The 72089-nt window shown below is 31.3% G+C and overlaps 9 protein-coding genes, 2 non-coding genes and 1 pseudogene across 16 annotated transcripts in view; 6 read left to right on the forward strand and 6 right to left on the reverse strand.

Moving 5' to 3' along the window:
- Positions 1–902, reverse strand: part of MYB185 (MYB transcription factor MYB185) — a 2523-nt gene extending 1621 nt beyond the window's left edge. Inside the window, 1 exon segment of the mRNA NM_001248891.1 lies at positions 730–902. Within this exon segment, the coding sequence (NP_001235820.1) occupies positions 730–862 (133 nt within the window). The 5' untranslated portion in view covers positions 863–902.
- A 13754-nt stretch (positions 903–14656) lies between these two features.
- Positions 14657–16732, forward strand: LOC778111 (Dof18). 5 transcript variants are annotated; one of them, NM_001249808.2, is made up of 2 exons: positions 14657–14840; positions 15449–16732. In NM_001249808.2, exon 2 carries the CDS (start codon positions 15477–15479, stop codon positions 16233–16235), a length of 759 nt encoding a protein of 252 aa, NP_001236737.2. In that variant the 5' UTR covers positions 14657–14840; positions 15449–15476; the 3' UTR covers positions 16236–16732. The 5 variants fall into 5 exon arrangements, with proteins under 5 accessions (NP_001236737.2, NP_001338130.1, XP_006603761.1 ...); NM_001351201.1 differs by having other exon boundaries at positions 15452–16732; XM_006603698.4 differs by lacking the exon at positions 14657–14840 and adding an exon at positions 14843–14993 and having other exon boundaries at positions 15452–16728.
- A 3265-nt stretch (positions 16733–19997) lies between these two features.
- On the reverse strand, positions 19998–23315 carry LOC100797242 (uncharacterized). Its single transcript, NM_001253016.2, has 2 exons — positions 23217–23315; positions 19998–21002 (listed from the first exon to the last, which is right to left on the reverse strand). Exons 1-2 carry the CDS (start codon positions 23308–23310, stop codon positions 20317–20319), a joined length of 780 nt encoding a protein of 259 aa, NP_001239945.1. The 5' UTR covers positions 23311–23315; the 3' UTR covers positions 19998–20316.
- A 2537-nt stretch (positions 23316–25852) lies between these two features.
- LOC100803620 (bifunctional fucokinase/fucose pyrophosphorylase) lies at positions 25853–32379 on the reverse strand. Its single transcript, XM_003553746.5, has 6 exons — positions 31566–32379; positions 30561–30925; positions 29548–29674; positions 28442–29452; positions 26924–27657; positions 25853–26398 (listed from the first exon to the last, which is right to left on the reverse strand). The coding sequence occupies exons 1-6, from the start codon at positions 32083–32085 to the stop codon at positions 26006–26008; spliced, it is 3150 nt and encodes a 1049-aa protein (XP_003553794.1). The 5' UTR covers positions 32086–32379; the 3' UTR covers positions 25853–26005.
- Positions 32335–32408, reverse strand: TRNAV-AAC (transfer RNA valine (anticodon AAC)). Its single transcript has one exon. It is a non-coding gene; the product is annotated as a tRNA-Val (tRNA).
- A 1088-nt stretch (positions 32409–33496) lies between these two features.
- LOC100804149 (probable serine/threonine-protein kinase WNK4) lies at positions 33497–35470 on the forward strand (annotated as a pseudogene).
- A 2250-nt stretch (positions 35471–37720) lies between these two features.
- Positions 37721–38489, forward strand: LOC100798325 (calcium-binding protein KIC). Its single transcript, XM_003554728.5, has one exon. The coding sequence runs from the start codon at positions 37933–37935 to the stop codon at positions 38311–38313; it is 381 nt and encodes a 126-aa protein (XP_003554776.1). The 5' UTR covers positions 37721–37932; the 3' UTR covers positions 38314–38489.
- Positions 38490–40582: 2093 nt separating this feature from the next.
- Positions 40583–40655, forward strand: TRNAE-CUC (transfer RNA glutamic acid (anticodon CUC)). The gene has a single exon. It is a non-coding gene; the product is annotated as a tRNA-Glu (tRNA).
- A 90-nt stretch (positions 40656–40745) lies between these two features.
- Positions 40746–41938, reverse strand: LOC100526851 (ATP synthase delta chain-like protein). Its single transcript, NM_001248072.4, has one exon. The coding sequence runs from the start codon at positions 41702–41704 to the stop codon at positions 41048–41050; it is 657 nt and encodes a 218-aa protein (NP_001235001.2). The 5' UTR covers positions 41705–41938; the 3' UTR covers positions 40746–41047.
- A 1748-nt stretch (positions 41939–43686) lies between these two features.
- On the forward strand, positions 43687–45913 carry LOC100797794 (ras-related protein RABA3-like). 2 transcript variants are annotated; one of them, XM_026126952.2, is made up of 2 exons: positions 43687–44201; positions 45412–45913. In XM_026126952.2, exons 1-2 carry the CDS (start codon positions 43948–43950, stop codon positions 45770–45772), a joined length of 615 nt encoding a protein of 204 aa, XP_025982737.1. In that variant the 5' UTR covers positions 43687–43947; the 3' UTR covers positions 45773–45913. The 2 variants fall into 2 exon arrangements, with proteins under 2 accessions (XP_025982737.1, NP_001304463.2); NM_001317534.2 differs by having other exon boundaries at positions 43848–44201; positions 45316–45913.
- A 12690-nt stretch (positions 45914–58603) lies between these two features.
- Positions 58604–60479, reverse strand: LOC100805212 (AAA-ATPase At2g46620). Its single transcript, XM_003553748.5, has one exon. The coding sequence runs from the start codon at positions 60247–60249 to the stop codon at positions 58891–58893; it is 1359 nt and encodes a 452-aa protein (XP_003553796.1). The 5' UTR covers positions 60250–60479; the 3' UTR covers positions 58604–58890.
- Positions 60480–70199: 9720 nt separating this feature from the next.
- Positions 70200–72089, forward strand: part of LOC100798854 (uncharacterized) — a 1988-nt gene continuing 98 nt past the window's right edge. The window contains exons 1-4 of the mRNA XM_003554729.5: positions 70200–70775; positions 70858–71121; positions 71359–71518; positions 71777–72089. The exon at positions 71777–72089 is cut by the window's right edge and continues 98 nt beyond it. Coding sequence (XP_003554777.1) covers positions 70545–70775; positions 70858–71121; positions 71359–71518; positions 71777–71955 — 834 coding nt within the window. The 5' untranslated portion in view covers positions 70200–70544 and the 3' untranslated portion in view covers positions 71956–72089. The remainder of the gene's footprint in view (positions 70776–70857; positions 71122–71358; positions 71519–71776) is intronic.

A 72089-nucleotide genomic window follows, 5' to 3' on the forward strand; every position in this document is an offset into this window, starting at 1 on the left:
AAAAAAAAAGAGATAAATAAATTATATATATAAAGAGTTTAATTTTTATTAACTGTTATCTATATATATTGTTAGAAATTATTTTTAATTTAAATTTTAAAGTAATTACTATAAAAAGCAATAATTTTATTATAATGACGGAATGATAATATAAAAACAATACTATCAACTGGATAATAATATTATACATAAATAATATATTTTATACGTTCAAATAATGGAACACGTACATATAATAAAAATAATAATCTTTTGAAAGAGAGATATGAAGAGATGGAGAAGAACAATAATAAATGTGAAAAATGATATGATAAATAAATAAATAAAAGGTAAGCTAAAAATATAATACAATAAAGACAATCTAATGTAACGATATAAGGGAGAAAGAAAGATACCCTTTACACAAACATATTATACAACGAAAGTTTGACGATAAGAATAACAACAACAAAAAAATAATAAAGATTGAAGAGAGAGAAAAAAGAAAGAAATATGAAGATGTTAATTTATGAATAATATATAGGATATGATTGATAAAGAAGGGACAAACAAATGAAGAACATGTACACCAAAAATAAAAACAAATCAAGAACACAATATGAGATCAGAAGATTAGGAAGCCAGATTAAACATGAAAAGGTGATCAAGAGGAGGAATCATATATAGAGAGGTAGCTGGCTAGGGTAAGAAATGAATGGGCAGCAAACTAATATAGTATATTATTATTACCGGCTCTTTTTGGTAGTGATCTCCACTGGCCTTCTCCATGAGTTTGAATATACTTAGTGAGCAATGCATCTTCTCGAGGAGTCCATGGACCTCTATGCAACCCTACTTTAGAGCAACAAGGAGCTCTTCCCATCTTCAGAAGCTTCTCTAGCGAACTCTGAAAGGAAGCAGAGCACCATAGTTAGGTTCCAACACCCTTGCCCTCCTTTTAAATACCATCTTTCTTCTTTCTTTAAAATAATATTTACTAATTGATCACGACAAAACTGATTGGTATATGGTTGTTGAATTTTATATTCATTAATATTAAAACTTGAAAGTCAGGTTCGGCTATTCTCTGTTCCTATTTCTCACCGCAGATATTTGTTGATAATTCTCCATCAGAAGTTTACGATATTTAATATTTTAATAATATTAAAGAATATATACTTATATTTCATAAAAATAATTTTTATTTTCTTAAGCATAATTTATCAAAACCGTTTCTTATACAACTCTTAAAATACATAAGAGCTATTTAATGTTATACACTAAAAATTATAAAATGTCTATTTAATTGAATAATAAATACTTTTACCAGAAACTATAAAAATGGTTATATACTTTATTTGGAAGGTTGTGGTATTGTTATGTAGTATAAATAGAGTAAAGTTATTCTTATTTGTTGTAAATATAGATCCGTGCACGAAATTAACTCAACGACCTTTCTTCTATCTGTCTTTCTACCTCATGCTTTCTTTTAAGGCTTTTACATGCATTTATATTAGTGGGATAGGATTTGACGTGAACCTATTGAACATATGGAGCAAAGACTTTGTGAGTGAAAATGTGTCAAACTTCTAGTTATTTTTTTTCTCTGTATGTAGCATTATAATTAATTGCTATATTAGATTGTAATTAGGAAATAATATTTACACATCAAAATCTCTACATTATTTTCACACTTTGTATTTTGGTCAAAGAAATGTATTGGGATATTATTTTATTAATACTTAATTAAAAAGTGGTGTAAAAATAATAAATTTTTAACGTGTAAATATTATTATTGTTCAACTTGAGTGGTATTAATAAATTTTTAACGTGTACTACAATTGAATTTTTCCAAGAGTTGCTCAAAACTACAATATTTAAAATAGTTGGAGAGAGTCCATTATTCTTGTGCCGACTCAATTGTAGGAAATTAACGAATAAATATTTTAATAACATGCTTGGAAAAATTCCTTTTTGTACTTTTGTTTTCTTTTTACTGAGTACTAGCCTGGAAAAAGTAATTTAAGATATACAAAAAATTATAAAACCCCGAGTTGTTGCTGATGCAAAGGATATGAAGATTTGTTTATACAACTAAGATAAGTACTAATAGCTGCAACCATATGAAAGCATCCAATGACTTTCAATATTTGTTTTATTTGCTGGCCGTTGAACAGGATAGTGTCTTATTTGATCAGGTATTTTCAGGGATGGGTTCGTAAGACTACTGATTTATATACGCTTTTCATATATGTATACATATAAGGATACTCTCTTTTGTAAGGGTGGGTACCCATGTACCCTTGATCCTCTATCTTAATGTATATCTTTCTAATATTGCTGAGGAAAAAAAATGGCTAACGAAAATATTACTACCAAAAATCACTATGAGAGAATTTTATGGAGGACATTAGGCAGAGCTATAACTAAAACAATATCAAAATGACGAGTGGGTTTGGAAGTCAAACGGTGAAGGAAAATTCACTGTAAAGAAAGCGTACAAAATCATATCTCATCAAGATATTTCAAAGGAGGATGCGAGGTCCTTTAGTAGTGTGTGAAAATCTGTTGTGCAATCAAATGTGGCTGCTTTCAAAAGATAATCTAAGGAAGCGGAATGGATGGAAACTCCATGTGTTTGCTTTGCTCACAACAAGTGGAAACAGTGCAGCATTTGTTTTTTTGAGTGCAAACTTGCTATTCAAGTCTAGAATATGTGTGCTGAGTGGTCAGGGGTAGAAAGAGCGTTCCATAATGATCCGCGCCAACACTTCAGCATTTCAGGGTTCATGGCCAATCTTTGGTGGAAGACTGTTTGGCTTGCAGTTGTGTGATGGCTTTGGATACATCGAAATGCAGTAATTTTTAAAGAAGAAAATCCAGAACTAGACAAAGTGGTGGAGTTGATTAAAGTAAGATCATGGATGCGACTATCTTCCAAGGCTAAAGGATTTTTGGCAAAATGAATAAACTGAGCAATGCAACCATTATTATGTTTGACAAAATGATTATTTTATTTTGAGCTTACTTGTTTGTATGAAAGCATGAACTCTTTTGGTCATGCGTTGGGTAGGTATACAACTACAGAGTATTTTATGTGCTAGAACTGAGTTATGCAGGGAAAGGTTTCTTCAATCTTTCTACATTGTAATTTGGTATCTTCTGCAACTCTTGTAATTTGACAATGTACCTCTGGTACCTGTGTGATTATTGATATATTTACCCTTTACTAATAGATAAACAAAAATATTACTACTAATTACTAAGAATAAGTATATATAAGCCATAAAAAAGATTTTTTTTTATCGGCCAACAAAGATATATATTAAAGAAACAAAGGTACCAGAAGTATCATACAAAAGATTAATTTCGTGTTTAGCAAGTGCAATTTGTATCATCTATTCAATCTTCCTCTTTTTTTCTTCTTTTCAAGATTCACCAAAAAAATAAGAATACAAATAGATATGAAATGTCTGTCTTTTCCTTAATTAGTTAACATAAAAATAACATAAGTTACATTTTGTTTTTTTTTAGCATTTTTTATTCATAAGAATTTAAGATAAATATGAAAAAATTTATAACAACTATCGCACATTCATTCAACAAAGTGAATTAAGCCCTTGCTTTATTGTTTTAGCTCCGATATTGCTATGAAATTATTTTTAATTTTACCATTTTCTATCATGCATGACTCTTTGAATTTCTTTCCGAAATAAAGACAAACTAACTGAGGTTGTTCCATATTGACAGCATTAGTTCTATCGATCCTCGTTATTATCTTTATTTATTTTTTTACACTTTTTCACACATTGATATTATAAAATGAGAATTAAATAATTTCCATATTGACACTTTTTCACACAAACTAACTTATTCACTCTGCATGTGACACTTATTACCACGTGCTGATGGTTTCTACACTCATTAATTTAATAAAATTTCATTAAACTCTTTTAATATGTTATTAATTGTTATGAATATTTTGAAATTTAATTTAATTTTTATTTTTTAATTTAGATCTCTACTCTTTTAAAGTGACTGATTTTGATTCATGTCATCATTACGTAATTATTATCTAATATTGTGTTAACCAATGAGAATCCAATATTAATTCAACGTACACTATCATCATTGTATTTTCTTATGGTGTGTAATGTTTCGCATGTTAGAAAAATTATTAAAAGTATTAATTTAAATTAGATAATATTAAGTAATTAATTAATTTTATCGTGTGCAATGTTACGCACAATAAAAAAATTTAAAAAGAAAAATATTAAAATTATCTTTTAAAATTTTAATCCAATAGATGTGTTTATAGTCAAGCCAATTTTGTTAACACCACGCAACTCCATATAATAGGTACCCAGTTTGTATTGGCGTGATGTACTCTTAAATCTTTACGTTGCGATTACAAGAGTTTCAATGTTCATACATTAATAATATTATACAATTGAAAATAAATGTTAGATCTCAGCAGGATCTTTATAGTTACTTGACTTTCTTAATAAAATTAATTAAATACAAAATTTCAAGCACTTTTCAACTCATACCTTTATAATAGAAAGGTGCAATTTTACGTGAGGGAGTGTCTATATACGCGATAAAGTCGTGGTCCAACCGTTGAAACGTGCAATGTTAAATTTCAAATTGAAAGAACCAAGAAGTCAAGAACTGTGTTTCAAACAAGTATTATTCAACTCTTTCCCACTGAGCAAGTAAGGCACGTGCTGAGTTCTGACTAGGTGTCACATAGTTACATCACAGACAAGGGTAAAACAAGCTTCACACGCAATAATGTAGTATGATGAAAATGAAGCCACGTAGTTTTTTCAATCTTGTTAAGTAACACGACGACCCTTGTTCACGTCATAGTTGACAAAACTATTTTCGAGTTCATGTTCTGCTTTGGTGACTACCATATAGTCTTGATTAGGAGTTCAGGGATATTGCATGCTTGTGTAGTCGTTTGGGCACGGCCTCTTCTCTTCCACATAGCTATTTTGAAAACCTTCCTCCATTTATTGAGAAAATGAAAGAAATACGTTATTGAATTAATGGATATGTAGTTGACATTAACAATATAGACCATAATTAAGATCCATGGATTGAAGTGTATTTACTATGAAGTGGCTTCTTATTTTGAGTAACATAGCTATCAATAAGGGTTAAACAGATCTTTCCATCTTTTCGGCCACGCAGTATTAATTCCTTGGAAAGTTTCATATTGAATCTTACTAATTAATGTGGCCATACCATATTAATTTTTCAATAAGCAAAGACTTTATTAACAAGTACTTTGTGTGTGTGTGTGTATATATATATATATAGGATTAAATTTGATTACAAAATAGTATATATAGTCCGTCATTTTTAAGTGTAGTTATTAGCTTTAGTAAAAAAAAGTGTAGTTATTAGTTTTGACATAAAGATTGAGAAGGAAAATGAGTGGTACAATTTTCGCTAAATTTTTCTTATTATATCTTTTCTATTTTCATACTACCGTATTCAATACGGTGTTAAAAAATCTTTGATTACTGGTTAATTATGGGTAGAATTAAAAAAAAAACATTTAACTCTATTAAATATGAATTATTTTGATAATAAAAATATATTGAAAGTATCTTTAAAAATATTTATTTAGCCGTTATCTTTGACTTAAATATTAAAATTTGATATTTTTCTTATTTATGACTTGCAGATATGAAAATGAGAGATTAAAAGAGAAAAAGATCGAAAAAATATTTAAAATATCAGGAAGTCTCAAGAAGATATAATTAAGAGTAAAACAAATCCAAAAGATATCAAAAATATCAAAAAAGAAAGATTTTTAACATCAGGTTCAACCGTCCAAGTCCACTACAATAACTATAAAAGGAAGTCAAGGCAAGCAGAAACATACAAGACCACAAACCCCTCTCTCCTAAGGAAGTCAATAACTTCTAAATAAGATTTAAAGAAGGTATGCATGCATGAGTTTTAGGGGTTAGACGCTCGGAAGAGAATAACTTCTAATAGAACAAAAAGAAAGGATTTCATAAGAAAATCATTGTTAGGAATAGAATGATAATTTCATGCCCATACATCCTTGTAAACATCTAGAATTCATACTTCATGCATTTTATTTGTTGAGTCTTTGCAAAGGAATTTGAAAGATAGATAAATAAAATAGGTTTGTCATCTCGAGGAGTCAAGTAATTGAATAGATGTGGATATAATAAAATCACCTAAATTGATAAAGAAAAATCATAAAACTCATACATCCTAGGCAAATAAGGCAGGTCAGGTCCTAACCTTATCAAATTCTAATTTTATTTTATTTTTCTTATTTTTATCTTTTACTTTTATTTTTCTTATCTTTTACTTTTATTTTCTTTATTTTTTATTTTTATCATCTTTTAATTTAAATCTTTTATTTTTATCTTTAAATCTTTATTTTATCTCCTATATTTTCTTATCTTTAATTTAAATTTTTTATCTATTGCTTTTAAATTGGATTTGTATTAAATATAAACAAAGTTCTTGTAGATTTGACATTCGAACTCCGAGTACTTTATTGTTTATGACAAATTTAATATACTTACCAACGAGTTAACAAACTCTACGTTGATATTATAAAATGAAAATTAAATAATAGCCTACTTTTACTAGAACGTCAACAAGAACAAATCAAACAGGACTATGTCACATGATTAATATATATATATATATATATATATATATATATATATATATATATATATATATATTCTTAACATACTATAAGAATGAATTAAGAATCTATTAAAGGGGAGTTGAATTTTTTTTACCTTTTATAATTATTTAAATATTTACTTCTAATAAATAATAATTTTAAAAGATATTTACAAATTGTTTAAATAACAATTATTTTATAATAAAATTTCAACTATTTTTATTTTAAATAATTACAATTTTAATTGTTATCATAGTAATAACCAACATACCATCAATTTTACACTAATTATCACATTGATCATCTGAACAAATAAAAAAGGAAATATTTTTATTTGGTGTATAATTTTCACTAGATCATTTTATTCTTTGTGAGTTTTTAAATTTTTATTATTTTTTTCTAATAACTATCCACTATTCTTAGGTTATTAGTTTTTTTTTTTACTTTTAATATTTTTCTTTTTCTTTTTTCTTTTTAATAAAATAGGTAAAAAGACACCAAATACCTCTCCACTGGTTACAATAATAACAATAAATATAATTTTATACAATGTTACACTAATTAACTTTAATTATTATTATAATAATAATGTAAAATTGATTTTATATTAACCAACTTAAATGTATATAAATAAGGGAAGAGAGCTGCTGGGACCTGCACGTCTCCCTCTTAACCTGTGCCTTTGTGTTATAACAAAATAAGAATAGATGGTACATCATACATTATGATTGATTCGTGGTTGACGTGCAATCGAATTGCCTTTAGAAATGATTTTCTTTCTTCTTTTTTTTGTTACTTGTCCTCTCTCTCTGCTAGAATTGATTAAATTCCTTTCGTGGCTGTGGTTATCAATCTGCTAAACTCTATTTTTTTTTATATGTAAAATCAGAATTTTATTACCAGCAAGAGTACGTACCATGAGTACTCCAAACTCCAGAGATACACCAATCACACAAACTTCCTGCTTTTAAAATAAATAAAAAGAGAGTAAATATATTTTCTTCTTACCGTTTAAGCTCTTCCAACAAAACACACATGGAGTTCTTTACTCAAGCATTTAAACTACCAGGCATCGTGTGCTCGTGAAAAATGAGGCTGTCATACGTGCTACACCAGGCATTCTGGGGTTACTTTGTGATCATTAATTTTCCTAGGCAAAGGACCATCAATTTCTCAGTTTTTTTTCTTAAAAATTTACAAGACAAATGCATGAGGAATCAACTTCGTTATACGTACAGTAATAGTTTATAAAACTCCGAAAATAACACACTCACACAAATAACTAGACTATCTGAAAAAATAAAGTAAGAAGTTTTGTACTGCATATGAAATAAAATAAGCTTCGTTTTGTATAAGATGGAGCTGTCCATACGATCATTTTATGCATAAGATGTTTGTACATGCTTGATTATTCTATTACTTCTTTGCTGCATATGGTCTTGGGTTTTTCAAAGGATAGTATATGACTGAACACTTATGTACAGCCTCGTTTTTTATTACTTACCAATGGGATCACCGATAGCTACCTACAATTTAAACGTATGGAAACCATTTCGCTAGCTAAAAGCTGCTTTACGTATCAAGGGAATCTTAAGTCACGGGAGTTCAGTGGAAGAATTCTATGTGAGGGCTGCTCTTATTTTTTACAGATAAGGCAGCCCCATGTTATTTACGCTTTTTAATCCTATTTATTGTGTTTCAATATGAAAATTAAACTACACTCTTTTGATAGTAATTTAATATCTTAATATTCTACTCTTCCCTAGACGACTAACACAGGTGTTATTTTTTAAAACTTTTTTAATTTTAAATAATCACAAAAGTTTTTAATTATAAATCAATTATATTTGAACTTATATTTTTTATTTCATCGTGATTAATTATACATATATTCCTTATTATTGAAAATTTTCTGGGAAAAATATTTATGTTATAATTCAAGAATTAATAGGCATGTTAAGGTTTTTGGTATAGTTATAAATATCAACACCCACCCACTGAACCACAGTCATCGACCCACCTACACACACATTATACATATCTTTCTTATGATTCAAGTTTTAACACACACACACTCTATTGTTATTATAATTGTTATTGTAATTCTCAACTCAACTACTATTATTTTATTTAATATATTATATTGTCATATAACTACGTATGTAATAAAATATTTTAATCTATTTATTGTATGAGTTACTTTAAAATCCACATATTATTTAACTCAGTTACTTGGAAAATAAAAGTAATAATTTTTTAAGCAATTTTTTAAACTAATATTTTATTTTAATTTTTTAAATTTGATTGTTTCTATAATTTACATTATACAAAATATTATGAAAAAAAAATCACTTTTTATTATTTAGAATATCATTTTAAAATGTTTAATTAGTTTATCAATTAATATTTCAAAATTAAAATAACAACTAAATTTCAGTATGTAATATACATTTAATCATTTTAACATAGAAATAAGGAACTCACTCAAAATTTTATATTATTTATAATATTTAAGTTTACATTTTTATACTCAATATTTAAATTATAAAAAAAATTATATTCATCATTATATTCTGGAGTAAATATTTTCTATAATTAATTTAAATAAACTTCATTAAATATAAAGCTATTTTTTGTTGCTAAATATGCAAATAATTATATATAATATTGAAATGGTAATTTATTTTAAAATTAGATTAATATTTATATCCTACACAATTAATATAAAACTTAAATATATAATAAGTTTCACTATATAATATTTTTAGTAATTAAAATAAATGAAAAATAGTAACTAACTAGTAAGCATGCCTCGTGTTTTTATTTCTGTATGGTGGCCTTTCGGTTGGGCCTGGTGTATGTTGGTTTGGTTGTTTTGGTTCATGGACTGGTAGGCCCAGAAATTCTAATTATCAAACCCAGCGAACAGAAGAGCCCAAGCTTTCTCGGGCCACGAATAATATATCAACACTAAAAAATTCTCATCGGAAATTCAATACGACCTGAGTCCTTACTCAATTGATGATGGCAAAAAAATTGACAATGGCAAAATCCCATTAAAATCAAGACTTTATGAGAGAATTAAATTCTGAAGTGATATACAAACATGTTGGAGAACCTAGGCGTGGTTAGTGAGGCCAAAAAACTGTAGATTTTGGGAACAAGCTAGTTTCCGTAGCATCCAATGTAGTATACGTGAAAGAGAACAAGGACTAGATAAGTTTCGGATAGTCTTACGTTCATATATTGTTATTGACATTATTCCAAATAACAAAAGTTGTTGTTGATTTGTTAATTTGAGCTAAAAATATATTATTCTTTTTCCTCTATTAGATTATGGAAAAACTCTCACATTTAAAACAAAATTGTCTTAATTATAATAGTTTAAAGGAAAAAATTTCATGAAATATTTTAATTGCGACAATTTTTTTACTTGAAATAAAATTCTCGATACTTTATAAATTGGGAAGCAAAATTAAAAAAAAAATAATAATTAGAGAGATAAAATTTGTGACATTATAAAAACTTTATCCTCTACCGTGCCAAATTACCAACAAAACATGTAAAATACTACCAGGAATTAAATAAATTATCAGCGTCAAGGGAGAGGCATCAGGCACTAATCCAAATCAAAATAGTGACTAAGATTCTGTGGTTGTGGTTGTGGTCATTGTTTCTCATTTTAAACCAATTGCTGTTGCCATCACAACTAAAAGTGGTGCAAGCAAGTGACAGTGAAGTGACACACACCTTCCACCCATCATAACTGGGATATTATATTAGTCTAATATTTAGAAGTCATCAAGTCAAGTCACTTTTATTGGATTAGATATATTTATTTTGAAATTTATTTATCAACTAAAGTTTATACCATATATATATTTTTTTATAAAATTTTAAATTAATGTGAATAAAAAATAAAAAAATTCATTTATAATATATAAATATGTATATTTAGTTATATTTTATTATTATTAATTTTTGCAAAATGTGATGCTAATAAGTAAAACAATATATAATTACAATTTATTGGTTAAATTAAAATTCATAATTTATATAAATTTATTAAAAAAAATAATCTTAAGTTTAGCATAAATCGACTTTTAAATTTTATTCATTTATTAATTTAACCAGGAACCTTAATTAAAAATTAATGGGGTTTTTATTTTTCCTCCATCCAGTCGCACATTAACCCGCTAAGGCCTCTTTTTGTCGGCTATAAAAAACTTCTCTCATCTTTCCTTCTGCTTTTGTTTTGGAATTGGAATAATCTCTCTGTCACAATAATGCCGTCGCCGTGGATTAGGAAGAAACACAATCATGGCATATAAAGCAACGTTGTAGCTGATTTTAGTATGCAAAATTATTAGTTTTCTTGACCATCATGAAGAAAGACCGAAAGAGTTCTACATCACCAATCCAATGTTTTGCAATATATTATTACAGAAATTAATCATTAACCAGTAATAGATATTTATCATGATTTTATATTATTAATGAATTACTAACTTACAAGACCGATATATTATATATCTGCAGGATTGCAGTTAAGATTACACAAAAATTTCTTCTACCATATTTATGGAACGATTTGATAGATTTCACTATGTAATTAATTAAAAGATAGGGATGGTTTGGTTAAAATTAAATCCAAAATTATTATTAATGTACAGGGTGTTTATGCAAAACACCACACTATGAACTTGTGTTTCAAGATCATCCGTCGTATGGGTCTATTGTTTTCACATAAACAGTACGTATATACGAAGAACAGTTTCATAATTATAGAATAATGTGAGCAAATTCGTAATTCGTCTTATGAGACAGATTCTTATTACAAGCACATTGCGTAATTGAACAACATATATTCTAACTAGAAATCACACATTTCCTCACGTTTTAAGTTCCGTACAACGTGTTTTTCCTATTAATGCTTTTCACATAAAATTTCATCAAATTCACATGGCAATACTGCAGCACAGAAAAATTCACACGGTTTGGTGGTCAGATGCATGCCCTCTAAACGTACCTACTTAAAAGTTGTCAAACCAAATTTGAAGAATGGGCATAATGATAACGTCTTGTGTGCATGAATTTAAATCTTGGCGTTGGTTAGTGAAATTTATTTCAACAAATGGTTTAAAAATAATACTGTAACAATTTTTCTAACTTATGCATTAATAGTATATATAAATTAAGAGGTGAAAAAATATAAATTTTTATTTTGAAAATAATTTATTATATTAAAAATATATAAATGATTTATTACGTAAAATAGTTCTATTTTTTTTACTCTGTGACCATTAATTTGCCCAATTATTTTCGAGCAATAAGCTTTGATTTTAATCTTAAACGTATTTTTCTTATTATATATGAGAGCATTAAAAATATCCTAAATTATAAATAATGGCATATATCTAACAGTAGTTTAATTAATATGAAACAATTACTTGATGGGAGGTAATTTGGTGTTATGCTTAGTGCATGTCTAAGGTATCATTTAGACCCTCGCAAAAGTATCTTAAGGTTAAGGGCAAAAGATACACTAAAGTTCATTATTCAAAATACGTTGATAAATCAAATATGAACCATGATATTTAAATATTTTATTTTAAAAAAAATATCCTACCGACATCTTTTATTTTTATTTCACTCTTTCTATCATAAAATATACATATAGTCTTCTTTCTTTTTTCTTACTCTCACTAGGTATAGAATAACATAATTAAATATTTTTTTTCGTTCAAATATAACTTTAATCTAATTGCGGTCGTTACTCGTTAGGTACGGGGTATCATGAGTGTCTAAAACATGGGTGGTCACCTTTTTTGGTAGGAACTCACATCACATGCATACATTCAATAAAATGTTTAAACTTAAGATTTACCATTATTTTGATTTCGAAGTAATATTGTGAGCGTCATCGATCTGTGTTTTGTCTCTTATACATGTGTTTGTGTGGTGGGATAAATTTGTTAATATAACCTTACTTGTTTTAATTTATAAGTAATATATTAATAAATTATAGTTTTATAATGATTAAAATAATTTTAAAGGTGTAACTTACTAAAATATCTTTTTTGAAAGACAAATAGAAATGCTCAACTTAATTTTTTTGAATAATTATTTTAATAAATTACAGAATTTTTATTAATGGAAATACTCTTAAAATATAATATATCAATATATTCTTTACATAAAATAAATGAAAATATATTGCCGATTGATTTATATTAGATGAAGAACCTGACACTTCTTATATATAAATTAAAAATTAAATTTAACCAACAACAAAAAATTTACTCTATTTTTTTAATTCTTATGTTATATAAAATATTTTTTAATAAATTAAGAAGATAAAAATATGTCATCCCCCCATTTATGTAATTTTAGTGGAAAAGTTCTTATTGAGTCCAAAAATAAATACTCTTTCTTATGTCTTCTCTCCAATAAATACTAAAACTTAGTATTTTTATTTAAATTAGTACTAATATATGCCCTAATAGTATAAATTATTTTTATATTACTATTTAATCAGTAGTACACATTATCATGATATAAATTTATTGATTTTTATGATAATTATTTTTTTATTAGTTGTTAGTATAAAACTTTGACATTAACAACGAATAAATTGGCTTTTTCATTTTCTAGGGATGGTTGTTTACAAAAGATATCTAAGAGACTAAGACATGATGTGGGGAACCTGGAGTTGATAAAGCGTATATTTTAGTAAGTGACACTGTGAGCATGTTTACTTTAATTAATTCATTTAAGGAAAAACATATATTCTTTTTTCAATTTTTTTTTTGAAAGTTAGCAAATATTAAAATAAGATAACTAAATGAAATACGTATTTTGAGAAAACACAAATAAATTCCTAAAATTGCTTTATGTACCATCATGTTAGCACTCCACCAACGGCCCGAATGTTACGATAGCTTTAATTTATGCATAGTAGACTAAACATATATATTAAGTTGAATGATAATGTCTTATTCATAGACCCTTCATAAGAGGAGAAATTACGAAATAGAAAAATAATAAATGTAATAAAAAGGAATAAAGATTAAAATGAAATACAATTTTTTTCGATAACTAAAAAAAATAATACATTAAGTGAGTATATAAAATAGAATATAAATAATTAAGGATATATTACGTTAGCTGCTTATATTTTTTTTTTGACACAAATATTTCATTTCTCGTTTATTTTTTTCCAGGAAAACACAAGGATTCAGGCACTGCAATTAAATATAAAATTAAAGTAGATCTATAATTAATAAATTATAACTTACATCACGTGTATCACCTTTCTAGCAAGGTTGTTATGGAGTATGGACTTATGACCATCCTATATATATTGCTTGGTGGTTAATCTAAGTTTGGAACTGCTGTTTCAGCACATTTTTTAGCTGTTCGGGCCAGGCTAGAGAAGTTATTGTCTAGTTAATCACCATGAAAGCATTTGAAAAGTTCTCTCTGGCACAACAGTTTACAAGATATATATATATATATATATATATATATATATATATATATATATATATATATATATATATATAAATGAAGCCGACGAATCACTATAGCCAGAAGAGAATTAAATTTGTTTGATTGCTTTATAAGCAAGCCCTAGTATGTACTTCTGAAAACACGGGGAAAGTTTATTAATTGCAGCAAAAGCATTTATGATAATTAAAGAAAGACATGAATCAAAGCATTAAAATACATTAATCTCTATTATGAGCCTAAAAAATCACATCTAATGAAAGGTCCTTGATTAGAGAAAAAGAAGGTTTGGCAAACGAAACATTAGTGAAGAGTCTACATCGTTAAAAAAAGGAAAAATCCACCACATGTCCACACTAGCTGCACACTCATTATTCCACCACACAGAACAAAAGCAGACAAAAAGAAATCAAATTGGAATTAATAATAGGAAATAAAAAGGCATTTGTAGACAATTTAATGAATATAGAGGGAGTCCTAAAGGCTAAAGCATCATTAATGAAGAGGAATTGCAAGTATAGTCAACAATGACACACATTTCTTCTAAAACTTTATTTTCTCTTTGCATCATTCATAAAGTAATAAGCCAGCAGATAAAGCCATTCCACAAACGAACTAAGACATTCTTTCTTGCACTAAAGAGCAGCTGCAGACAAACAAGGTGAATTTTCTCTCTCTCTCTCTCATATCCATCTTTGTTGCTTTTGTCTGTCTTTTCTACTCCGAAATTAATATTCATGGCTACTACCGCTCACTGAGCAAACATGGTGTTCGATTTTTTCTCTTGTCTTTTCTTTGATGCACAACTTCTAAGGTTTCGTTTGGTTTGTTTAAAAGCTGACACAAACATGAAGTTCCACTAGATTTAAGATTTGTTTGTATCTTTGTTTTAATTTTCTAGCTATATCAAGGATATGATTTTCATGGCATATATAGTTGCAAACTCCACCGTATATTGGCCTCCTATATCTTCTCCTTTTCTAAAAAAAAAAAGTTTTAACCTTAATTTGCTCTTTATCTTCTTGCTCGTGTGATGATTATTGTCAAATATATAGCAGGAAAAATAAAAGGATTATTAATTTGTTATTATTGTTGATTCTTTAAGTTTACTCATTTCTCTTGTTTTGAATGTCTTGTAAATTAGCTCCTTAATCTATTCGCGTAATGAAGTTAATTATTACCAAGTCATGCTCTTGAAATTTTTTGTCTGTGTGAATTCTTATCACATGTGAACATTACGTAATTATAGCATCTTTTGGGGTTCGTTAGTAGGTTGGATTAGCGAGTGAGATCCTCCATGGAAGATATCGGTCCGAACTCATGCACGAGGCAAGTGGCAGAGAAGAAAGCAAGACCTCAAGAGCAATTGAATTGTCCAAGGTGCAGTTCAACCAACACAAAGTTCTGTTATTACAACAACTATAGTCTCACACAGCCCAGATACATCTGCAAGACTTGTAGAAGGTATTGGACAGAAGGAGGGTCTCTCAGAAACGTTCCCGTTGGAGGTGGCTCTAGGAAGAACAAGAGGGTCACCTCATCAAAGGTTCCTCCTGACTTGAATCCACCAAGCCTCTCATCAGTCTCAGCTATTTCTTCCCAAAACCCTAAAATGCAAGGAGTCCATGACCTTAATCTAGCTTTTCCTACAGCTATGGACAATTATCATGGCATGTCTCCATATGTTGAGATGCCAAAACTTGAAATTGGTGGTGATCACAGTACTAGTCATAGTCACCACCATAGCCCTTCTGCTGTTGAGCTACTACGGTCTGGCATGGCTTCTAGGGGTTTGAATCCTTATGCTCCTAATTCCTTGATGTCAACCTCAGATCATTCCCTTTATACAACTGGCTATCCCATGCAGGAAATTAAACCAAACCTTAGCTTTTCAGTTGATGATGGGTTTGGAAATAGATCATATGGGGTTCAAGAGAATGGTGGTGGGAGGCTTTTGTTCCCTTTTGGAGACATCAAGCACCTTTCTGCGGGTGTTGAAGTGGAACACATTAAAGAACGAGGAAACAATTCAACTGGATATTGGACTGGTTGGTGAAGGGTCTTCATGGCAAGGAAATTATGAGAAGAAATATTGAGAGGACATATAAACCTTCACTGTTTTCTTTATCTTCACTGTTTCGATCTATCCTTTCTCACATGGATCATTATGATCTATCTGCTTGAAGTTGTTCAGATCACTAACAATAGGGTTACTCTGTTTTGTATACATTATTATTATTACTACATTTCTATTCGAACAATAGCAATGTGAGGGTTTTACAGCTCATCTTGGTTGCTTTTAATGTTTAGAGAGATAGATAGAAGAAGAGGTGAATATAGGGTCTGCTTTTGTTCAAGTCATGCAATGGCATGTATTCATGAATTCTTCTGTCAGGAGTAGATACATATCTATCTATCACCTTTATTGATGTATGCATGCTTTCAAAGATTTGGTCCAAAATGACTTTTGATGATTAAGGAAAGAGTCAGATATTCAAGTTTGTAACCATAATTATACATGTATTGGATTGGTTGTGAGTGCTTTGTGAGCTCTTTCTTATTACTATTTCTATCTATGTCACTGCAAAAATTAGTGGGTTTGTCAGCTTTGATATCTAATCTAAATGAGCACATCCGAGATTTTTCCAACTATGAAAGCACTTGGTGGAATTATTCGGAAGAATAACATCAAAAGAAAACTGAAAAGGAGTATTTAGCTGATCTGGTCGTCATACACACTTTCAATGCAAGCTCGGATTGCAAATTAAATTTGTTAATTAACGCATGCATTTGAACAGCAAGGGACAATATGTATTTAACAAATTGTGCAAATTAATCTTGAAAACTTGATTACCTGCCCCAACCATACACTAATTAATTACCTAATACCATGGACAACCATTTGCTTATTTTAGTTGGAAGACTAACGACATATTCTTCATTCCATTCCATGACTTATGATGTCCCGTGTCGTCCATTAGCTGAATTTAATTATAGTATGTTCAATGAATAAAAAAACTTTGAAGGGCCCATCTTTTTCGGTATTTCGTAGCCTGGGACCCTCAAACATTCCCTTGGGTCAAGTGGAAATCATTTCACTCACGTAGGTCAATGCCTTCACATGTCGACTATTAATTAACTATTAGTTTATTGCCATCATCAGTTATGATTTTCACTTCCAGCAAGTTCTATTGGCAGACAAGCAACTTTTGTAAACGTGTATGTCGCTCTTATCGTGCCATATCTCCTTGCTGATTTCTCCTTTTGGGGTGTACGAATATCTTTGCAAAAACAAAATGTCCTTTCCACAATGATCACATATTATGTTTTTTTACCCTAAAGAGAAGTTATAATAGACATTATAAGAGAAGGAAAACAAAAATGAAAAAAAAGAACAAAACGAACTGTGGAGATCAAATCCTCGCACTAATTTATGTTTCACGATTTAATAAAATAAACTAACTCAAAAAAGGAATATTAATATATTTTTTGAAACTGATGGTTTGTTACAAGAAATGTAGAAGAAAACAATGAGGGAAAACGGAAAACCTAACCCAACCGTCAAGAGAGAGCAATTAGAGAGGGAAAAAAAAAAGTCTGGGTCTGAATCATAACTTGGGTATGAATAGAAAGACTAATTTTAGAAAAGAATATACATCTTGCCCGTGTTTATGATGTCTAATAAAAATTATTGATATTTACATCAAGATATATACATAATAAATATAAAAAATATTATATTTACATATTAATAATCAATATAAAAAATTATATTTGTAGATTTGGATTTATAATCCTAAACCATAAAGATGACACATTTTAATGTTGTGAGAATGAAAAATATTCTAAAATTTTTACCAAAACAAATTTTAAATATTTTTATATTTATAAGAATGAAAAATATATTTTAACCTAAATTTTATATATTGTTAGTGTATCAATCGATTTTAGTGAATTATAATTCATGGTATGTGACTTTAAAGTAATGAGACTAAAATTCAAACTTTTTAAATATGTGATATTTTATAATTGATTGACGGTATAAATAATTTTTACACTAACAATATATGCCAGGTAAACAATCTTTACGTTAACAATGTATGCCGGGTAAATTTCAAAATAAAATAAAAGGTACCCTTTCTCGAAAAAACAATATTAGTAAAATAAATTTAAAATGGAATGCATCAGTTGTCTAATAAAACATGAATATTCATTTGTTTAGGAACCTTAAACTTACTTTTGAAATCACAAACTTATATAGAGCATGTTTGTTTGTCTGTTCAAATTGTTAAAACACAAATACCAAAACAATTTTAATGCATAAGAGTATCCTTCCTTTTACAAATGTAAGTTGTGACATGGGAAGGCAACCCAAATATAGGCTTAGAGAGTGTCTTTAGAAATTCGTTTGCTTTGATGCAAACAAGAATTTATACTTTCCAAAACACAAAACTAGCTAGAAAGTAAAATTTTATTTTATTCATATTCAATGTAGTTTTCTCACATTCAATGTAAATCAATCACTTTGTATACTTTTTTTTCTCAAATATAAGAATTTTTTTTTCTTGATCTCAAATAGTAAAATTTAACTAATTTTACTGAGATCATTTTAAAACATCCTCCATTTAATTGAATTTTTGTTTTCAACCATTGTTTTATTCTTAACATTAAGTTTCAATAAATAATAGTTTAAAAAAATGTTTATGTATTAAATGAAATTGATACTAATGATTGTAACTAACTGTCTTAATAAGCATAAGTTATTTTTTTCCCTTATATTTGAGATAAGAGAGAGTATATATTAATACTAATATTCTTTTTTTTTTCTTTTCTTGAAAAGTGTAAATATCCCTTTGAAGAGCTCAAAACGTTTAATTAATCCCAATACACTGAAATTAATGTCAAACTATTTAGAATTGTTGCATAAAAAATATTTAGAATTGAGAAATATTATTTGTATAATAATTGTACAATAATTTTGTAAAAAAATAAATCGTACAATAATGAGAAGAAAAAGAAGAAGCATATATATAAGGTGTGATGAATGATATCACAGAGAAAAATAAAAAAATAATATTATGATATAAATTACAGTATGAATTGTTATATAAATTCTTATAATACACCTCATTAGAATTATTGCATTGCATATTTAGCTACGAAGTGCAAAAGCAATTTTGTATTTAGAAACGACATTTTAAAGGCGACAATTAATTTTGTTTAAATAATGAAGTATAATTACTTTTCAACTATATATATGTGTGTGTTTTTTTAAAATATTTGTGAGTCTCACACTTAAAATTAAGAAGAAAGAAAACCTATTAATTTAGTCCTCAGCGTTATGTGTTACTGTATTAGCACATCATTTAAATTGTCGATATATGAAATCTTCAAAGAAAAGATAATAACCTAATTAGTTTGTCAACAAATTAATTTTAAAAAAATTAAAATTCCACTACATTCATTTTTATAGAGGGCTAAAGTGACGACCCAAAAACACTATCTAGGAGAATAATTGACTGTGTTCACATGTTGCGAGTTGTAAGATTTGAACATAAAAGCATTAATATCTTCATTGTAGACAAACAATTTTGCAAACGTTGTCATTTAAAATTTTTAGATACTACCAGTTAAAATTGTTATGTGAATTTCATTCCTGCCGACATTTTTCTAATTAATATCTTCATTAAAGATCATCCTAGTGGTGAAAGTTGGGATAAATACAGTGAGAGTTAGGATATATATACACAACACTTAGGTTCGCTCTTTATTATTACAGTTGCCAAAAACATCAATATCTTCACTGTAGACAAACAAATTGTCAAAAGCATAAATGTAATTCAATGTGATTTTCTATGATGCACAACAAGATGGTTCAATCACTATTGTGGGTAGAATGTTGCATTATTATAGGCAACTAGAAGAAAATTTGTCTCAAAGGAATACATCACATTATAGTTACTACTATAAGTAATAATATTGTTCCATTTTCATCCCAGACACAACTTGAATAACTAGACACCAATCACAGAAGATATAACATGAATGAAGACATATCTGCTATGAACTAGTGTATAACTAACAGTGACACATGCAACAGTTTCATGTGCATAGTAAGGATGAAGAGCAATGCTAGATCATCTGGTGGTAATCTGTCTGTCTGGATTTTCATGTTCAGCTACCTCCTCCTCCTCTTGACAAATCCATCCAAGGTTCACAGCCAAGTCTTCCACTGGCACCTTGATCACATCACTTCTGACACCAATATCAGTTGCATATCTGCTCATGCAGTACATTCCTGCAGTTACAGTAGCAACACCAACAGGACTTGGCATTAACAACTTGAGAGGAGAAGAGATCATTGCAGCCAATGGAGCACCAATAACAGAAGAAGCTTGGCCACTTCTTCCAACCCCTTGCTTGTCTTGTATCAAAAGACCAGTTTTGCAGTACAAGGCAAAATCCTCACAATTGTTCTGAAAAACATTATAATTTCCAAAGCCGTTTTGAAGAAGATACATAGCTCGATGAATAACAGTCTCTGGTGGGTCAGCTGATGCAGTAGTGCATGTGCCACCCCTTATTCTGCTGAGGAAAACAGATGGTGAAACCTCATACTCAAAACAGTAAAGAGACCCATTTCGAAGGAAGCAGTCTAAGCAAGAAAGGACTACTCCACTGTTTGGTTGTCTGAATCCACAATCAGGAAAGGTTGGACATGGGTTTGATGTTGGATCATCCCAGTTTGATGATGTCTCAGTCATTGACTTTAAGTTTCTTTCAGGTCTGAAATGTACAACCTTGCTTCCCCCAACAAAAATGCCTGCAAGGTATTTAGATTCAATCTAACTTAAATTTAAGCTTGATTCAATACACAAGATTTTCTAAAGCCATTCTGAATTTAGTTAGATGTCATAGATCTTTCCCATATCAACTTGAATAAGTGGCAAACTGCAGAAAAGGTTGATTTGATACTATAAAGCAATGGCATCTTACATCAGGTTCTGACAAAACTGGAGAGCCAACAGAAGGAATTTGTCTTTAAACTAACAAAATCAAACAATGACAGTGATATTCTTCATCATGGATGTTGTAAGGACTAGCAAGCAGCAGGGAGGTCTTAGGAATTAATGCTAAGAAAAAGCTACAGTATAATTGACACGCAGTATAAACTGAAACAGTGTAATAGAAATGTTATAAATGATGCAATGCAAAAACAGAATGATGAATTACCTATAAAGAGACTAGTTGTTTTCAGTAAGAAAGCACAGAACAGCTCCCTTTCCAGTGAGTCATTCTTTCATTGTGTAGTAACAATATTAAGTAGTAAAAAATAATGATTGTGTTCATTTTCATGGAAAAAAATTCACTAGTTATTTGGCTGCATCATCTAGCTTGAAAACTTAAAATGGGCGGAATAACTCTAAAAAGAGTAACTAACGAAGTCAGAGGTAGAAGCATTTAAACAGACAAATACTTAGAATTTCACAAAATAATAGAAGCATCCGCCAGAGAAAGAAGATTTTCCTTTTTACCCCTGCTAACACAATGATACTGCAACTGCTACATAACAAAAACAGCTACAGGCATTAAAAGGAAAAGAAAAGAAAAAGACCATAATGATGGGCAAGGCTAACCCACAGACAACATTAAGAAACTGAGGATTTCTTTTTTTGTCTTAACCCTCCAATTCATCAGGGAAGGAGACTTTGACTAATCCGGAGTTTGACTGGAAAATAAGTAAAGTCAGACCAAGAAACTGAGGATAAAAAGACAACTAATGGCATGTACTTCTAACGCTGTCAGGCCACAATCAACATACCTCCAGGTGCTGAGTTACGACCCATGAAACAGAACATTCATTGTCCAAGGAAAAACCACTATATGGTTTCAATGAACTATACCTATTTATATTTTATAGAAATTGTAAGGATGATTTGTATATTAGCATCGTTACTTTCATGACAGGCACAGCATTTGTCCCATGACAGAAGTTCTCTCCCAGAGGAACTAAATTAGAATAATTAAACTGAAATCTGAATGATACTTGCTTCAGACTCATCAATCAGTCCATATGAACCTTCTGCAAATGATCATTTTATCATTTCATGCATAATCACAGGTCATTTATGTTGACTTTCAAACAATCAATCCTTATTCAAATCGAGTGGCATGAAAGCTTAGTTTACTGGTGAGCTTTGCTTCCTCACTTTAACAAAGAAAATGAGAACAAAATTCTTCTATTACCCTACATTCTACCTCTGCATACAATGTACAGATAAAAACACATAATCAGATGAATTATTCTGTCGAAAATTACCACTATATATGTACAGAGAATAGGTTTTATCAATTGAATCGTAGATAACTCCTAGTCTAGTCCAACAAAGATAAATTCATAATAAAATTGCAAACATTATATATGCCCAATCCGATACATATTCTGCTCTAAAATCCCAAATTGACACCATGTTGAAAATTACATAATTACTGCAATGCCTACTAAACATGATGCGTAGCTGATTTCTTCATAGTGCCAAAGAAAACACAAGTACAAATAAATAGAGTCCGAATCCACACACTGAAACACCAAAATCAAACGACAGGGACAAACAAGAAGAGTAGGAGAAACAAAAGCTTCACGTGACCCAGCAAACACATACGCTGAAAGAAGAGAAAAAAAAAATTCTCTCCAACACCCATCAATCGAAAGTCAAAAAAAGCATTTTTTTTTTCCTTAAAAACCACGAAAACCCAAGTTGAATTGACAAAGCAAACAAATGCATTCCCCGTGGCAGGGGACGGGGGTCCTTCAACAAGAACATCACTATCGACCCACTTCGTAATAATTCTGCAAACACGTCGCATAATTATTTTTTTTCAAAAAAAAAGGAAAAAAAAAAATGCAGGAGGCGATGCAGAAAACCCAATTGCTGAATGCTAGATCAGAGAAGCCAAATTGCAAATAAGCAAATTAAATCCACAATTAAAAAGAAAAAAGAATGAAATATAATTTTGTTTAGAGAGAGAGAGAGACCATGATGAGAATAGGTGAAAACAGCTCTGTATGTGTAGATGTGATCGCCAGGCTTGATCTCATGTCTCTCCACTCTGTTAGAAAGCAGACCCATTTCTCACTCTGTCACCGTAACACCGCTCCAAGCTACATAGCATAGTAAACCAGAAACCGAAAAAAAAAATGAAAGAAAGAAGAAAGAGTGCCACTTTTCTTATTGCATTGGGCTTGGCCCCACACTCATTGTAATTATTCAACAGCAGCAAGAATGTTATTTTATTATTGTCCCGAAAATTAACTGAAAACCAAACGTAATAGCGTGTGGAATTGGAATGTGTGTGGCAATCGATGGTAACCTTCTCAGTCGTCAACAACTTTCACCCAATCCACATCCTAACCTTTATTTATGTGGCACAAACTGATAGCGACGATGATCATGATCATGAATTGATGGATGATGATTAACAACGATGACCCTTTTGTTTTGGTTTTTTTTTTTTCACTCTTCTCTTAACAGTTGACCCGTGAGGGACGGACAATGATGTCTTAACTCTTAATCCTTGGGATGGGGTAACTAGACAGATAACTTAATTATATTAGGAGTAAAAGTTTTATACACCATAATAATTTTATTTGATTTAACTAATATTTTTTTTCCTAAAAAATATCTAATGTATCTTATTAAAAAAGATAGATAACTTAATAAGCATGTTAACGAAATCATCTATTATATGTTAGTATGTAACTTATACTATTATACTACTAATAATTTTAGAACAAATTATCCCAAACATTCTTGTACTTTCTTTAAAATTCAAACGACATGTGTATTTTTTTAATTTTATAGTAACTTTCCTTAAAAAAATATACAATGTAATATATCTCTTGACTAACAAGGGGTATAATTGTGATGTATTTCAAATATTTTTTTTAGAAGATGTATTTCAAATAATTAAAAACAAAGGTAAGAACATTATGTGAATTTCAAAGAAATCACTGGAGGCGATATCAATATATTTTACTCATAACTTTACATATAGATAGACACAGAGAGGTTATTGGAAAAAAAATAATTAGTATTGTTTTAATAGTTAATGTATGCTTTAAATTTATATTTTAACCAAATTTATAATCCTTTTTATATAAATATTATTCATAAATAACAAATATTAATAATTAAAATTATATTATAAATATCATTTATAAATTTATTATAAAGTATATTTTATGCAGTATGATTTATATTTGTATGTTGTAATAAACTATCAAAGTTTACGTGCGTGTATGTAGGAGCAATAATATGTTGGAGAGGAAGAACCGAAGAAGTTTCTGCCGCAAAGCAACCCATGAGACTTTGGATTCTTTGCCACATGAACAAGTGATACCTCTCTTTTCATCCTTTTTCGCACCCTTCTTTTTCACGTTATCGCTTTTGTAAAGAAACAATGAATTAAAAGATTAATAAATGGCAAAGATGAAAAATGATTATCACAAATCGCGTTCTCTCTCTCCTTTCTTAGTGTGCAGCAGAATCATGTGTAGGAAAATAATGGGGCTCAATTCTTACGTTTATTAGTGGTTAATTTATTTATGTCAAGAGTGATTTTACATGGATTTTCAAACTGTTATCATCTGAAATCATAACTCTTACTTTCACGATTTCATAATAATTTAAGATACGCTTGCAGAGTGACCACATGCACCTCACCTTTCATTAAGTTGACCAATCATCTCATCAGAGACCAGGCAAGAAAATTTTTATCCTCCCCCAGAGACAAAATTTATTGTTAGTTTGCATCCTTTCAAGCATGCTTGTCAATGTTGTCAGCTTTTTATGTAAAAATAGGTTGCAATAACTATCAGAGGGTTATTGATGATAAACAGTTCTAACAAGATTGTTTGATTAACGTGGCCCATAATTTTGTTTATTGTTGTTGATATTGGATGTCTGCTTTGCTATCTATCTCATGGTAGAGCAATTAAAAAATCACAGTATACATTTTAATTTTTTTATTATTTGAAAATTCTGGACAGAATATGCCTTCAGAAAGTCACCATACTAATCACTCTGTTAACTCCTGATTTGGTCTCAAGATCCAGGCAAAAGTGAAGTATGAAGTAACTTCTAAATTCGTACATCTATTTTCTTTAGGCAGGCATCTCACTTTAGAAGAAAGAACCAAATTCCTGTTTGTGTTATTCCATTTCTCGTTTTGTTGCTTCTTTATAAATTCATATATATATATATATATATATATATATATATATATATATATATATATATATATATATATATATATATATATATATTTTATTTTTTTTTATTTTTGTGTTTCACATTATTGAAATGATATTTCAAGACTTTTGTGAAAGTGGATGAAGTGCAGCACTAACTACAAAATTACAAAACCAAATCATTGTTTCGTTGTTTTGAGTTTCTAATATTAAAATAAAAATTTTAATATATTGGAAACTCAAAACACAAAAAAATTTATTAGAAACACAAAATAAAATCCGATCATTTATCAACAACTTTAATCATGTTTAAGCCTTCTATGAATTTAACAAATATCCAGTCTATTAAAAGAATTTTTTGAATTCAGGTAAAAAACAAAAATCATGTTAAATATTTTAAAATACAAATAAGATAAACATAATTAAGTCCTTAAGAATAACAGATCTTATTCAGTAAGAATACATTAAGAGATATAATCTCTCTCAAGAGAACGGACCCCAATTCAATATATGGGTAGAATATACAAAGAATGGTAAAATAAATTGGATCAACAACAATACAACTCATTCTAGCACTATAGGAATATCTGCCAATCATATACTTTGACTTCAAAATGTTTCTCATCTTCTAGTCTCCGCCTCAGTTCCTTGGCAAGCTGTGCATCTTTTGCAAGTAACAGGGCAAAGCCCCCACCACCAGCTCCAACCAGCTTGTAGCCACAGCAGTAAGGAGTGGCAAAAGAAAATAGTCTGTCAATAAACTCGTTGCTGCAGTAAGGGTCAAGTTCCTGATGCAATCTCCAAGCCTCCAGAATGATCTCACCAAGTTCATCTACGTCACAGTTCATCAAAGCTTCTCTCCCAATCTTCGCCAGTTCAGCAAGGCGCTTGATGCTCGACACAAGAAGGTTATCCCGGCGAAGATATCTAACAACCACCTTCTGCAGCACCTTATGTGCAAGTCGAACCTACAACACAGTTCAATGTAGAACCGAAATCAATGGTTAATTTGTGAAAGTGGATGAAGTGCAGCACTGGCTACAAAATTACAAAACCAAATCAAATTTGTACATTATAAATAAGAAACAAAAAGAAGCATATCCCCTCCTGAATTTTAATTGGGAAAACTAGTGTTACCTGTCCTCACTATTTTGCTTCAATACATCGAGAAGAAAAATGTTTCTATACATAGGATATAACGTACACAAAGGGTTTAAAAATCTCGGGGGGCTAATAGACAACAGTGACAACAGTCACAACACAGATATAACAGCCTTACCACTCTAATCTATGAAGTAAATTTCATAAAATCCACATACAGATAAATTTATTGTATCCTATCAACAAAAACTTTCTAACAAACAGTTACCCAAAGATCATTATTTGCCTGATCAACACACTAGTGTACATGTTTGGTTTTCAAGTGAAAAAGTACTTTTTGAGGCAAAAGTAACTATACAAAATGTATATTTATATAAGAAACTGATACTTACTTGACCAGTAAATACCACAAGAAGCCGTTGCTGCAACTCGGAAATCAACTGAGGTGAAGCCAAAAGAGGGACAACTTGAAGCCGCAGTGGAATTCCAGGAAAGCTCGAAGTACATTTAATCCCTGGGTACAAACCCCCTATTTGGTCCTGCCAGCCACCTCCAGTACCCATAAGTTGTTCTAACACTAAAACAAGTCTAGCAACATTCTCCGTGCTGTCATCCCCATCAATTATTTGGAGAAGCCCTTTAACCACTGCAGCAGCTAAGATACTAGAAGTACCCAATCCACTGCCCCGGGGGACATTGGCCCATGTTTTGATGTGCATGCCCATATCTACAAGAATGTTGTCATGAATAATTCCAGTCACAAGTAATGCAGATTTGACCAGCCGAAATGGGTCATCTCCATCAAATGGTGCGCAAATAGACTTATAATCTCCAACAAATAACTGGTTCTCTGCATCATCAGTAAATAATATTCCTTCTGCTTTAGTTGTCTCTATGATGGTGCCAATTGGAGGAGAACCTTCCAAGCTTATTGCCATATTCAAAACACATCCAGCACGTTCAATGCTCCATGGAGGGGTATCACTCCAACCCCCAACAAAATCTACGCGAACTGGTAATTCTACTTTTACCCTTCTAGGATGGAAAGGAAGATGAGTGCAGTTATCATGATGATTATTCTGGAACTCCTGACAGGAAATGCTACCAGGAGACTCTGATAAATGTTCTACAGGGGGAAAAAAGAAACACAGGTTTCAGCCTCAGAAAATTTGTTTTTCTAATTTATTGCATGAATGAAGAAGTAATTGTTTCATTATTCATGATTTCATATACAGGGATAGAGAATATGGTATTACAACTAATGAAAAAAACTCACTTTAAGAAGTTGTAACCACTCTTTTGGTGTCAAATGATCCTGAAATTATCATTCTTATTCTTATAGATATATTATTCTCCATTCCTGTATTTGGAGAGGTAAAAAACAGAGAGAATACTCTGAGAAATTAATATTACCCACCATTAATTGCACATAGATGCTATTCCTAACATTTCACTAATTTATCTTCCATAGAAAATTTGGGTATTCAATAATCAATAGTTTAATCATTATATTAATTTCTTTAAACTAGTAACGACACTTTAGATTTTCATTCATTATTTTGATACAAACTGGTAGCTTGTAGTTTTATACTAATTATCCTAATGTGCAATTCATTATGACTTAAAGTTAAAAGTTAAACCTGACCTGTAGAAAGCAAATGATCCTTACTCTAAATATAATTTAATATCGCATTCTCATAAGTATTTCTGTAGACATCTTATTCTATGTTAAAGCAAAAATCATTAAATGAATCATATTTATTTTCTCCATAACTTGAGCAAAAGAAGTCATCAACTTGTTCCAAGATTCCTCTCTGTTCTCCTGCCAAAAAATTGAATGCAAGATGCACTAAATTGTTGCAAATTTGTTTTATGAGTATGACATCTTGGGGTATGATTATAGCCTATACCTTTGAATCCATATCTTACTGCTGACGCAGTTTCATCAGCCACAGCAGCCCAAACTTTGTGCTCCAACTCGCATGCCATCCCTTCATCATTGCAAGCACGAAGAAGATCAACTTGCACCTGATATGCCCGGCTTTGGGGAAGTATATTAGAGTTTTGCTCCTGAACTATTGGACACATAGCTAAGAATTCCTTACATATTTCAACTCCAGAACCCTCCTTTTGAAGAATTTCTTCGCATAACTGCGACAAATTGCGCCCCAGCATTCCATAGCTGATGCAAGCTTTTGCAATTCCCGCCACAAGATCAGCTTGATGATTACTAGAATCTATACATATTCTTGAAAAATCAATTGATCTATGCAATTCCTCCAAACTGATGCGCCGGGAATATTTCCATAAAGGAAGCATGGATTCACTTTTTTCATTGGCTAAGCCCATCAACCACATTGCTACCTCGACCATTTGGGCATAAGGAAGTATGGGGAAAATTTTTGAATTCCATAAATACTTTTCAGGGCCTGAGGAGCCCCATAAGTCACTTTCTTGAATACCTAAATCATGTAAAATTTTCTTCCAAGGTTTCCCACAAAATGTACCATCTTTAGAAAGTGAACTTTTGGGGTTATCATGAAGGCCACAATATACTAGGACCAGCTCCCTATTTCCAATCAAGGGAACCTCCCAAAGACAATGGCGATCTGGAAGCATGAACTTGATTGAATTTTCAACACTTAAAAGGTTGTCTAGAGAGATATTCACACCAACCACTATACATAAGGAGCCAATATGTATTCCACCACAAATGGATGAATCATATATGAGAGAATCTTCCCCAATTGAGACACCAGGAGCAATTTTACTAGAAAGAATAATAGCAGATGCTGTAATATCAGATGCAGTGGTTGCTGGAATAGAACATAGATGTCTTCTACCAACCAGTTCTGAACCAACACCACTAAGTTGCTCTAAAACTTCATTCGAGGTGCCAAAATGCAAGAACAACAGATCATCTGTAATGGGAAAATATACGGAAGAGTAAGATTTAGTACAGATAGATGTGAGGATAAATGCAGATACAGATAAATTGCAATTAGGCTTGACATACAGGCACAGTAGCTGAACATCTTCCTCTTTCCCAATTTATTGACCAGTTCTTCACCCAAAGGACGCTTTCTCAGCCACTCATGCTTTGCAGGTACCCAGGCAGCAACCAGATCTTCATATAAACTCATCTACACAACAAATAATTTGTTCTTAGATAAAATACTTCCATTGTTCTGCAAATGAATAAGAGCCCGAAGTGCTTCAGTAAGAACAAATGTGCAGACTTCATAACTATTTAAATAACACAAAATTATTTGTCAATTGTAATGTACTGCTGATTTGAAGAAATATTAACAAAATGAGTAGTAATCATGCTAGAAAGGAGAAGTGGGATAACCAAACTATCTAAATGGGAAAAATAAATAAATAAATAATCAACAAGTATTATTTGTTAAATTGGAAAGAAAATCTAGTATTGTATGTATGGAGCTGAACCAAATAACTGCAGTAGGACCTGCCGACCTGAGTCAATATCTCCAAGAAACAGTAAATATTGTTACCTAAAGGCATGAATAGATATCTCTTGACAACAATGCATTTGTATAATTTACAATGATATTTTACTAAACAAAAATTTTGAGATCCTTGAGTTGCCAATCTGGGAAAGTTTTATTTAACCAAGACCCTGGCCCAAGGAATGGGTCTCCCATGTATGCTTGTAGAGATACCCGGTCGAAGACTAAAAATTACTAACTTCTAGGAGCTCTCAGACAAAGCTAGACAAAGATATGATTGACACTGGAATGTATAGAAATATTCCTTGGTGTATTCATAACATTTAAAAATTTATGATTTGTTTGGAAGAATGGAAATGTGCAAAAAGTTGTAAAACACGAGAAAAAAAACACTCCATAGTTATTTTATAAAAATCAAATAAACTTAGTATCACTCAAATTGTTTTCTATCCCTGTATGCAAAAGCATAACAAAGAATTAATTTATTCATTACTTTATTCTCTTTTCTTTTCCATCTGTAAAACTAAACAATATGTCCATAGCAAACTATGTAGTATACCTCTTTTTTGCTCTGCAGGAGCTCTGAAATCATTTGCTGGCAGGAACATGCGAGTGTAACAAGCTCCAACCATGCCTTACCTCTAACTGCTATTATTCCAGTATCAAGAAGTGTTCTACCATCAGCTAAAACTGCCTTACTTTTAACTAGCTCATCTACAGAAGGTTTCTGCAGGAGATTGTCTACTAAACTGACTGCATAACTTTGAGTTGAATGCTCAGTTTCAGCCGCAACAATTACTCCATGGTTTGCAGCAACATCAAGGGTGATTGGAACAGTGATGATGCAAGAAGTGTCCACAGGAAGAGTCATAAGGGATGCATCAAAACATGGGAGTACATCACCAGTCATGGTTAGCATTCCACCTGTGGACGTTGAAAAAGATCTGTAAGCAAATGCCAGCCATAGCTAACACCAGAGAAAAAGACCAGCAATTATTGAATTTATGGTTAAATAAATTTTGTGACCAATTTCACATTGCAAATTTTAAAAATACATAAATAAAGAATTCCCTTAGACATGCGAGCATATTAGGATGGAGACAAAGAACGGCAGTGGTGAAAATTAAAACTTCTGTGCTGATAGAAGTTGGATGTCTAGTTAAAAGGAAGAAAATACAGGGCAAAGTTAAGGACAAAACTTACATGTAATTCCTTAGGTGTTTTTGATGTTGTTCTCCAATCAGAATTGGAGTTTCACTTCAGTAATTTGTATAATAAAGATTTGCAGTAGAGTTCAACAGACATTAACAAGGTAAAACTCCAATTTTGATTAGATTCTAAGTTTTGCCCCCAAAGTTAACAGTTTGAACATTTTAAAATGCTTTTGGGTCATATTTTGTGACATGGCATGCAAAGAAGTAATTGATAAGCTCTTCCACGTAAAAGCTCGTGTCATAAATTTAATCAGAAAACTTGTTGGAAATAAGCTTAAAAAGTGGTAAAGTATTCCAAATTGAAATGTATATATGTGTGTGTGTGTGCGTGTGTGTTTGTGTGTATGAACCTTGATTTCCAAAAGCTTGTCTTGCACAAGAAGCAATAGCAAGTATATGGTCGAAGAGAAGGGGAACGGGGCCATCAGGGTCATCTGAAGCCAAATAAGGAAGCGGCAGGAACACTTTCCCCATAGGATTTGCCCACGGAACCCGTTTTGAATCACCTCCAGCATGCAGCAACAGTATATGCTTCTTCGCCAAAAGAAAAACATTTGTATTAATGCAGCGAGCGAGGGCATGGATGGCATTGAGAGTGGCGGCGCCGGATCCGATCCTTTGGCCGAGAGGGTCGGGGACGGCGAGGGTGACGGTGGAGGCAGAGATCCGACCCATCCGCTTGGCCCGCTCCAGCTGCCAGTTGTACAATTGAGCTTGTTCGGGGCTAGCGGCGGTGAGCACAATGGCATCCCACGTTGGAACCCGACACGGGTCTCGCACCGACAACCTCAGATGGTACCATGATTTCCGCAGAAGGGACGCCAAGTCCTCCTTCTGTTTCACCCTCCACCACCTCTTACCCCTCTCCATCTCACAACACTCAGTGTCAGCTGCCAAGACCACCAATCAAGCAAAATTAACGTTAATTCTTGGCCGACATTTTCACGATAAAATAACAGCGGCAGTTGTAAACTGATGAGAAAAAATTAACGTTAATTGTAAACTGATGAGAAAAGGACAAAAACGGTCAATGAACAAAAATTAACGTTAATTGTAAACTGATAAGGATCAAAACCAAAACGACTCAAGCAAAATATCGCCAAATAAAAACGACAAGCTTGGCGTCGCCCGGACTCGAACCGGAGACCTTCAGTGTGTTAGACTGACGTGATAACCAACTACACCACGACACCCTTTTGACAGTGATACTGGTAAAAAGTTATTTATATTTATTATACTTTATTTGGCAAAGGAGAAAACATACTTTAAAATGCTAATAATTCTATTCTTATTTTTCTGTTTAATACTATAAGAAAAAGTTTTTCTTACATTAAGTTAGTCATTGTGTGTTTGTTTTTCCTAATTTCTAATGCATGTTGAATGAGAATCATATTCTTTACAAAAGATAGAAAGAAAAATGCACCTAACTTTTTTAAGTGGTAGTGTGATATTTAGAAGCATTTGCAAATAAGACTGAATTGGTTTAAAATTTAAACCTTTTTTTAAGCATAGTCAAATTTAAATTTATCCTTTATAAGGTTGGTTTGGTGGTTGAAGGGAGAGAAATGTGTACATTTGAACCTCTCCCAATAACATTCTAACAAAATTAACAACTAATATTTTTCAATAAAAAATGTTTGATACACATTATTAACAATGAATCATGGATGGAAAAATAGCAAAACTATAATATTTGTTCTAAGTTGAGCCTAAAAAATAGAATATTGTGTGAATGATGGACTTAGGTATTATTCGTAGGAAAATTGACTTTAATATTTGGGATAATATTAATCATCTAGTGTTTATGAACTAGTTAGTTAATGTTGGGGAATTGTTTTGATTGTTCAACCTCTTTGTTCCATTTCAATTTTTTTTTTTTTGCCTTGCATTAATTTACCACCTAATTAACCAAATCAATTGTTGAGTTATGTACGAATTGAAATAACCAATCTTTTTTTTTCTTTTTCAATTGTTGAGTTATCTACAAGTAAAATGTTCAAGTTACCACACAAGTGTTGCCATATTTTCTTTCGCAACTAAAATCGTTTTCACAAATTCTCTCTCTTTTCCTTCCCAACCAACATCTCCAACCACACAAAACCTTTTGCTTGTTTTTTTTCTTTTTTATATTTTTTAAAGAGATTTTTCTTAGCAAATGTTCTAACACAATACCATTCTGTTCAATTTTGTTTCATTTTCAAGTTTTGGTACGTATGTTGGTGAAAAAATAGATTTTGAGAGAAAGGTTGTTTCGAGTTTTGTTTGAAGATAAATTTTTGCTATGATATGGAAGGTGGGGTTTTGGATTTAGATTCATTGCCTCCAACCATTCAAAGATTCTTAACCCATTTCTTTTTTCTCAATATTTGGCAGTTACAAGGGCTTTGATGAAGTTGCTTGGAACCAAGTTCGGATTGATGAACTCCAACAATCAGTAGATGATCTTGCAAAGCTTTATTCTGAAGTTAATCTATTAAAGTCTCTAAAACATGAAAATATCATAAAGTTCTTTAATTCTTGGATTGATGGTAAGAAGAAAACCATTAACATTATTATTGAGCTATGCACATTAGGAAATTTAAGACAGTATGTTCTATTGAACCTATCGTCCTCTTCTTTTATGTTGTTCAATTGTAATATATATGGAATTATTATGTTTATTTGGTTAACAGATATTGTAAAAGACATAGATATGTTGATATGAAAGCCATAAAAGATTGGGCTAAACAGATACTTCAAGGCTTGGTATACCTTCATAGTCACAATCCACCTATTATCCATAAAGACTTGAAATGTGACAACATTTTTGTGAATGGAAACCATGGAGAAGTTAAGATAGGAGACCTAGGTTTGGCAATTTTCATGCAACAACCAACCGCATGAAGTGTTATTGGTGACATTATTTTCCTTCAACATTACGATTTCATCACACAAACCTTATTTACAACACTAAATTATGTTTTTTTTTTGTCATTTTCTGTTGTAATAGGGACTCTTGAATTTATGGCTCCAAAACTATATGAAGAGGAATACAATGAACTTGTTGATGTCTATTCTTTTGGGATGTGCTTACTGGAGATGGTAACTTTTCAGTACCCATATAGTGAATGCAATAATCCAGCCCAGATTTATAAGAAAGTAACCTCTGTAAGTATATAAATTATTGACATTTTTTTTTATTGCATACTTGTTATATAAACTATTACTCTTAAATCTAGTATGTGTTTTAATTCATTTTACTGTAGGGCATTGAACCTGCATCCCTTGAAAAAGTGAATGATCCTCAAATTAAGGAGTTTATTAAGAAATGTCTTGTTTCAACATCTAAAAGATTGTCAACAAAGGAGCTTCTAAAAGACCCATTTCTGCAAGTTGAAAGTCCAAAGCAGTCAATCCTTGATCATTTACATTTATCTAATAAATCTTTGAAAGTTATAAACCTTTCCATGTCTGATAAGCTATCCATGGACTTAGATGTTGACTATCAATTCATATCTTTGAGTACATGTGTTGATGAAAGCAACCAAGAAAATCCACATTGTTCAATTCTTAAAGTTCAAAGGACGTATAAGAATAATTAATTTAGGTTAAAAGGTACAAAAAATGGAGATAAGTCAGTATCATTCATCTTGCGTATTGCTAAATTTATGTGGTGAGTATATATTTTTTTTCATCCTTCAATTTTTCCTTCTATTTCCTTTACTATGGAGAAATGGTGGAGCTTGGGAAGTGGCGAACATATAAACTAGTTCTAATATGTTTTCATGTTGCTCTTGTTCTTTTGTATGATAGTAACACACTTTTGTTACTTATAGGTTGAGTCAGGAATATACATTTTCTCTTTTACCTTGAGACAGATATTGCAATCTCTGTTGCCTCAGAGATGGCTGAAAATTTGGAGTTAGAAAATAATGATGTAGCTTTCATAGTTGAGCTTATTGATTATTTGATAATGGAACTTGTACTAGGGTGGAAACCCTCATTTGATTATTCCTCGAATGGAGGATTAAGTCAATGTGATGGTTCTCCAACACTTATAGATAATCAAACCTCAATTTCATTTCCATGGGTTCGTGCTCTTGCTAGTGTTCCATCTGAATTAGTTTTAGATCAAGATAATTGCTTTAGGTTTAATACTACTAAAAAAGAAAGTTTAACAACAACTCCAAAGAGCTACATATTTAATGTTGTTGATAAGGATACTCTTGAGGGTAAGCATAATTCTTCTTCTACTTTATCTAGCTTAAAAGAATAATATTCAAAAGAATCCACAGTATCTAACAGAGCCATTGAAGATACATGCATTAAAAAAGATAATTGTCTTAATTATGATGTTGCTGTGAGTTTCAAAGGATTAAGTTGTTCAACCTCTGAAATAAAGCTTGGAGATATGCATTTTGAAGGCTATAAATTGCATACTACAAATTGCAATGTAAGCAAAAGCATTGAGATAAATGAATTATCAAAGAACTCACACCATATGACTTCAACTTTTTGTGAAACACCGGATCATATTAGTTTCACAAACAACTGCTCTTCTTTATCTCTAACTCACAAAAACATTGACTTTGAACTAAAGTTTAATGTTGAGGAAATTGAGTCACAGTATCAACATTTGTCTCAAGAACTTTTAAGAATGAGGTCAAAGGCACTAGAAGCCGTTGAAAAGAAATGGATAGCCAAGAAAAAAATGATTACTCAATGACTTTGACCTTGCCTGGTAACTTTTTTTGTTATTGCCTAAGATGTTTCATTGTTGTAATGTTTGTAATATTAAATTTGAGTTGTGTACTAGATATTGGCTTTTTTTTAGTGAAAGCTAGTATCCTTACTTTGAACCTATTTTTAATGTTTTGGAGGAATAATTTCATTAGCATTATATTAGAAAATGTATCTTCATGAAGTAGTTACATGCTTTGGACAATATTTTTCCTTTTTTTAAAAAAATGCCTCAAAGCCTTCGTCACAAAGCATGACCTTGACATCTACACTATCGTTGTTCAAGTCATCATCTTCTACCGCAACCTCATGCAAGCCATCACTAATAACCTATCCTAAATCACTTTAGTTTTGGGTTTCCTAAGTAATTAATCAAATAAAAAATAAAATAATATGCAAAGATTAAATTTATTAACATATTCTAAAAAAGGAATGCATCAAAGACACCATTGATCATATTCAACAAGTATCCTTGGATATTGGAATAGAGCAACTTTGTTTGTTGTGGGGGCTGTAAAGGCAGTTGTGCCCAGCGGGCTTCTTATGTCCACACAAAGGTCTCTTTCGGCAACAACATCGCGCGAAAGATGTTCTTTTTTGTCTTCGTTTGTCATTGCAAGCAACCCCAATTTTATGAGTAACAAGGGTTTGATTCATAAACTGGAGAGTCACAAATGGATTTTTGAAGGGGTTTTGATCAGAGAGAAAGCATAACATATATTCATGGTGACGAGAGTTAAAGTTTCAGATTTAGGTGGAGGTGGAAATTAGGGTTCACTTGTGAGGACTTAAAGGTCATTGTCCTATTTTATTATTTTTTTTAAAAAGTGATTTTTAGAAAGAAAAAAAATGGTGCCCCAAACACCATATTGCCTTGGTGCACACTAGAGTCAAAAATTAGAATTATATTTTTTTAGAAATTGTTAAAATTTAATAATTCAAAATTTAGATATTGGTGGTTCAAAACTGTTGGTAGTATTTACAAATATGAATCATTGGTATTTGAAACAGTAATGACATTAATTTCAAACTGATAGAAAGGGCAAGATTGAGATAATTTTGAAAAATAAGGGATCAAATTAAACTTTTTAATAATAGGAGATCAAATTAAACCAAATAAATAAATAGAGAATCAAATTGAACCTTCTAATTTGCATAAGTAACAATATCAAAATTGGACGAAAAGAATATGAATGAGACATTTTAAAAATTAGAAGACCTTATTGAAATTTTTAAAAATAGAAATTTACAAATAATATAATCATATATTGATGTTGGTATTGATTAAGATGGTGGTAAATATATAAGAAAAAATTATTAATTAATTCAAAATTAAAATTGAAATTTGCTCAAATTTAAATTGATAGTATTTTTTTTCCCACCAGGATACCTCTATTAGTAGTTATAAAGTTAGATACTAGTTTTTTTCAACATGTAGATATCTCCAAAATGAGTTTATCCCCTTCTAGTTTCAACAAAATCTTCTCCATACATTTCACTGTCTAAAATTTGAAAACATAATTAAGAAAGTCAGCTATGTACCAATCATGTTGGAATTAAAATGGGAATGAACATTAATGAAATAATAACACTTAAAAATATCTAATATAAGGCCCTTCAAAATATAATTATTTTCTACAATAAATATTATTTAGCATTTTTCACCAAAAAAATATTATTTAGTATTTAATGACTTTTCCCCCTCAAATAAAATTATCTTTTCATCGCATCAATTATTTTACCTCCCTTATTATAATACTAGTGTTGTACACAATATTCTAAAAATACAATTTTTTCTAGGCTGAACAATCTTACACTCTTGAAAGTCTACCACAAGGGATTTTTCATTTTTTGAAAGGCCATCTATCCACCCACCTAATTCTCATTAATTGGTCATCACTATATACAAGAAGTCTTCTAATGTCACTTTCTTCTTCCACCTTTGTTTCCACGTTCTACAATTAAAAGAAACAAAGATTCCTTTCTGCTCCAAAAACAATGGAAAGCAACCAATCGGCTAAAGAGATCACGGTGGAAGTAGAAGAGTTCGAGGACTTGCTGCCTGTGATGGCAAAGAAGTTGGATGTGGAGACCTTTGTGTCGGAGTTGTGTGGGGGTTTCAATCTCCTGGCTGACCCAGAAACAGGTTTGATCACTGGTGAGAGTCTCATGAGGAATTCAACTCTGTTGGGTATGGATGGGATGAGCAAAGAGGAAGCAGAGACCATGGTTAGACAGGGAGATCTTGATGGGGACGGGAAGCTCAATGAAACTGAGTTTTGCATCCTTATGGTGAGGCTTAGCCCTGGGATCATGGAAGATGCTGAGGCCTGGCTTCACAAGGCACTTGAACAAGAGCTCACCAAATCCTCAACTTAAAATTCCACCCTTTAGAAATCAATTGTAAGTTATATATACATCAATAAGTGTGTGTGGCTGTGTACATGTGTCTTGTATGTATCATGCAAGTTAAATATACTCATTTGACACTCCATGAATGCTTTCTAAAGGGAATTTGAGTATAATAAAATGAATCTGTTCAGTTTGTTCGATTATATATTTTTCTTGCTCTTCTAGCATTCGATAGTTTCATCTTTTATCAGATACAGCTGAGTCTCCCAAGTTAAAAGTCAATCAAATCTATGATCTATGCAAATTAGAACATCAGTGTAAGTGATAAAGTGAACTCCTGAATTAGTCCTCGAGATTCATATATGTTAAAAACTTTGGTAATTCTTAATTTTGTAAAATGTTATTTATTTTACTCATTTTTCATTTTATTTTGCACGGATGTTTTACATTAAGAAAACTAGAATAATTAACACTTTTGTAAAAGTAGGGAATTAATATATCAAGAACTAAAATGAATTCCGTATAATTTAAAAAATTAAATTAAAGTTTACTCGAGTGATGATAGTAGTGCCACGAGCTAGTAGTTGTGTTACTATCAGCTCTAAATGCCAGAGTCAGATCGATCATTTTAGTGGTTGGACGTATCTAAATGACGCAAGGATTTTGTCCAGTTTTTCGTTGAATAAGAGGGGCCTATGCCCAATTGAAAAACTCAAGTCCAGAACAAAAAAAAAAAAACTTAATGGTTGGCCAATGGTTGAAGAAGGGTGAATGGAGGGAGAAGTCACGGATTCCAATTTTTCAACTGATAATTTTAATAAAATTAACATTTTTTATAAAAAAAAAATAATAATGGCAAATGAATAAAATACCTGCGATGTCTACCATATTCAGGATTCCTATGGCTACCATAATCAGGGCTCTTGCGTCTGTCATAGGCTGGTCCATTGTACCTATCATATGCAAGGTTGTATCGACGACCGTAGTCAGGATTTTAAACTTTATTTGCATTGTAAACCTTATTTCACGGATTCTAAACTTTGTAACCTTAGAATAGCTATTTTGGTCATTTCTCATCTTAATTTTTATTTATTTTGAATAAAGAAGCAAGAGGTCTTAAGTGACAGCTAAAAACAAGGAAATTATGAAGAGTTACACATCATTTGGAGCTTGAGGATGGCTTTTTGAGGCTTAAGCATGACATTTCATGTCAGGCTCAAGTATGACTATTGTGAGGCTTAAACTCCATGCTTCATTGACTCAAATTTTCAGCCACAAAGCGGCACCAATTTGCTTGGTATGCTTGTCAAGAAGCTATCAAGCAACCTCACTCCCAAATTTGTCATAGGAATTAGGAAAAAGAATTTAAGCCACACCAGAATTAAAATCATATACAATAAGGTTTTGTTTTATGACTTAAAAAAAATAAAATGAATTTATTTTATTTTTAATTCAAACAAATATAATTATGATAATTAATATAAACCATGTAAATTAGAACATTCAGATTTTATATTTTTTTTTTAATTCTGATTTTGTGAATATTCAAATTTTAATGGATATTAAATGCAATTAATATATTTTTATTTGTTTTATTTTTTATATTAAATGCAATCAATTCAAATAATTTTATTAGATGTACCAAAAAAACTTTTAATTATGATTACATTAACAAATCAATCCATTAAGCCATTAAATCTTAAAAATGTTTTTTTTCCTACCATAATAAACACAATAATTATTCCATTAGCCTAATTATATGTTTCTGGATTATTTCGTTCAATTACTATAAAAAATGGAAAAAATCATAATATAAACTTTCAAACATCAACAAATCAATCCATCAATCCATTAATTCTTAAAAACTATGTTTTCTATTAGAAAGTAAAAAAGAAAACATATAAAACATTATCAAACTAAAGATATCCTACATAGGACAACAACACCTCACCTCCAGTAATAACAATTTTATGAAACATGTATACATAAAAAAATATATTTAAATATTTATTAACATATTTACTAACATATATTTATTCAAATTTAAACTATAATTAATAATATATTAAAATTTTAAAATGAAATAAAAATAATCTTATAAATTATAAAATGTGAATTTAATACCTACAAAGTAGTACAAGACACTAAGTTAGTATAAGGTAAAAGCATATATTTTAAACTTTCTAAATGAATATACTAACAATAATTTTTCAAATTATTAATTAATGTATTATAACCGTGAGACAGTCGTTCTTTAATTAATGTATTATATATTTATTAGCTAGATTGTAAGCATTCCGTTGTAGTCTAGTTGGTTAGGATATTCGGCTCTCACCCGAAAGACCCGGGTTCAAGTCCCGGCAACGGAATTAAGATTTTTACTATATTTTGTTAGTTTTTTAGCTGCACCCACTTTAGCATTCGGCAAGAAACCTAGTGAAATTTTGCCAGTAAAATTAGTCCCCATTTGATTGTTGCTTATCCAATCCATGAAATCAAATAAAGCAAGAGCTATAGCGAATTGTAATTTGCATAGAATTGCAAAGTATTAGTGTTGCATTTTGCATAATGCAGAGTATGAACAATATTTTTCCAATAGCAGTGCTCTTGCGTTTGGCATGTAAATGGGCAAAATAAATTCTAGTGAAATTTCGCAACTAAATATAAAGTCCCCATTAAATTGATGCGTGCGTACATGAAATCAAAAGAAGCACAAACTATGATTGATTGATGAAATCAAATGAAAATGGTGACTTTGATTTCACATAGCAAAAGAGGGCATACTCTCTTGAACCAAATTCCTTACCTTGACTCTCACAGCCCCACTCAATTGATGCACGCTCTTTGCAATCCCAAACAGTTGATCTTCCCTCATCTTAGTCTTGGACGAAACCAAAACCATTTGAGTCCCACAAAGCCGATCGTAAATCCTCTCGAACTCTTGCAGCACCTCCTTCACAATCCCCACCTTGTTCTTCTTCAGCAGCATCTTCAGCAACGCCACCACGTGCCTGTGAAAGTTTCCCTGCTCAACCGCGGGTGACTGAAACTTGGCACCCTGCAGCAATTTCAAGAGCCTCTGAACATCGCTGTGAACAAAGTGAAGGGAATTGCTGTTGTGGGCGACGTCCACCAGCGCTGCCGCATACCCAGTAGCGGGATTTGGATGGAAAGTTGGAGAAGACGGTTTGGGTTTGAGGGGTGAGGGGGAGAATGGAAGAGAAGGGGAAGATTTGTGGGAGAAAGTTTTGGTTTTGGGGAGAAAATTGGGTGTGGAAGTGGAGAAAACATGATGTTGTTGTTGTTGTTGGGAACGGGTGGGGGATGCTTTGAATCGATAGAAATCGCGATTTGTGAAGGTTGATGATGGGAGTGGGGGAACATTGAGGGTTGAAACAGAGGATGATAGAGTATCCATGGGAAAGAGTTTGAGTCTTAGATGGACAAGCTTTTAGGTTGTTTTGTTTTGTAGGAGAAGGTAACGACTAACGAGAGGATACGTTTTGGCCACCGGATCTCATCTTCTTCGGGGTAACCTAACTAGGTAACTATTTCAATGTTTCATAATCGTATTTAGTAAAAAATTGTCCTATTTTATTGAATCAAAAATGGATATGAAATCAAGACCTGTTGCGCCACGTTTCAAAACTCCTTCCTTTTTTAGCTTTCACAAATATAGAATCTATATTAATTATATATAATATTATATGGACGTTAACTATTTATCATATGGATTTTGAGTTTCTTATTTGTTGATAATTGATATACTTTTTAATTATATTCCTAATGTTTTTTAATTTTTTTAAATCATTATCTGTCATATTTATTATCTTGTAACTCTTCTTTAATTTTTTTTCATGTCCAAACAAATGAAAAATAAATTGCTACAGCTACAATTTATATATTTCGAAATAAATATAATGATTATAAATATAATTTCATGTTACACAAAATATTATTTACTAAATAAATAGGTTTTATTATTAACGCAAAATTATTAAAACTCTTCTACTTTTTAAAAAACTACAAGACCCTTCTCACAAACCTTCTCTCATAGAATAATAAAAAAAACATTTTTAGTTATGGAAGATAATAAAAATCAAGCTTGTTTCCAAAAACAAGTTTGACTAATTAACAGCGACATCATATATGTTTTTTTTTCATTGTATCAAGAAATTTACATTAAATTTAATTAAAAAAATTAATTTTGAAATAAACTTTCAAATTCAATTTTAACTAAATCGTTTTATGGTATCAAAACAATTCAAAATTAAATTTATAACCACTCATTATTAAATCGTCATAAAAATTTTGCGAGGAATGCAACAATTGGTACTCTACTTACCAACAATCATTGTGATTGTAGGTCGTTGCAGCATATATGGGTCATGCAATATATATACTTCACTACTTTTACCGTTTACAAGCAAGAAGTGATAATTCTGGAGGGTGTTAATCGTACTATACCAGTTCTGTCGGTGCGGAAAATCCCAATCTGAGTGTTACTGTACTGATTGCTATGTCCTCTAGATGGATTTTTAGAATGTTTCTTTCATAAGCATATGGTCACTGTGATGGGCCTTTTTGAGGGATCGAAGTTTAATACACCCTCCCATCATGTGTGGCTGGAAGCCTGGAACAAATGGTGGGCCATGCTCATGCTACATAACATTATGGTCCTTCTATAAGTTTTTTAAGAAATACTTGCCACAGAAGAACATGATCCAATTTAAGATCGCATATTTTCTAATATAAGAAAATCACATTTTAAATATACTTCAATGAAGTAACCACACAAAAATAAAAACTATGGTTTGCCTTGTTACACCTTGATTTCTGGACTGTTCTTTTTAAAATTAGTTCGTTCTTCTGTGTCTCACCACTTGAGGATTCATCATGATACCAGCAAAACAGCTAAGGACACACAGATAACATTATACCCAAGTTAGAAAATATTTCATTGTTAGCTAGCAGCTAGTGCATTCGCTTCAGTGATGCAAACGAGTTGTTTTAGAAGTCCTTAGATAATTACAATTTAGAGAGCCATTTGATAGATATAATCACATAAATCGACAAAAAGCTAAGGTCGTTATGAAAAAAACTTAAGAAAAAGGAAGCAACTAAATATATATGAACTTGACATTTTAACCACTCAATTAATCACATATGATTCTCAATCCCTTTCCCAAGAATCAAAACTTCTAGAAAATTTTGATTAATTGTCTGCATTCTTTTTTTCCCTTTTATTGTTAGGCTAATAAAGAATTGAACATTGCGTTGATGTATCTACATAGAGATACAGTGGTATCTCAGTTGCAGAAGGTAATAATGCCCCCACAATTTTGTCATACAAATATTATTATATTTGATGTAAAGTGCATTCAACTTGATAAAGCATTAAAGGGAGACAAAGACCGGGCCATTACTTAGCCTATTTCCTTCTTTTGCTACCAGTGATTCAACAGTGATCTTGTTCGTTTTATCTTTTTTTCTTTTCCAACCTTTTTCATATTCTTTAACTTTTTCCTGCTTAATTACCTCCACGACCAATTGGGAAGATTGAACCAATGTTTTAGAGGCTATAGTTTGGGCAAGAAAGAAGTGCTTTATTTACTTAATTAATTTGTTTTCAAGGTGTTGCTGATCGATCTTGGGAAGAAAATGAATCAGGAAATGAATGGGGTTGAGGCTGAGAGGGTGAAAGTGAATGTGCATGACAAAATAGATTACGTGTTTAAGGTGGTGGTGATAGGGGACTCAGCAGTGGGTAAGACTCAAATACTCTCAAGGTTTGCAAAGAATGAATTCTGCTTTAACTCAAAGTCTACCATTGGAGTTGAGTTCCAGACTAGAAGTGTGACAATTAATGGCAAAGTCATCAAAGCCCAGATCTGGGATACTGCTGGCCAAGAAAGGTTCATTCCATCTCCCTCCTTCTCATGCTTCATATCTATGTTTGATTTTGTCCATCCCTTGAAAGTAAGGGAGGGCATGCATTGAGTTTCCATTATGATACTAACTTGAATACTAGTATATTTAATAATGTAATCCCAGTTTGACTTATGAATCCTACTAATACTATCATATTACACAAGCACATCACATGTTGAGTTGTTGACTTTGGTTGTACGGCTTTTTCTTTTCCTTTTCCTGATGATCTGGTCCAAAAACCACATCAATATTTTACGAGGGAGACCCTTAACAGTACTGGAAGACTGATACTTGTTGCATCACGCATGTGATGTTTGTTAGCTCATCAAATTTGTCAGATTCGAGATACTGACAATATCCAGCCCTTAAAAAGGTTACCTAGAAAAACGTAATGAAATTAAAATCCCAAACTGGGTTTTCCTTTAAATGGAGGGAGATCTACTTAGATGCAAGTATATAACTGAGCTGGTTGAGTCACTTAATTGATAGAAATTTAACCCCTCCTTCTTTTGGGTTTAAAAAATCAACTCTCATTTTTTTAGTGAAAAACATTACCTTCCACGTGAATTTGAATTTAATTTTCATGTATTATAGATATAATTTTTAAAGTATATATTATAAAAATTAATAAATTTATCATATATGATAGTAATATGTAATTTAATGAGAATGTAAAACATTTTTTATATTATCAGTTTAATTAGATTTGAATGTAAAATAGGAAAAAAATACATTAAGTTATACAAATAAAAACTTGGCTAAGCTGAGTTAGACAAATCTTCGTAAGTGGGTATTCAGCTCTCATTTTCTAGGAAAAGCAAAATCTTTACTAACAATTAATCTAATGAATTCATATATTTGAGAAATGGTTGGTTTAGCTGAACTAAATAATTATTTATTTTTCTTCTCTTTGATTGAAAAATTAAACAAAAAACGAATAAGAAAATTGTAACATGTGATCTTTTTTTTTTTTTTCTTGTGTGTGTGAGCTGGGATGATATGTGATCTTCATTCTGCCTTTAGTTAGCGATCAAGAGAAATTGATATAAAAAAAAATAACAACAATAAAAATGTGTAAATGTTGTTGGTCTGATGTAGGTACAGGGCAGTGACAAGTGCATACTACAGAGGTGCATTAGGGGCCATGCTAGTGTACGACATTACTAAAAGACAGTCTTTTGATCATGTGGCTAGGTGGGTTGACGAATTGCGAGCACACGCCGACAGTTCCATTGTGATCATGCTCATTGGGAACAAAGGTGACCTTGTGGACCAAAGAGTGGTACACGCCGAAGATGCAGTGGAGTTTGCAGAGGATCAGGGCCTCTTTTTCTCTGAGACTTCAGCTCTCAGTGGTGAAAATGTGGAGAGTTCCTTTTTCAAGTTGCTGGAAGAGATCCATAGGGTTATCTCAAAAAGGTCCTTGGAATGTGATAATGGGAAGGCCAATGCTGACAACAATGTTGCCACTCTTAAAGGGTCAAAAATAGATGTAATCTCAGGTGCTGAATTGGAAATTGCAGAGATGAAGAAGTTGTCTTCATGTTCTTGTTAAGAGAGAGGAGTGAAAAGTACATGCAGTAATTGCTTTTTTATATATTGTATACATATGATATGGGGATAATGTGGTTGGTGAGGATCATAGATTTCATCTGTTTCTTGCATGCTCGGAGTTAAGGAGCACTAATATTCTGTTTCAATTTGATTATTACTTATTATAGCAACAGCAATGATTTTATGTATTGTTTATACCTTCTTTGGAAAAAAAATAAGTTAAGAGCTTGTTTTTACTAAACTTTTTTTTTCAAATTTTGATTATTTTTTTTACTAGGGTGTGGCTTTTTCAAATTTAGTCTTTCGTATTTTCTTTTTCTCAACAATTTTTTAAACGCAGTTGGCTCGTTGAGTAGGATTGCAAATCTGACCAAAAATATAGGGATTGCTATTGGCCCCAACCAACATTCTCAAACTTCAAAGATATATTTTCCAACAATGCACAATAAAAACACACTTTCATTGCATTGAAGGTGCAAAAAATATTATATACCAGAATCACAATTTTATTGTGTAATGTACAATCAAATTCTGATTTCATTGTATTCTTTTTCACACCCCACTAGTTTAGCAAAAGTATATTTTTGTTGTGTAGTTGAATGAATGAAAAAAATACACAACGAAGTCACAATTTCATTGTATAAGTGGGGGTCAATTAAAAAAGTACAATAGAAATTTGATTATATTGCACACTATACAATGAAATCAAACTTTCATTCTAAATTATTTTTTCTTAAAAAAAATACAATAAAAATATGGTTCTGACATATAAATTGTTACACATCCAAATCATTATTTAGTTTTGTCACAATTCATATTATATTACAGAATCATGACGAATTTGTAATACAATAAAATCATGATTTTATTTTGTCACAAATCATGTTACACAACAAAATTATGGCGAATTTGCAACACAACTGTATCAAGATTCCATTTTGAAACCGTTTATGTAACAACAAAATCATAATTGGAACCAAAAGCAATTTTAAAGGGACAAATATCAATTCCCAAAATATAGGGACATGCTAGGTGCACCCAGCAACATTGCTGGTGCACCCAACAATTAAGTGAATGGGCAAAATTGCCCCTGTTAAAAAAAATAATTATTCTTCCGGAAGAAGGTTCTTCCGGTAGAACAATTTATTCTACCAGAAGAACCTTCTCCTGGAAAGCTTCCGGAAGAAGGTTCTTCTGGAAAGTTTTCGGAAAAAAGGTTCTTTCGATAGAGCACAAATTGTTCTTCCGAAAGAAGAAATTATCTTTTTTAATGCAAGGGCAATTTTGCCCATTCACCTAATTGCTGGGTGCACCAGCAATGTTGCTGGGTGCACCTAGCATGTCCCCAAAATATATCACTACTAGGTTGGGCTTTAGTAAACATAAGCCCAAACTATTTTTTTGAAGGAACATAAGCCCACACCTATTTATATACTGCCAATAGCAAAGAGGAGGCAATATTAAAATAACAAAACGAAGAAATGAATTTAAAAAAGAGAGAAAAAAAAGGTTATATATTAATAATATAAAAAAATTACACAATCATCTTATTACAACTCATAATTTATAATAAATTTATTAATTTTTAAAATATTTTAAAATAATTCAAACAGAGTGATTTATGTGATTAAATGACAAAGTTATTTTATATTATTAGTGGATTAACATTAAATTTTTTTATAAAAAAACAGTTCATACTTATAATTAGTGTACATTTTTTATATAAACATTTAATAAAAAAAAATATATGCTAGAGTCACATTATAGTAATGAATAAAATTATGTGTAAGAGAAAAAAAAAAGCAAAAAATGAATACAATTTAAATTCATAAAAGAATCTATAAGTTTAGATCATTTTCTTGAGTAGGTTATCCTAACTGGTAATTTCGTGAAACTAACCATCTGGCATGAATCATGTACTTACGTTTGAATATAATTTTTTTGCAAACCATTCATTAGAAAGTTTCAATTATTCAAGTAATATGCGTATGCGTGACCAGTGGCACCCATAATTTGATGACTACCAAGCCAACCGACCTTGATGGAAATGCGACAATTCATTTTAAGTGTAAACAAATACTAGTTGTTTGCTTCCCATCCAAGCCGTTCTAATTTGACTTGATTTCGTATGCATCTTGCTGACTTGATTTCGTATGCATCTTGCATATATTCCACACCCTTTCTTTTCAACTTACCCTATTTCTGACCTTCCATTTGCATATATCCCTTTCCCAAACGATACGTCAAACTTTAACCCCATTTTATTTTTTTAAAATATTTTGTTGAGTTATGACGTGCTACATTATGATGATACTATTCACAGAGTTTACAGTACCAATCCTTATGCATTAAAAAAAAAAGTGTCAATCCTTATTTATTTAATCATAATCATAAATAAATAAGGAATACAATCATACGATATTAAAAAATATGAAATTTTCGAAAATAAATAAAATCTTAATAAATAATCACACATTCTATCAAAATACTTCTTTTAATTTATCCTTGTCATTTAAAATAATAACTTAATCAAAAAAATTCTTCAAATGGTTATTCAATTATTCTTTTTCAATTTTGAAAGGACAACAAAGAAAATAAGTGACCCAGTTCATCTGGTGGAAACTTTCAAAAGAGAACAAAATTTAAATCTTAAATGACAAATTAAAATCGAACCATAGTATAAAAAACTAAAATACTTTATTGCACCTCTAATTCTGTGTGTGCGTGTGTATGGAATTTGACAAAACAAAAGCAAAATTTTGTGAACGTCGCCGACAATTATCTCTGCTATGACCTGACTCCGAGTTAGCTTGGTGCGAATTTTTTGCTGGTGAACTGAGAGTTTGTTGAAAATTTAACCCTCGTAGACCATACCTTAAGTATATTTTTGTTTTCATCCTTCAAGATTAAGCAAAAAAGTGCCAACTATAATGATATGGGTTAGGTATTACTGTTTTAGACTATAAGCAATGGCGACACCTAAGAAAATGTAAATGTTAATAAATCAATCGAAAACAGCTGAAACATAATGAGTATGAATTCTTTGCCACAATAAAACACCCAAATTTCGACCTAAAAAACAAACGAAGAGAAGAAACACCCAAAGAAGTTTTGACGATGGCCTCTTATTTCAATCTCAATCACAATTACACCTTACAATTTGTCATTTCTAATGAAAAATAATAATAATTTGTCATTTCTGCATTAATTTGGTGTTCAATTTGTGTTCCCACATTTACAGACAGCACGATGCAATATTGCTCAACTTGAGTGTTTCATATATTCTACAAGGATTTTTTCTCTGTATTACTCTTCAAATTTTTAAATCCATTAATTATTCATTCTTTCTATTTAAATAATCAATGTGTTTGCTTTTGTTATCAAAACACTACTTTTAATACACTTTTTATTATTAGCTAATATTTTTAGAAATCATAAAATTATGTAGATCTCACTTCTTATTTGATAAATCTCACTCATCATTTTATAATGTTTAATAAATAATAACCAATAAAAAATATGTCAAAAAGTGTGATTATAACTTTTCAAATTAAGTTTATGATTACCCAAATCTAAATACTAATCTTTTCCAATCTTTACAAGATATAGAATTTTTTATTAATTTACAACATTTATTATTTGTTATCTATAAAAAAATTAAGTAATTAATAATATTTTATACCAGAAACAATTTGAAGAAAATCTTATAAAAAAAATCTCTAAAAGGTTCATTTTCTTCCTATATTTGTGTGTTTGACATTGCAGTTTAAAGCCACGATCACATTAGTATGTCTAACCCTGCATAGATTATAAGCAAAAGTGCATGTATAGCTTGCATTATTTCTTTCAAGTTAAATGAAGATTTATCGTTTTTTTAACTATGTTACAAGTTTGAAGAAGTTATTAATTTTGCTAATCACTAATAACTTTTTCTTGTCTTGAAATAAACAAGTATTCCCTAAAAATTCATATATAGGAAAAAAAATTGATTTTATATGATAAACTTAAATATAAATAAATCTTATTTAATAATATTATCTTTAAAATATTCTTTATTCATTTCTAATTTTATTTTCAATGACTTATGGTTATTGATGATAACAAGTTCCAATAAAGAATATTTTAGAAATAATTTTATTTTTTATTTGAGATTAGAAAAAAAAAATATTAACTAACTTTCTTTCTTAATTAATATGAAATTAATTATTTTTATTTATATGTAAGTTCAAAGGAAAAGGAAGCAAATATGATTAAATAGTCAATGAGTTTTTATAAGCAAATACGATTGAATAGTCAATGAGTTTTTATAACATGAACAATCATCAAACTTTTTTACTCCACTATTAAGAAAACCGAAATATAACTATGTAACATTGTAACCCACTACAATTCAATGATTAGGAAGACGAATGGCCAAATTTTGATTGGAAACTGCAATTGAGCTTTGGAAACTCATTGCAAATTTCTAATTAAGAAGTCGAGAAGGTTAATAAGATGAATGACGCAAAAATTTATTTCATTGAAGTTTTTTTTTTTTCCTTTTCATAGTTGTTTAGATTTTTAACAGAGGCCTCTACTTGGCCCCATACCATTGTCCCCCTGGCCAAGGCCTATTATTGACCCTATTGTTATACCTTTTTTTAATAGATGTCACTTTTACTTCAGTATGTATTTTACTAAGCAGACATCTAGTAGAAGAAATTTTTTTACTTTCTCATAAATCTTAAAATAAAAAATTATAATTCTTATGTTTAATATGCAATCCTATATTTTATATGAATCTCTAATTCTCATAAAACGTATAAAAACTAATCAATTATATTTTACACATTTTTAAGAATCATAATTTTCAATAATCGATTTTTTTATTAATCATGATTCTTATGTATGAAAAAATCTCTTTCCTACCAAACACTTATTAACACTAAAATACATTTTTTTCTCAAATTAAGACATGTTTGATTTAAAGTTAGAAAAATTAATTTATGAATTTCAGTGCAAAATTGTACATTTAGACGCATATAATGACAAGAAAAAATTTATTGCTTTTGTTTAAACTCTTCTAACTTAAATCTAAACATGTCCTTAATATTAATATTAGCTATAATGTTGATGTCTGGCTAACAAGCATTTACTTATGTAATACTATAACATCAATTTTTTATTGATACTAACGGTGGATTTTATTGTATTAAGAAAAACTAAAAAAAATAGCATTGATCATTTAAAAAATATATTCATATTGTTTTATTTTATTTTTACATATTAAGAAGTCATACTATTTAAATAATGGAGCTCTATTTAATATTCTGCACTTAATTACATTTATTTAAGTATAGTTATCTTGCTTCGTCCAAAAAAAGTTTGCTTTTTCTCTAATAGATTAATTGATTAACATTCTGTTAGAACAATTACAGCTCATAATGTTACCTGTCAGGTCATGTATTGGGGAACACCGATGATGGATGCCTTGTCTTCAATTACTGGCCAGAACCTGGTTTGATTCCGGTTCGTGTCCATTTCACTTCACAAATCCCAAAGAGGCTATGCAGGTTGTGCAATAAATCAAATCACGTTTCAAACCAAATCACACTTAAGATATTTAAATAATGTACATTAATTTGGTTTAATCCGTAATAAATGATTTAAATCTTTTACTATTTTAAAAGCTGATTTTAATTAAAAGTAAATTTAGGTTTAAAAACTAGTTTTAAATTGAATTTAGTTTGGTTTTTATTCAAAAATAAGCTATGCACACCCTCAAGGCTGCCGAAGAAAAGAAAAAAAAAGTTGGTGAGTTTAAATTATATTTACTAACAAATTAATAATTAATATTTTTTGATAAAAAAAATGTTAGATGATCTTTTTTAAATTTACAACTCCAGCTGGCCTGATGTTGAGAATTGCTTCATTTCATTAAAGAGCTTTCATTACTTACTGACATTTTGGATTATTAGATTGTAGGTCTTGTTACATTAATATATAAATTTAGACGGAAAAGGAAATTACTGATTACTACTCCCATTTAGCCACGTCCAGACTCCAGACGCAGTGAGGCACTGAAAGGCTCTTCTTTCCCTTTTTCTCTTGTCTAGGTGACCAATTGCTCCTTTCGTGTGTTCGTTCACTTCTTGCCTCGTTGCTTATTTGTTCATCTACAAATTTTGACATGTATAAACTATAATGGGGAATTCAGCTTATTTAAATTTTTTGTTAGAGCTACGTACGTTGATTAAATTCTAGTTGTTTGGTTTATTATCTCTAAATTAATTTAAATTAGCAAACATTTTGTGAATTATGAGATTATTTTTATGGTCAAGTAAAGTCTTAAGCAAATAAATTACAATTATTATATATGTTTGAAATCATATAAAATACATGCATAAAAAGAATTTGAAATTTAAATTTAGAAAAGTTAAGACTAACATGTGATTCTTTGTTTGCAGTATAAAAAAATCATTCTTTAAGAGAAACTAAATTACAAGGTTAAACCACGCTAAACAAAATCTAATTTAATATATGAAAAACTAAATTATACTCGCGGACACACTCATCTCTCTCTATACTCCGTCACAAAACTACAATCGTTGAGTTTGGCGGAGAATAAAGAATACGCAACCAAATCAAATAAATAAAAATGACTGGAAATTATATACTATATACTTGGCTAGTAATTAATTTGATGTCTTCTCCAAAGATGCTTGTTAGTGGACCAATGCTTCGAATATAAAAAGGGAAGATGGAAGATGGAACAAGGAATCATATGTGACTCTTTATAATATGATTTTATGTCAATATGTCATGAATTAGTTGAACACTATTTAACTTTAAGTGACTAATTGGCTCCGGAAAGAACAACTACTGAGATTTTCTGATGGTTTTTGTCATATAATTAAGTATTTAAGTTGCCCCTTATGAAAACGTAAGAGCCTAGTTCACTAATTTAGTCTGGTGAATGATATTTCTTGTGATTAGTTGGTTGTTTCTGTACCTAAAGACAACAGAGATGGACTTCAACTGAAAAAGCCGAATAAGTACTTATCACCAATATTAAAGTCATTGTCTTTTTAGGTATTGTGAATGGAAAATAATTTGTACATACATCGTATATCCTCTTATAGGGAGACTACATCCGAGGGGATAATTGCCTATGATACTAAGACATCATGTGGATGAGTGGTAATCGATTAATGGGTGTTGACTATGTTAGTATAGAGTAATAAGAAGAAGAAAAAAGAATAAAGAAAAAAGAGAGAAGACACAAAGTTTTAACATGATTCAGCACATAATGTATGTGCCTATGTCCACGACTATACTAAGAAAATTTTTATTACTTGCACATTTTAAAGCTTACAAGGTGTCTCTATATATAACATTAATGAGACACAAATTTTTACAAACCAAGCGATGTGGGACAAAGGAACTAAGACCACAAAACTCTAATAATTCTCTCACTTGGGGTCTAAGTTTCAAACTCTAGTAGCTCCTTGTAAGCAATGAGTTCATCGACTCTTTACCTAGTGTAGTGCCTTCATCTTCAATTATCCTTGAAGGTCAACTGAGGCAATGCAAAGTCTCAACTTGTCAATTGTAACAGCTTTAGTCAATATATCTGTTGAATTTTCTGATCCTAAGATCTTCAGCAAAGATAGATCTTCAGCAAAGATAAATCTCCATCATTTATCAACTCCCTGATAAAATGGTATCTTAATTGAATATGCTTGTATCTATAATGGAAGACTGGATTCTTAGCAAGACTTATAGCACTTTGACTATCACTGAATATTGAAGCATTATCTTGTTCTTTCCCTAATTCATTGAGAAAATTCTTTAGCCAAATCATATCCTTAGTTGTTTCTGAGATAGCTATGTACTCGGTTTCCGTGGTTGAGAGAGCAACTTTATGTTCAAGTTTAAACTTCCAACTCACAACAGTACCTCCTAAAGTAAAAATGTAGCCTATGGTGCTTTTCTTGGTATCAAAATCTCCTCCCAAGTCTGCATCTAAAAATCCCTGTAAGGTGAGATTGCTTTTTTTGAAGCACAAACACATCCCTGAAGTACCCTTCAGATATCTGAGTATCTACTTTACGCCTTCTCAATGCTCCTTTGCTGGATTTGATAGGAACCTACTGACAACTCCCACTGCATGTGCTATGTCACGTCTGGTACACACCATAGCATACATCAAACTCCCGACTGCTGATGCATATGGTACTCTTGACATGTAACATTTTTCTTCATTTGTTTGCAAAGATTGCTTCTTTGAAAACTTCAAATGTGATCCCAAAGGGGTATTTTTGGTCTTAGAATCTTCAAGGTAAAACCTGTCAAGCAACTTGTGTATATATTTCTCCTGAGATAACTTCAAAATTCCTTCTAAATTGTTTCTAAGAATTCTCACACCAAGGATTTGTTTAGCTGGACCAAGATCCTTCATCTCAAAGTTTTCTACCAACTGCTGCTTCATCCTGTTAATTTCTGCCATACTAGATCTTACAATCAACATGTCATCAACATACACGACAAGGATAACATAGCTATTAGTATATTTCTTAATGTAGCAACAATGGTCCATGTCACATCTGTTGAATCCTAAGTTGCTCATAAACTCATTAAACTTCTTGTACCACTGCCTTGGTGCTTGTTTCAAGCCATATAAACTTTTATGAAGCTTGCACACAAGATTCTCCTTGCCTGGCACTTCAAAACCTTCTAGTTGGGTCATATAGACGTCTTCCTCTAAATCTCCATGCAAGAATGCAGTTTTAACATCTAACTACTCCAAGTGAAGATTCTCTGCAGCTACAATACTCAGAATAACTCTGATGGTAATCATCTTTACAACTGGAGAGAAGATCTTTATGAAATCAATTCCTTGTTTCTGCTGAAACCCTTTCACCACAAGTCTCGCCTTGTATTTTCTTCTACCGTCAGATTCCTCCTTTACCCTATAGACCCACTTATTTTGTAACGTTTTTTTTCCTTCTAGCAATTTAGTTAAAGACCACGTCTTATTCTTCTGAAGGAATGTCATCCCATCTTTCATTGCTAACTCCCACTCAATAGAGTCATTCCCCTGTGTAGCCTCACTGAAACATTCTAGCTCACCAGCATCAGTTAACAACAAATAATGCAATGAAGGGGAATACTTATCTGTTGATACTGAAATTCTGCTAGATTTTCTTGGAGGAGTTGATGGTTCTAGTTCTGATTCAACCTCTACGCATGTACTCTAGTTTCTATTGGCTACATCACTTTCTAAAATTTCTACAAATGTTGCTTTCTCATAAATTTCTGACAGTTTACCTGCACATGTAAATTCTGTAAAAAACTTATCCTTATAAAATATGTTTTCATTAAAAGTGACATTCCTGATTCTGATAACTTTCTTGTTTTGGTCATCCCAAAACCTGTAGCCATACATGTCAAATCCATACATATCCAATAAAATAATACTTCCTCGCCTTCAGATCCAATTTATCTTTGCTATTAGAGTCTATCAGTATATACGAAACACAATAAAAAATTCTCAAATGTGAAAATTTTACCTCTTTTCTAGACCATACTTCTTCGGGCAGCTGATAATTCAAAGGAACTGATGGTCCTCTATTGATGAGATATGTTGTTGTGTTTATTGTTTTTGCCCAGAATGCTTTAGGCAAGCCAAATTGGATTCGCATACACCTCACTCTCTTGTTCAAGGCTCTATTCATCCTTTCTGTAACACCGTTTTACTCAGGTGTTTCTGGTATTGTCTTAATCATTCTGATCTCATGTTCTAAACAGAAGTCTTTAAACTCCTGACTATCATACTCACCGCCATTGTCAGATTTTAGACTTTTAACCTTTAGACCTGTTTGATTTTTAACTTCTGTTTTCCACCTTTTAAACATAGAAAACACATCATATTTATTTTTAGGAAAATAAATCCATATCTTTCTGGTAGAGTCGTCGATAAAGGTCACATAATAGCGTGAGTTTTCAACATATTTCACTAGGGTTGGCCCCTAAACATCTGTGTGCACCAATTCTAGCTTTTCAACTTTAGGAGTTTTCCATGTCCTTGAGAAGCTAACCTTTTTCTGCTTTCCTAAGATATAGTGTTCACAAACACTAACATCAACATGCTTCAAGCTTGATAGCTTACCTTTTGCCGCCATAAGCTTCATTCCTTTTTCACTCATGTGTCCAAGTCTTTGATGCCATAGGGTTGAATTGTTGACAGCCTCAGTAACTTTTACCATATCCTCATCTGCAATCATGTAAAGAGATCCTTGCTTCTTTCCACGAGCTACAACGAGATTGTCTTTTGTTACCTTCCAAGCTTCATCTCCAAAAGTGGTGTAATGCTCCTCATCATCCAACTGCCCTATAGATATTAAATTTCTCTTTAAGGCAGGAATATGTCTGACATTGTGCAATGTGCATAGGGATCCACTGGAGGTCTTGATGTCAATATCACCTCTTCCGACAATGTCCAGAGATTTTCCACCTGCAAGGTAAACTTTCCTAAATCTTCCAAAAATATAGTTAGATAATAAATCTTTAGAGGGAATGGTGTGGAATGACGCACCTGAGTCCATAACCCATGAATCAATAGGACTATCCAAGCTGCAAATTAATGCATCATCAAATTCATCAGTTGTTGCATTTGCGAATTTATCATCATCGCGCTTCTTATTTTTGTGAGTCTTGTTCTTCTTTGGTGCCTTGCACTGATTGGTAAAGTGACCTCTCTTGTCACAATTCCAGTAGATAATGTCACTTTGAAATTTTTTCTAACCTTTCCCTCTTGACTTTGATCTGCCTCGACCATTCGGACCCTTCGGGGTAGTCCTTCCTCTGCCTTCAGTATTCAATGTTGAATTGGAAACATGACTAGAAGATTCTCCTGAATCTCTCTTTTGAAAATCTTCGCTTAAGATCAAGTCACGGATGTCACTAAGCTTTAATGTGTTCTCTCTTGTAGAACTACTAACTGCAGTAACAGTTGCAACCCAACTATCCGGTAGTGATGACAATAGAATCAATGCCTTCACCTCATCCTCAAATTTAATCTGCACTGACTCCAACTGGGAAAGAATAGTATTAAATTCATTAATATGATCAATTACAGAGATACCTTCTCCCATCTTGAGGTTGAACAACCGACGCATCAAGTATACTTTGTTGGCTGCCGACGGCTTCTCGTACATATCTGATAATGCCTTCATTAAGCCTGTAGTAGTCTTCTCGTTTACGATGTTGAACGCGACGTTCTTGGCTAATGTCAATCTGATCACGCCAAGAGCCTGTCGATCTAGTAAGTTCCATTCTTCTTGCTTCATGTCGTCTGGCTTAACCCCTGATAAGGGTTGATACAACTTCTTCTAATATAGATAATCCTCTATCTGCATCTTCCAAAAGCTGAAATCTCTGTCATCGAACTTCTCAATCTTCACCTTCCCCTCTTCTAATGTTATTGCTCCCACTGCCTCCTCTAAACTGAGAAGACTCCCACTAATTCCTCTAAACTAAGGAAATCCCGTGGAGTAACCAAAAGCTCTTGATATCAGTTGTTAGTATAGAGTAATAAGAAGAAGAGAAAGGAATAAGGAGAAAAAAGAGAAGACACAAAATTTTAACGTGATTCAGCACACAATGTATGTGCCTACATCCACAGCTACACGAAGAAAACTTTTATTACTTGCACATTTTAAAGCTTACAAGGTATCTCTATATATAACTCTAATGAGACACAAGTTTTTACCAATCAAGCGATGTGAGACAAAAAAACTAAGATCACAAAACTCTAACAGACTACCTGCAAATCCCGTATAATATAATTTATTAGAAGAATTCTAATATTGTAGGAATCTCTTATGTTCTTTTTTAACCGTACTTTTTAATATTAACTGACTAAAATTTATTGAGAGTCACAATTTGTGAATTTTAGTTTTTATCTATAATAAGTTTCACGTGTAAATTTTATATATTTTAATAAATTTAAATTAATTACAAAAAAGTACATTAAAAATTGTGTTTTCAACACTTTTCATGTTTATAAAGACGACAGACTAAAGTATCTTTGTTTTTTTAATTTATTTTCCAATTCCATAAAATATATTGAAATTTCAAGATATATTTCAAAGGTTCACGTGGAGGAAATAAGCCTATTACTTTATAAAAGATTTTCACTGTCTTGCATTTGCAAGGAGTAAAGGTTCTGTTTACTTCATGATAGTGAAACCCAGTACTTGTTATATACGTTGAAATAGATGTGCATTAAATTGACTGCTAAAGTGCTGATGATTTTGTTTTTTCCCTTTCAATTTGCGTACCACCCTTCACTGACAACAATAGCAAAGATTACAAAAACTGTTCTGATATTGATATGGTTGACACAAAAAACAATTGTCGTTGAGTTATTTTCTTATTAAAATGGTAACCAATCGCTTTATAACCTAGTCATCACGGTCATATACGTAAATGAAACAAGAAACCAATGTTTCCAAATTAAGTGTTTGTTTACAAATGAATTATTCAAGAAATATAATATTTTTATTTTTGAAAGCTTTTTCGTAAAGTTAGCAAGCAAAAAGAAGTGTAATTATTTCTAACTTTTTGTAACTAAACCAAACACCCTTTAAGGACTTTATGTTAACCCATGTAATTGGTAAAACAAGATGGATTAACACATAATCATTATAATGAGAAACCATTTTTTAAAACCGAAAAACAAAACTCTATTTGGGTTGGTGGAGGGGAAGAAACATTTTAACTGCGCATGAAGTTTTTTTTTTTTTTTTTTTTTACCTGAAGAAATATATACATGAAAGTGGATTCACAATTCACCAAAATAGAGAAACAAACTCTAGATAATTTTGTTTTGCCAATGCAAATTGTTTTCCTATATGCAATTTATGAATCTATTTCTAAAGATGTACACCCAAAATCCCATGCAAAAACGACAATTGCCAACACTTTCCAAGAGTCCCAATGTTGCATCCAATGAATAAATGTTGTGACTAATTCGGCTATGAACAAAAAAGAAGCTTGCCCCCAAATTGCCTTCTTTTGAAAGGGAATGAAGTGCAATCGAGAACATTGCTTATTCTTTTCCAATGCTGTAACTAATTATCGCAATGGGCTTGCGGGCAAGGAAGCATTGGACGACGAAGATCTTCTAGTAACCCTGAACCTGAAAAAATCGTACAGTTTCCGCAAATCCTTAACCGTATGGAGACCCTCACCGCACACAACCCCATCAGGTTCATCCATTTCATCATCATCCGTCTGCCGTCCGATCAAGCCGCACCCCCTCCCATCACCGTCCGTTTGCAAGGCGGTGATGACCGATTTAATAGCACGACTCGGCGAGTTCCGGTTCGCGATCATCAACTCACCGATTTCAGCGGGACTCAAACTCGCCCCGTTTTGAAAAATCTCCTGCACCTGAGGAAACAACTTATGCTCCTTCACGCCAAGGTAACTACTCGCAAGCGTTTTAAACGCCGAAAAATCACAAAGCGGAAAATGAATATGCACGTCGACCCGACCCGGACGAAGCAGGTTCGGGTCAACATGCTCCTTCGTGTTCATCGTGAACACCATAACCCTCTCTTCGGCGCAACACGAGGTTAAAAGCCCGTCCATGAAGTTCAGTATTCCCGACGCGCTTATTCTCGCCGTTTTGTCCGCGAGGAACCGGTCCAGATCCTCGATCACCACCACCGACTTCGGCGTCGATTGGAGGAGGAGCGATTTCAGATCCGAATCGTTAGGGATTTTGCAGAGGTCGATCTCGTAGACGTCGTAAGAGAGGAAATTGGCCATGGCGGCGACGAAGCTCGATTTTCCGGTGCCGGAGGGACCGTAGAGGAGGAAGCTCCGTTTCCAGACGCGGCCGAGGCGGTGGTAGTACTGCTTGGCTCTGAGGAAAGATTCGAGATCGGACTTGACCTTGGTTTTGAGATCCGGTTCCATGGCGATGGTGTCGAACGTGGAAGGATGCGTAAACGGAACGGATCTCCAGCGTCCGAAGTCGTGGGCGCTGTTAATGAAGAGGCGCAAGTCGCGCTTCCCTTGCTGGTCGATTTCGTCGGCGACGGCGTGAATGTGCTGAAGGTAAGGACGGAGGATTCGGCGCTTGTCAACCTTTCTGATCTTGAGAACAAAGGTTCCGGTTTGGTTGAACCAGAAGAGTGTGGCTCCGAGAAAGTGGTCTTGGATGGTTTGGTTGGGGCCGAGGCAGAGGACGATGTCGTTTTGCTTCTTGCCAGTGATGAGGTTGGCGAAGACAGAGTCTTCGATGGAAGGTAGGGAATGTAAGTAGAGGGAGACCTTCCTGTAGAGGTGGTTATGCTGCGTGGTTTCGTTGAGTTCTGGGACTTTGAAGAACTGGTACACGTGGAACCAGTCTTCGATTGCTATCCATAGCTTCTTCGCTCGAACCGCGATTAAAACGAGGGTTGAGAGAAATATGAAAAGAAACATGGCTGATCCGGGACCAAAACCTCAAAAGAACATGTTTGGATTAATTGAATTCTCTGGGGAGAGAAAGAAGAAGAAGAAAGTTACCCTCTTTTTATTGCAGCTGCTCAAGTCATTCCTCGTCTCAATGTTTGTTTACCGTTTCTCCTCTACTACCTTTTTGTTACGCTTCTCGCTCCTATTCTCCTCAATAAACCTATTTTCTCTCTCCCCCTAATGCTATCTCTTTTGCTTTAAAAATTACGCGTAAAGAATCTATTCAGATAATTATTCACAATCTATATCGTGTAATTAAATAATTTAATCCGTCCAAATTGCTATTATCTAAAAGAACTCTACGATACGGAATTATTCATCACCACTTTACTACTTGCACTTGCACTTTGCAAATATGTTTTTAGTGTGACGAATTTTATGGTTGATAATGATACTCAACGACGTTGTAATGTGGGATGCAATCCTGTAAGTAGCAATATAGAACATTGATGACGAATTGACGATACGACGGGGAAGTTTATTTTTTCTTTCCCCTTAAAAAGATAAGGAGATAATGACACTCCACTCCTACATAATAGGGGATCAATGGCACATTGAAACTCAGAGAATTGTTATACAAACTTAAAGTATAAGTAATTTTATTTAATTGTAGTTGCTCAATTAGTTTTTGGATACTGGGGACTTTTACAAGAATGCTTGTCAAGTGAGCTTCGCGCTCATAGGAAAAAAACAATTTTCATTTTTGAATTTGTGTCAATCATATTGCACCTTAAATACTAGATGGCATTTTATATTATTATATTAAAATTATAAAATAAATAAACTTATTATTGATATATTCTGCATTACTATTTAATATTCACAAAGTGAAATATAATTACAGTACAAAAGGTGAATGCATAAATGCAATTAATTTTTGTGGTTTAAGTGAAATAGATTTGCTTTTTAAAATTGATGGATTCACTTCAAGAGAGACAGAGAGAGTAAATAGTTGTAATTGCTTATTGGAAAATTAAGAAATTAGTTTAAACATTTTCTTACGAATATCGTAATTAATAAAAAAAACTTCATATATAATATTAAAATGTTTAATTTTTATGTGCCAATATAAACATTATTAATTAAAAATCACCACTTTCAAAATCATCAGTAGAACAATCAATAATCTCACCATACGCTACAATCTATTATTAAGTGATCTTTTTTAGAATATCAATGCATTTTAATTAAATTCATATTAAAAATATTTGTTAAAGGCTTTGCTGCTTTGTTGTTGATTATATGCATTTTGAATTTCGTACTAACTAATTTAATGTATCTTGTATTTTTTTCATTAACTAATATCCTTTGAGTATTTGTAAGTATTTTTAAAGAATAAACGATTCATATAATAATTTATACTATCATCTAATCACAAATTATCATGTTTTACTAAAATGAATTCTAATTGAGAAATTTTTACATTGATAATGCATCTCTATTAAAAATCTAAAACCTTTCTTAAATTTAAATAAATTTTATAATGAAAATAAATTAAAGGAAATAGTAAGTATTTTTATTAATAATAGTGAATATTTTAATTTATTAGACTGGAAAAATTAAAGATTTAAGTTATTTAAAATTAAGAAAAAAACGTGAAAGTAATTTATTTTTGGTTCAAGACACGTTATTTTTTATCGATGTGTAGGAAATTTCTTTATTATCTTTATTCATATGGTATGTCCAAAATTATATTTTAAAAACTAATTTAATAAAGAAGAAAATTTACTCCTATGTTATAAACAAGTATTTTAATTTTTAAACTATGTATTGTAAAGAGTATATGTCTATTTTATATAACTAAAATTTATTATAAGAAAATATTTTCAAATATATAAATTACATTACAATTAAATTTTGTATTAATAAATATTTTTAACATATAGATTACATTTTATATTTATGATAAATAATTTATCTTGGGATACAATTTTATTTTTAATTGATAATTTTTAAAAATACATTAAAATTCAAGTAAAACTAAAGATATTAAAAATATCCTATCTTCGGAAAATTGTTTTTTTAACCTCTTATTTCTTTCAATTTATGTTTTTTAAATTTATTTTTAAAATTAATTTTAATATTTTAAAAGTAATTATCATTAATTAAATATAATTTTATATCACATATAAATTATTTATCATAAATTTAAAATTTAGCTATAAAAAGTTATAATCAAAGTTGCGTGTATTGCTTCCTAACTAATTAATTAACTGGCATGCACAATGGAAAAGCCTGACGCTTCCTTCTTTTTATAGTTCGTGTCATGCATGGACTTTCTATTACACGGTGGAGTTCCATTGAAAATTAATTTGGTTTAAAGTTTGAACTCAGAGTTGAACAATAAACTAACACTTTTAATTTTTTCTAAGGGTATTATTGATCAGTGTTTTAACTTTTACTCAGTGTTTTTCTAAGAATATTAACTAAAGAATTAATACGGTCTTTTTTTTCAAAATCACATTAAAAATGTGTTAAAAATTATAATTGAGTATAACAATATTTTTTAATTATTAAGAAATGATCTTTTAATCTATTTACCACCATTCTTAAGAAACTGACGTCCTTTGGTTTGTTCAGATCGATCGTGATCTTTCCATCCCTTTGGTCTCCTTTTGTCTCTTTTAATTTGTTTGTTTTTTTTCTAGCGATGACTCCATATTCCATATTAATAGCACTCGATCGGTGCTTATTTTTCTTAATCTACTTTTGCTTTCTCCTTTTATTTTCAGTTTCTCTTCTTTTGTTTGTTGCTATAAATAATGTATTCTTTTAGCTAGATCATGTCTTAGAATAAGAAAATTAGTTTAAGAACATTAAGTATAAACAGTAATCTGTCTTTTTAGGTTAAGCATTAAGATTTATCTAAGAATACATCGTAACTGATCGATTAAGTGTTGATAACCAAAACTTTGATTAACATTCTGCTTTGTTGTATCATTTGATTTGTATACTGGGAAATTATTGTTTAAATGAACTATCCCTTTTCATAATATACAATTTTGTCATTAATGAAATAAAATCCTTCAATTGAGCATTTCGGATTATGGCACAGCCGCTGTTAAGGATTTATTTTTACATATACATATTATATAAAGTATTTTAAATGATGCAATTAAATATATGATTTATGCACCGTAATCTTAATATTAAGTAACTTGATTAATTTTCTCTCCAACAAAAGTTTTTTTTCCTTGCTGAATGCCTAATGAGAGTTTTTCTTAACTAGTTGCTTACAACTCACAAACAAGTTGCTTAACACTCACAAATATTCTCTTTCTCTCTCTTATATTTAATATAAAATTATATAAGCAATCAATTTTCTTTAATTTTAAAATCTTATGTGGAACACCAAAATATATTTTTTTAATAAAGAATCCATAAAGCAACTTTTATTGTAGATGCTCTTGCTTTTGTGAACTTTGACCAATTATAATTATCATTTATTATTGCATGATTTTGAAGTAATTTTTTTTGTTAATCATGATATTGGTACAAAATTAACTTCAATTGAAAGTGACAAATTCATTAGAGACAATTAGCTCACATAAGATGAATATTCTCTTTTAGAATAATTTATTTTTCATCTAATAACTAACCAAAATTTGAACATTTGATTACTTAATTAGAAGATATAAATCATTACCACACATATACCAAAAGTTATTTTTGAACACTTTGAACTAGTTATTACCCAATCAATAATCAATTATAAATTATCAAAAATAATTATTATGAAAGTAAGTAATCTCAATAAAGTTAATAATTATAAAGTCAATAATCTTATACACAGTGAGATAATGATTTAAAAATCTAAGGTTGTAGTCTAGGTTTAAGCACAATCCGCTTTACATCATAATAATCTTATTAGCAGGGAGGAATTAAGAAAAAACTTTAAGAGGACGGAATTTTTTCACTTGGTAGACAATTAAACAATGATAAATTTTTTATCATTAATAATTGTTTAAAATTTAGTTCAATAATAGAATATTATATATCCATGGAAGTAGATGTAACTACTTTTGAAGAAAAAAACACATAAATAAAAAAGATTTCTTTCAAGTCATAGATCATGATATTTTTTTAATATAAATTGTCAAAGTATTTGTGAGAAATTCATCTTCTATTTTATTGCGAAACCTTGTGTTCACAAGCATCATAGCTGAAAAAGCATGTTCTATGGAAGTAATTGAAATTGAAAAAGTCAGCACAAAACGAATTACTCTATCAATTAAATGATAAATGACTGTTTTTCTTGAAGATGATAATACTTTGCATAGCTCATAAAGTATTAATATATCTTGAAATTCAGAATGGTTTAATACATCAAGCTCATAATGTTGTAATGAAATTCTCTAATGAACCTTCTCATTATCCGTGAAATTGTTTGGATAATATTTATTAGATAATAGCTATTTTTTTGTTTTAAAGATAAAATAAAAGCTATATCTGTTTTAAAGATAAAAACTATATCTGTTTCAAGATAAAAGCTTTTTGCGGTAAAAAGAAAAACTTTTGTTTCTTGTAATAAAACAAATAAATAAATCGGATTGTTTCCTATTTTATAGATAAAAGCTGCATACCCTCTGCAATTACACAACTAAGAGACAAATATTTTAATGTTTGTGTACATATATTAGGAAGGGGGCTTTATAGATATTAAATAAATAAAAAATTATCAGGGGCGGCTGTCCCGGTCGAACAATACACAGTTCCGGCCCTGCTAATAAGGATTGACCAAAGTCAAAACTTAATACTTTATTCGTTTTATTTTATATAAATTTTAACACATATATTAAGAAATATAATTAATATTTTGAATTTCACAAAATATATTACATAATTTCTTAACCTATCATTTATCTCTTTTATTAATTATTTTTTTTTCTTATTTACTACACAATAACAATTACTTCCACTAAGGGTATTTCATGAAAAATAAATATACTGTTTTGTTAGTTTTGTAAAACAAAAATTAATTGATAATTTTTTTTGTTAAAACGTAGTGTAAATTAGAATGGGTGAAGTAATAAAATTATCAAAAGGGACCTTGGGTGACATTGATTTTATTAAAGATCTAATCCCTATATGTACCCCAAATGCTGAAATGTATGCACATTTATTACAATTAATATTATACTTTAAGTGAGGTTGATTGCTAACTTAAGCGCTCTTTATGGATACTTCACCTTTGCTCGTATAGTTCATAGTCTTTTCAGTTCGAATTGAAATATTCATATTTCAAGTGCGTCCATTCATCAGTTCGGACCACTTGATTGTTAAAGTCTGACCGATGAAATATATATTTCGGATTTTTTTTGTACATTCATGTTTGTACTAATGTGACCGATGAAATATATATTTCGGATTTTTTTTTTAAAGAAATTTCTTCATTCAAAGATGAACTTATCAATGCCTTATATTTTAAGGGATTACTTTGATGATTCACTCACTATGAAAAGGTAAAAAATCTTTATTTTTCATTTTAATAAATTCAAAAATAAATGTATAGAGTCGTATGAAATAATCAAAATTGTTAAAATATTTGTATAACACATTAAATATTTAACCACCATAAATGAAAAAGAAATTGAACAGTTCAACCGAAACAACTGATGATGAAGTTAGGGATTTGGTAATTTTAAAAATTGATAAAGTAAAAAATCAGTACAAACCAATGGTAAAATATTTAAAAAGTTTTTTTTCTTCAAATTTTTTACTCTGAAAGATTCTTTAAATAAGTACAGACTCACATATTAAATTTTAAATATACGAGTGCAATTAAAGATATAGTTTCTAGAGCATTGTTAATTAAACATTTAGATAATACTATTTTTTTTTTTTTTTTTTGCACTTACATTGGCCGTGTTCCTGACTCCTTAATTATATTGATTTCTTTTAGTCAACTAACGCCACTTATTAACGATTCTTCTTGGCCGTGTTCCTGACTCCTTAATTAAATTGATTTTTTTTAGTCAACTAACGCCACTTATGAACAATTCTTCCATAAGTCACTATTAAAGATGAAAGTTGGGATACATGCATCTTGTCAAAAGGATTAATGTTCTACCTTCAAGTAGGGTTTGATGGCATCTTCTCAGTTTATGTCCGAACTTTGAACTCCTTTATTCCTTAGGCACACCAATATTACAAATTGTAATATAAAATCCGAGAGTGTCAAATTGATTTTCACTTTCCACGCAGATAGGTAACTTTCATAGTAGGATTTGGGATTGACATTTGGCAGATAGCATCGGTTTGGTGCAGTGAGAAGTGAAAACCGACACAACTCTTTCATGCATGACGAAAATTAAGGTACTAATTTGGACTTGTTGACTCATTTTTTTTGGCAATGCCTTTAACTTTTCCTTCCTTCCTAGTCTCATGTAGGTTGATTGAGTCACTATTAAATTGAAAAATGAAAACCATACATCCCCTATAGCTGTTAAAAACACTCACTTACCCTAAAATAGTATTCTTCTTCATCTATATATGTTGTTTGAATACCAACCTTTCTTGAAAAACAAAAAAACTAATAAAAAAATATGCAGTAAAAAAGAAAAATGAGAGAAATACAAATATTTTAATAGTAATAGAAAACAAACACAATGATGATAGTTCAATAGCCATGTGACGTCGACCCAATAAGATCAACAATTATAAAAGCCGACTTATTAATATAAGATAAGAAATTTTCCTCATTTATATATACTATTTTTTTTACTATATTACACATGGAATACTTGACAAAATTTGTCTCAAATCAAACATAAGAAAGTTAATTCCTAGCAAATTAGGACAGTATTGATCATACTTTTGATTTAAAATTTGCCACGTCTCTTCCTATTCATATCCTACGTTAAAGCGACCCAACAATTTGTGGATGTAATAGCCTGGAATTTAATATTATTGGTTTTGTTTCATTTCAAAGTAATTTGCGGCTTGTTAGAAGTTGAAAGAATTACAAATTATAATGTAAGGGTATGACTCATTAGTGTTATTAGGGTATCAGTTAAAAGATTAAAAATTCTGTTAAAAATATATGAGAGTGCATTTTAAAATTATAGGATAACACATATTTTCGCATTTTAATAAAAAAAATTCTTCATAGTTCTTTAATTAGCATTTGCCATAATATAATAATGTCGTAAACCCTCTTTTTTCTCGTCGTTAATGTATCTTTAATGTAAGTATTAATTAACTTTTTTTAAATAAATCTTTTATTGTCACAGGATTTAAGAATAGTAGCTAGTTTTTACCATAATAATATAATTTAATTTAGGTTCTTAATTTATCTTTAGTGTGTCGTATTTTATCTTTTCACTCATATAAAATATTTTTTAATGGTTAAACAATTTTGTGGAGGAAAGCATGCATAAACACACTCACAGAACCCCAGACACCCACATGTTGGCGGAGACTAAGGTGCGTAACCGAAACTCCTTATGCACCGTGCTAAAGTTTTCACGATGCGATCACAATCGTTAGATTTTGTTGATTTTAAATCAATGGTTCAAAAATTTCTTTCTTTTTTATTTTATTTATTTTCTTTTTCTTGCTTTTCCTAATTTACCCCCACCATCTACCTTACCCTTCCTGTCTTCTCCCCTCCCCTTTCGTGTGCTCCGCCTATGCCATCCTCGGCCCCACCATCTATGACGTCCCCTCCCCCCTTCCTCCTCCCCTTTGATGGTTGAAGGGGCAGCAGATCTTCCAGTCCCGGTGTCTGTTAATTCTTTCAGTCCGGGTTCTCCTGTGCATTCGTCGAATGGGATGCCGTACACTCATTCGGTCTCATCGCCATCTCCCGTGGCGGCAAAGTTTACTGATGCAGCTATTTGCTCATTGTCGGAGAAGAAGGAATACTCGGTTTGACCTAACCAGTGTGGGGCTTTTGGAGAAGGCTTCCTCTGCGTCCTCCCACATGGAATCATCGGCAGTTTTGGGTTTTGCCCACACCACGAAATCCTTGCCGTAGATTTTGAGTTTGTTGGCCTCCGTGGCCTCGACCCCGTGCATGTTCTCGAAGAGACACTTCTGGAAGGAATCGATGATGTCAATCTAGTCTTGGTCGCTAAAGAACTTCATCGCCCAGACGCCACGCGCCACTGCTTGGGGAAGTTCTTTAAGCCCATCTCCGGGCCCACCTTGGATCAGATTTTGGAACCAACTTTTAAAACCCAGTGACAAGCACCGACATGCCGTTGAGGCAGCGAGGGAGGGTGGAGTGGCGGACCTGATTCTCCAAGGCAGAGGAGAGGAGGAGCTAGATGTCGAGGGAGGAGGGAGGGAAAGGGTAGATGGTGGGCGTAAATTAGGAAAAGCAAGAAAAAAGAAAATAAAAATTTGAACCATTGATTTAAAATCAACAAAATCTAACGATTGTGATCGCATCATGAAAATTTTCGCACGGTACGTAAGGAGTTTCACTGTCACACCCAGGTCTCCGCCCCATATGTTATGTTTTAAGTTTGAACAACATTTTTAAGAAGTTACTGTAAAAAAAACCCAGCATTTATAAGATTGAAACTTCTGGCCATTTGATTGGACTCGTAGAAATTACAGAGAGAGAGAGGTATCATGCCATTGCCATATGCTTTTTGAACTGCTTCTGTCTATCTTGTGCTTTTGTCCTAAGCAGTTCAGAAAAGCAGAAAAATACAACTTGGATTGTACCTGTAAAATGTTCCTGACTTCCTGTCCGTACAACAGCTAAATATATATATATTTGTTCACGGGGGCATGGAATCTTCAATCTTGTTACGTATGATTCAGATTCTGCAAATCAATTCAATCATGAAATCAACAGTAAAATCCGACAAATGCAAACCATTGTAATCAGGAGAGGCGACAAATGTATATGATGGGCTGAGCCTGCAAAAGTTACCTGGGCTGTTTTCAAAACCCGCCCAGCCAATTACTTTTTAAAAAAGTTGTCGTAATTTTTTTTCCAACAATACAAATTCAGCCTAGAAACGAAGTATTTGAAATAAAAAATATTGTTGGAAACTAAGAAAAAAGTGTAACTTATGGATCAGGCAATCCGAATTACATGCATGGCTTCAACCCCTCTTACTAAGTTTGTTACTTGTCCATGACGAAATGTGGTGCGATGCCCTAGTTGCGCTAATGCGACAACGCTGACTTGACCACAAAGGTGCGATGGAGTTTGAGATAAGGAAGAGGGGGAAAGGATAAGCTTAGCTAAGGATACTAAAAAGTTTTGTGCTGCAGGAAGCAAAGGCCCAACCCGAGATACTCCCTCTCTCCATTAGGTTTGGATCACCCTTCACAGAAAAGGAAATTAGCATGTTAGTAACCTTTGCTCATATTTTCTGCATTTATTACAGGAATTATGAGGAACGATATTAACTTATGATAGTTTTCACGAATAAAATATAAAAAATAAAATTTGACACTAAATATATATTTATCGTAGAAAAACAATTAAAATAATTTCTTTATTTAAATTTTTTTTATCTTAGAATAGGAAATATATATTACTATTTAAAATTTTAAAACTATTACATAAGTTTTAAAAATATGTAATTCATCAGGTAAATTAGTCTTTGGCATTTTCTAATAAAAAAAATAATTTAACCAATTAAAAATATATTTTAAAAAATTTACATGATAATTTTTAAAATTTGATGGACATTATATCTTCTTAAGATGAATTTAGTTATTTATTTTAAGTAATAAGGTACCCATAGTAATAACATTTTTATAAGTTTACTATTTTTCCATTTTTGTTAGTGGATGTATTTGGGCGAGTGTTCCCAGACTTAATTTTAAATGATCTTAATTTTGTAAAATTAAGTTGATTAAAAACGAGTAAAATTAAAGTAATTTATATTTTGGTACCTATATCTAAAAAGTTATTGACATATAAAAGACTAATCACCTCAACACACCATAGAACATCAATTTTTTACTTCCAATCAAGTAGGATTTTCAGACCTAAACTCTTGTTTACTTAATAATACTCGTTTGAAGCAAAGACACAACTGGTAGGAGTAGCATCTTGGAACATAAAACATTTTGAATAGTTGAACTTTTTTGTTTTCTTTTATAACAAAGTGGTTAGAAGAAAGTGACACATTCAAAGCAAACCACAAAGAAAGCTGAGTGAAGGGAGAGTAACATCTTAGGCATAAGTTCCTTATCTTTTGCAGGGTAGAACCTCAACCGTGTCTTGCACTAAGCTACTCAATTTCTTCTCCTTCACTCTGCTGAGTGCTGCTGTCTCCCTCAAAGAACTCATGGCCGCCACACTCACTCTTCTAAAGCTTCCAATTCTTCCTAACAAGCCATTACTGCCACGCCCATCAACCTCAAAACTTGTTCCATTTCCTTCCATCTATTCAAAGTTAAATATCCCAAAAGATTCTAACCCACAAAATTTACCCTTCTTAGATCAAAACATCGATGCTCTCAAGCCTGTCTTTCTTTCCCTCTCAGCAATCTCTTTTCCATTGTTATTAGAAACCAAGGCAAGCAAGCATCTGCATCCTCCCTCGCATTCTTTCATTTGATTTTGTGATGGTGATGATGGGTGTTGTGTTATTGGCACAGGATGCTCTTGCTGTTGGAGGAGAGTTTGGGATATTGGAAGGAAGATCATTTGCTCTCATACACCCCATTGTGATGGGTTCTTTTTTCTTGTATACCTTGTGGGCAGGGTATTTGGGGTGGCAATGGCGGCGAGTTAGGACAATCCAGAATGATATTAATGAACTCAAGAAACAAGTCAAACCTAACCCAGTCACCCCAGATGGCAAACCAGTGGAAGAAGCAGCACCATCACCAGTTGAACTCCAAATACAGCAACTCACTGAGGTAGGTACAAAAAGTGTATTGAAACAATATAATGTATGTCTCTCTGCATACCCTGATTTATATCATTACACGAACAATTTAGACAATGCCATAGCGTGTGGTTGTTTCATTAATTTCTGGATGCTGGATTATAATGGCAGCCAATAAAACAGTAAAATGCATGGAGCTAATCATGGAATGCTAAATTCTGTATCTGAATCTGATGAAGCATCTAATATGTTGGATACTCATATTCAGGAAAGAAAAGAGCTGATAAAAGGTTCCTATAAGGATAGACACTTCAATGCAGGATCCATACTTCTAGGATTTGGGGTGCTTGAGTCAGTTGGTGGAGGAGTGAACACATGGTTTAGGACAGGAAAGCTTTTTCCCGGTCCACATTTATTTGCGGGAGCAGGTAAAGATTAAATTTGTATTTGATGAACCAAAAATAAAGAGGGTAAAGATAACACAATACAGTTTAATTTCTATGCAGTAATGTCAATCAATAAAAAAAATTCTACAATTATTGTAGAAATTAACAAATTTACTATTCATGATCACTTGTTATTGGATAATAATATAAAAATCCTTAATTCTGTTAGTGCATACACTATTTATTCTTCTTATATAAATTGGTGGTAAAAAAAAATGATAATTCTTGTGCAATCTCCAGCTATTACTGCTTTATGGGCACTGGCAGCAGCCCTGGTACCATCAATGCAAAAAGGAAATGAAACAGCCAGAAATCTTCACATCGCGCTGAATGCAGTAAACGTTCTGCTCTTTGTGTGGCAGATTCCCACTGGAATTGACATTGTGTTCAAGGTGTTTGAGTTCACAACATGGCCTTGAATGTAAGATTCTAAATTGTAAGTTCCCTGCTATTTTACTTTCAATTTTGCCTTCTGGCAACACCAAATAACGCAATTTTTGAAATTTTCCATTCTCGTTTAGCATGTACCATGACAGAGTGCCAGACAAGCATT

Source organism: Glycine max, chromosome 19, assembly GCF_000004515.6.
Source record: "Glycine max cultivar Williams 82 chromosome 19, Glycine_max_v4.0, whole genome shotgun sequence".
NCBI classification, from domain to species: Eukaryota; Viridiplantae; Streptophyta; class Magnoliopsida; order Fabales; family Fabaceae; genus Glycine; species Glycine max.

Bases quoted from the DNA above. Each gene is read 5' to 3' on its own strand.
- LOC778111 (NM_001249808.2), top strand. From the start codon at position 15,477: ATGGAAGATATCGGTCCGAACTCATGCACGAGGCAAGTGGCAGAGAAG.
- LOC100797242 (NM_001253016.2), bottom strand. From the start codon at position 23,310: ATGGGTCTGCTTTCTAACAGAGTGGAGAGACATGAGATCAAGCCTGGC. The intron at 21,003-23,216 runs GTCTCTCTCTCT...AATACCTTGCAG, and splicing joins TTTCACCTATTCTCATCATG to GCATTTTTGTTGGGGGAAGC.
- LOC100803620 (XM_003553746.5), bottom strand. From the start codon at position 32,085: ATGGAGAGGGGTAAGAGGTGGTGGAGGGTGAAACAGAAGGAGGACTTG. The intron at 29,675-30,560 runs GTATACTACATA...TTTGTTGTGTAG, and splicing joins TCCTGCAGAGCAAAAAAGAG to ATGAGTTTATATGAAGATCT. The intron at 26,399-26,923 runs GTAAGTATCAGT...ACTGTGTTGTAG, and splicing joins TTGTGGTATTTACTGGTCAA to GTTCGACTTGCACATAAGGT.
- LOC100798325 (XM_003554728.5), top strand. From the start codon at position 37,933: ATGGAAAGCAACCAATCGGCTAAAGAGATCACGGTGGAAGTAGAAGAG.
- LOC100526851 (NM_001248072.4), bottom strand. From the start codon at position 41,704: ATGGATACTCTATCATCCTCTGTTTCAACCCTCAATGTTCCCCCACTC.
- LOC100797794 (NM_001317534.2), top strand. From the start codon at position 43,948: ATGAATCAGGAAATGAATGGGGTTGAGGCTGAGAGGGTGAAAGTGAAT. The intron at 44,202-45,315 runs GTTCATTCCATC...GGTCTGATGTAG, and splicing joins GATACTGCTGGCCAAGAAAG to GTACAGGGCAGTGACAAGTG.
- LOC100805212 (XM_003553748.5), bottom strand. From the start codon at position 60,249: ATGTTTCTTTTCATATTTCTCTCAACCCTCGTTTTAATCGCGGTTCGA.